General features: G+C 42.7%; 3 protein-coding genes and 1 pseudogene across 4 annotated transcripts in view; 3 read left to right on the forward strand and 1 right to left on the reverse strand.

Moving 5' to 3' along the window:
* Positions 1-3,602, forward strand: part of LOC308326107 (receptor-type tyrosine-protein phosphatase N2-like) — a gene marked incomplete at both ends in the record, with an annotated part of 164,170 nt that extends 160,568 nt beyond the window's left edge. Inside the window, one exon of the mRNA XM_080778916.1 lies at positions 3,531-3,602. Coding sequence (XP_080635042.1) covers positions 3,531-3,602 — 72 coding nt within the window. The remainder of the gene's footprint in view (positions 1-3,530) is intronic.
* A 29,029-nt stretch (positions 3,603-32,631) lies between these two features.
* On the reverse strand, positions 32,632-33,691 carry LOC308326108 (E3 ubiquitin/ISG15 ligase TRIM25-like; annotated as a pseudogene). The gene has a single exon. The product of its transcript is annotated as an E3 ubiquitin/ISG15 ligase TRIM25-like (transcript).
* A 1,585-nt stretch (positions 33,692-35,276) lies between these two features.
* lactb2 (lactamase, beta 2) lies at positions 35,277-43,712 on the forward strand. Its single transcript, XM_080778018.1, has 7 exons — positions 35,277-35,542; positions 36,080-36,240; positions 36,775-36,895; positions 37,721-37,899; positions 39,808-39,956; positions 40,444-40,531; positions 42,736-43,712. The coding sequence occupies exons 1-7, from the start codon at positions 35,421-35,423 to the stop codon at positions 42,777-42,779; spliced, it is 864 nt and encodes a 287-aa protein (XP_080634144.1). The 5' UTR covers positions 35,277-35,420; the 3' UTR covers positions 42,780-43,712.
* A 14,227-nt stretch (positions 43,713-57,939) lies between these two features.
* The window catches only part of LOC308326110 (nuclear receptor coactivator 2-like), a 59,165-nt gene continuing 45,015 nt past the window's right edge, over positions 57,940-72,089 (forward strand). The window contains exon 1 of the mRNA XM_080778918.1: positions 57,940-58,429. The gene's annotated coding sequence lies outside the window, so the exon portion shown is untranslated. The remainder of the gene's footprint in view (positions 58,430-72,089) is intronic.

The following is a 72,089-nucleotide window of genomic DNA, read 5'->3' on the forward strand; positions in this document are numbered from 1 at the left end:
TGTTCGCTTTAAAAATATATCAATTATTCAAAGATTTGCATACATTTGCACAACATGTCAGATGTACAAGCTACGAGCTTGCATAATCTGCTCTTTTTGAACAACCAAAGTTAAAATCTAAAATGACACGGATGCGTTCCCGGTTTGAACGGGTTAAATGAACGTCCTCAAGTACAGCACAGTACAGAGATCATAGATTGTAAAGCATTTATTACGACCGTACATCAATGGGAGACGTGAGATATTAAAAACGTGTATGATTGAGGCTGTAATAAAGTGGTGCTATATGCGGCGGCGACGCAGCGCTCATAAAGCCGCGGTGGAGTGATCTGTGAGGGTAATTAGAGAGACAACAGTCACCGTATCGATCCAAGCGCTGCCTTTATTATTATGAAAACCACGGATCCTCCTGAAGCAGCCCGCTATCGCCCACCACGGATCCTCCTGAACCAGCCCGCTATCGCCCACCACGGATCCTCCTGAACCAGCCCGCTATCACCCACCACGGATCCTCCTGAACCAGCCCGCTATCGCCCACCACGGATCCTCCTGAACCAGTCCGCTATCGCCCAGCACGGATCCTCCTGAACCAGCCCGCTATCACCCAGAACCAGGGATCCTCCTGAACCAGCCCGCTATCGCCCACCACGGATCCTCCTGAACCAGCCCGCTATCGCCCACCACGGATCCTCCTGAAGCAGCCCGCTATCGCCCACCACGGATCCTCCTGAAGCAGCCCGCTATCGCCCACCACGGATCCTCCTGAACCAGCCCGCTATCACCCAGAACCAGGGATCCTCCTGAAGCAGCCCGCTATCGCCCACCATGGATCCTCCTGAACCAGCCCGCTATCACCCAGAACCAGGGATCCTCCTGAAGCAGCCCGCTATCGCCCACCACGGATCCTCCTGAAGCAGCCCGCTATCGCCCACCACGGATCCTCCTGAAGCAGCCCGCTATCGCCCACCACGGATCCTCCTGAAGCAGCCCGCTATCGCCCACCACGGATCCTCCTGAACCAGCCCGCTATCGCCCACCACGGATCCTCCTGAAGCAGCCCGCTATCGCCCACCACGGATCCTCCTGAAGCAGCCCGCTATCACCCAGAACCAGGGATCCTCCTGAAGCAGCCCGCTATCGCCCACCACGGATCCTCCTGAACCAGCCCGCTATCGCCCACCACGGATCCTCCTGAAGCAGCCCGCTATCACCCAGAACCAGGGATCCTCCTGAAGCAGCCCGCTATCGCCCACCACGGATCCTCCTGAACCAGCCCGCTATCGCCCACCACGGATCCTCCTGAAGCAGCCCGCTATCGCCCACCACCGATCCTCCTGAACCAGCCCGCTATCACCCAGAACCAGGGATCCTCCTGAAGCAGACCGCTATCGCCCACCACGGATCCTCCTGAACCAGCCCGCTATCGCCCACCACGGATCCTCCTGAAGCAGCCCGCTATCGCCCAGCACGGATCCTCCTGAACCAGCCCGCTATCGCCCAGCACGGATCCTCCTGAACCAGCCCGATATCGCCCAGCACGGATCCTCCTGAACCAGCCCGCTATCGCCCAGCACGGATCCTCCTGAACCAGCCCGCTATCGCCCAGCGCTCGAGCTCACATTGATTCTGGGAACACTGCAGGCTCGCTCACTGTGGTGGAAAAAGTACTCAATTTTTTTACTTAAGTAAAAGTATCAATGTACTGCGATGCCGAAATACTCCGTTACTTACAAGTAAAAGTCCGGAAATAAAAATGTACTTGAGTAAAAGTGCAAACGTAATAAGGAGTTGGCATTAAAATGTACTTTTTAATTCTGACCTGAGATCAGATTCTAAAAATGACTTCTACATCCTGACAGTTTTCTGAAAAAGCTATGTTTCTATGTCAGACCTACAAGCTCGTAGCGCGCCACTCGATGGCACGCTATGAGCTTGTAGATCTGCTATTTTTCAATAGCTATATTATAACATAATGCTAACACCAAAAGGGGTTCCCGCCCAAAATCGGTTAAAGTACCAAAAGTAGAAAGTATTCTTTAGAATGTCTCATTTCAAGTTTAAAATTTTATCTACATGCTGACAGTGTTGCGATGTGATTCATTGTGAGTTTGTAGATCTGCTACAGTAATTGCCAAAATGTATTTAGGGCTGAAGTTGTAACTAGTAATTAAGGATTTCAAATGAATGTACATAGTTGAGTAAAAGTATATATTTAGATCTGAGATGTAGTGGAGTATTAGAAATTGGAAATGCTCAAGTAAAGTACTGTACAAATATGTCAAAATTGTATTTACAGTAAATAGGCCTACAGTACTGTAAATCTATTTATTTCCCACCCCCGCTCAGGTATTGCATGGATCAGTAGTTGTCCCCCTGGGGGTCTGGGTGGGTCATGATCTTTTGGGGGGGCCTGATGATACCTTCCTAATAACTATACTATAAAACACTGGTTAAACGTTGGCCAACTTTTCAAATAATAATAAGAAAGAGGCTAAAATTGGGAACGTGAGGCGTACAATATTTATCTGTGGAACCGAGACAAGCTAAATGTAATGCGCCTCAACTCCTACAATTCCAAGTGCTTGTCAGGATGGGGGGTCCCCAGTTCAAATATGATTATTTGGGGTGATCACGGCCTGAAACGGTTGTGAACCTCTGGAATAGACAGCAGAAAACAACAAACAATAATTTAACCCACTTATTTAGACCTGTAAACCTGTAATGGAACAATAAAGGTGATTCTAATTCTAAGATCACTGTTTCTCAACAGTGATCCTTGCAGCTATGCAACCTTGAAATTACATGGGGAAGTGTTTTAAAATATAAAACCAACTAAAGAATGTTTATAAGGCCCGGGCGGTGGCGTAACCGTCTGGGCACCCGACTGGTAATCCAGTCGCAGTGTGCCGCGGGTTCGACTCCCGAGCCCGACACGGCCTTAACTGCATGTCTTCCCCCATCTCTCTCCCGTTTCCTGTCAGTCTACTGTCTGTCCCTTCAAAAAAACAATTTTTAAAATCTTTAAAACACGTTGTCTGCTGTTACAGCCATCTATTGCCTGCGATTTACTTTTATATCACTTTACATATGGATTTGAAACAGCACCGTTAGCCCTGAGCCGGTTGCTATAGACAACGCCAGCCCGCATGCACGGAATGTGCTAGCGAATGCATAAACTAATTACGATCTTCTCTGGCTCTTTTCTCGAAAACTACGTCACTGTCCGTTGTGCTGATCAGACATCCGAGGTTTGGATCTGATTCCGGATTGTTCATTGTATTGCGATTAAAATATAAACATTTCTCGAGAAAGATAGCTACGTAGTGTGAGCTAATGCTGATAATAGCCTTTTCTTACAATGGAGGTCTGCGAGCGGGGGAAAACGGAAGTGCTTGAGTAGTAATCTCCCCAATTACGGCCAGCGCAAGCTAAGTACCACCTGTGAAGTTGTACGTATTTATTCTGTATTTATTCCTATTCCTCTCTTCTTCATTTTTCCTGTCTCTCTCTCTCTCTCTCTCTCTCTCTAGGATCAATTTGAGTTTGCGTTGACGGCGGTAGCAGAGGAGGTGAACGTCATCCTCAAAGCGCTTCCTCAGTGAGACGCAGATGGCCTCCTCTCCTCTCCTCCCCTCCCCTCTCTTCTCCTTTCCTCTCCTCTCCTCTTATTGTGAACGTGGTTCCGCCCATACCTTAATATCCGTAGGAATTATAGACTAGACGCCCCCCAGAGTCTCCTTTATGTCATCTCCAAGCATTTAAAATGGATGGATTAAATATTTGGTACTTGGTTTCTCGACCAGTACTGGGTACCGATTTGTTTTCGGTGTGCGCGTGCGTGCGCACACGTGCGTGCGCACACGTGCGTGCGCACACGTGCGTGTGTGGGTAAATTCAGTATCCGTGTCACATGAACATATTGATAAGTGCTGTGTATTAAATTTATTTGTTTCATTATGATATCATCATGTTACAACATTAACATCAATCACCGATCCAACCCACACGTCTGTTGTTATTATGATTAGTATAGTTGTCAGTACAAGCACTGAAGCCACTGGGATTAATAGACGGAGAGATGGAGTGGTTGTTTATTGGCTTGGGCCTGCCTTAATAAAACAGCACAATAACAAGTGTCTGCTTGTCTGCAGACTAGAGCACCATTCCAGTTGGGTGAGCCGCAGTCTTGCCAGTCCATATCGTTTGTTGTCGGGCAGAAATCACAGTTACTTTTTACATCACATACGGTAATTTATTAGTTTTGTATGACACAACAAATAGTTAAATTGCTAAAATTGTATCGTGAAAAAAACCTGATGAATAATTAATTGATTAATCATTCCACCGCTAGCCTCCAAGACAAATGGAACTAAGACTGTCTGTGTGTGCTCGTGCGCGTGTGTACAATATGTAGCATTGACTCACATCCTCGATTCTAGTGCATGAATAGCGTATTTACAATGTTTTTGGTGAAGGTGGTCCATATAGATTTTTCAAGGCTGATTATGGAAGGCCAATATTCTCTCTCTCTCTTTTTCTCTCTCTCCGACTCTCACTCTAATTATGATCTTTATTCTGAAAAGTAATATAGTGGACTCAGTCAGTACCGTACCAAAGGTGCATGTTTATCGTTTCACCTATTTATTTTACAGTTCAAGTAGGCTACTATTACCATTTAAGAGTAGTGACTGAGATTTTATTCCCTGTCCATTCAAAGTAGATGGGAGGAAGAAAATAGAATTATATCAGATAACTAACATATTTTTCAACAAGTATCTATTTTGAAAGAAACAAAAACATATTTTTTGCCATATTGGCATTCTTAGTCGACAAAATATGGTCCAAAATGCTACTATCAGCCCGATGCATCGGACTCTTATCCATCCAGTCTGTAGTTCTGTAGTTCTTTACGACACTGGATGCTGGATGTTGTAGTTTATTTTCTAAACACACCAAAGGCAACAACAGCATCATACATGAACATTTCTGTAGTGGCCCTATCTTAAGCATAATGGCCACACCAATTAGTCTGACAGCAATGGTGGAAGAAGTACAAGAAAAATAAGAAGTAAAAGTAGCAACCCCACAATATGAAAATACATGGTTTCAAATAAAAGTACTGTATTATTATTTTTTATAAAAGTGCAAAGATATTGTCATCAACATGTATTTACAGTACCAGTGTAAACAAACTAACATTTTCCCAAATGTATTAAACCTCGACATAATAAATTATGTGACTTTTCACTATTTTGGTGCCGTTCCACCACTGTGTGACAGACAGGAACATCCCCATGGTTTGCAATGTGTTAGTATAGCTAGATAGATAGAACAGATAATTGGTTTTTTCATCAATGGTTCTTAAAATGTTAAAACTCAAGGACAGCCATAACTCTGAGAGTGTACCAAAAAGGAACACTCTCAGAGTTACAAACCTGCAAGGGTCCATTTGGAATCTTCTCAAGAGACCCTCAGGGTCCCTGGACCCCACTTTGAGAGTCTTATATCTATTGGTACTGATGTTTATTTTGGATTTGTGGGTATTGGTGTCTGTTTTTGAATGTCAAAATGTCAGATTCTTATATGAGAGCTTGGTGTTGTGTTAGAAGGACATTGATCGTTCTAGGAGCAAATCAATGGTGTATGAGATCACCATTTGACTGTTGTAGTAGACACGTATTTTTGCAACTATATACTTTCCTCAAATAGCAGTTATCAGAGCCAGTAGTGACATTACAAAAAAGTTTCAATCAAATCAAATCCTGCAGCCAACCGTATCCATCTCAGATGTGTCATCTCTCTATGCCGCTAGCTTCCTTATTTCTACATTACTTTTGCCCGCTTGTTTGTCTAATATTCCATGTCTTATCAATGGAGTTTGAGTCTGTACATATTCAACAAGACAACCAAATAGAAGATATTTTTGTTCTATCGGTGAAACAGAAAACTCTTGTGAATAAAGTCTTATTGGTCCAATTAAGTAATCATGACTCGTCAGTTTGCTTCTTCTGCACCACATTTTTCAAGTTAATTACAGCTATTTGTGCTATTCATGGCAGCTGTGGTGTGGAGTGCTTTAGAATAAAACTGCTGATATGGCACCTGTCAACACTTCCCACACACACGCACGCACGAACAGAGTAATACAAACAAACTGGCTAGCTAGCTCATGACACCCTCTCTGAGCTCTCAGCATCATGCACAGAGCGTACACACAGAGGCACAGTACACGCACACAGGCATGCAGACTGGCTACCTCACAACACCCTCTCATCATCACACACACGCACGGACGGAAGCAAAATAAATACAAGCTCAACTCCACACCTTCCCATGCATCCACACACACACACACACACACACACACAGTTATATTAGCTGGCTATATCATCTCTGTCAGGCTAAAACCAAATGTCCAACTAAATGTCCAAAACGGTTACTTTTCAGGAAATATAGAAATTAACCTATGTTCCAATGGATCCAATGTATTGTGTTATTATTTAGTCACAAGCTCTTTGTTAATACTTTTCATTGGTTAATGTTTATAAAACCACACTTCTGTCAAATTGTTAAAAATAGGTCTACAAGCTTCACAGCTTTCTTTCCTTTCTGCTATAGTTTTCATGACTCTTTTGTATGACAGAATAGGGAATTCATGAGGGAAAAAAATTGAAATATGGAGACACAAGGTATGTGCCCGACAGTGACATATAGTGTGTATACACATTTTAATAACTCACAGTGATATAAATTATAATTAATTCCTGGAAAGCTTCAACAGCAGATGGAAATCTAAAATATATTCTTACAGGTATTTTATCACATGTCAATTAAGTTTGGATGTAATTTAATAACTAAAATCAAATGGCCAGATTAATGTATTCTATTGCCTAGCTGTGTTGTGTCCCTGGCTCCCTCTCAACTGTCCTACCGTCTGTCTCTCCTAAACTGTCTCCCTCTCAGCTCTACTACCGTCTGTCTCTCCTAAACTGTCTCCCTCTCAGCTCTATTACTATCTGTCTCTCCTACACTGTCTCCGTCTCAACTGTCCTACCGTCTGTCTCTCCTAAACTGTCTCCCTCTCAGCTCTACTACCGTCTGTCTCTCCTACACTGTCTCCCTCTCAGCTCTACTACTATCTGTCTCTCCTACACTGTCCCCGTCTCAACTGTCCTACCTCTGTCGGTGTAGGGAGACTACACTGTCTCCGTCTCAACTGTCCTACCGTCTGTCGGTGTAGGGAGACTACACTGTCTCCGTCTCAACTGTCCTACCTCTGTCGGTGTAGGGAGACTACACTGTCTCCGTCTCAACTGTCCTACCTCTGTCGGTGTAGGGAGACTACACTGTCTCCGTCGGTGTAGACTACACTGTCTCGCTCTCAGAGTTCCTACTGTCTGTCTCTCCTACACTGTCTCCCTCAAAGATAAGATGGGTCCACTGTGAAAGATGAGACAGCTAGTCAGACTCCGGCAGAGGTGTTTATTGTTTGATATTGAATCATTTCTAGGTAGCTTGAATCATTCTCAGCCATCTTCATATAATGTATTATGCCAGACAGCGTTGCTATTATGTCCAGCTACGATTAGGTGCAGCCTGCTGGCTGGGTGGATGAATGGTTTATTCAGGCTGCTTATCCAAGCAACACAACCACTTGCTATTGATTTGTGGAGAGAACACTCTCAGGTGCATAAGCCAGTGGAGTTTAGCCTCGGTGTTGACTTAGGGAGAAATCGATGCATTGGAGATACCTTGTCAACCAGGGGTGGACAGTATAGACTCAACTACATTTACATGAGGGGGGGGGGGGGGGGGGGGTTGGCTTTACTTGAGTATTTGTATTTCAATGAATCTCACTCGACCGCATTTAATATATTGTACTTTTTACTCCACTACAGTCCATTGACTTCGTAGATTCAAATTTTGTATACAAAACTTTTATTATTTTGTTTTGTATGAAACAAAATAATAAAAACAAATCACTCAAACTGTGTGGATGTTCCATGGTGAATTATTCTACATAAGTAGAGTGCATGTCATACTGAGTGGCAATAAAACTACTCTCTGGCCTTGACGTACAGCCCATATCCAAACAGAAAAGTCTGATCTGATTTTATTAAACAACGTTAAACTCACCAACATTGCAGGTGTACGGAAAGCTTGCATTTTCCTCTTTCTATCTGCACAGTTTTTGTTTCATAAAAATCCACCACGTTATGAGTTACTTTCTGTCAAGACATTCTGTGCAGGTTAGTATCTTGGAAGCACTCATTTTCAATAACGCAACGTTACACCCTGCTGCCTCTTGCATTATGTGCAAATTAGAAACATGTTGGTACGCAGGACCGTTGAGTGATTACCAACCAGAGCTTCCAAACTCATATGCTGCTCAATGTTTTGCCACTCAGGGCTCTTATCGCATACCATGCCTTACCGTATTAAAATACTTTCCGTGAACAGCACAAGTGAGGCTGTGTTGGATGACAGAGAGTCAGATACTGGATACACAAAACAACCCTCTGTAATATAAATGTATTCCAAGGCAGCATGCGTTGCATTTCCAGGCATAAGGCAAGATACCAGGCCATAATGGATTATGGATAATGGATCTTTTAAAGGCAATGGCACCTGGCACACTGATCTGAAGTTGCGTGACGCCCAAACCACACCTATGCTATGCATAATGTAATGGCTAGCGGGGGTGTTTTAAGGATTTAGGCGGTGGCATAAGATAACCAATAAAGTGGGGGAACGCCTCTCACACAATAATAAATATCCATATTGAGGAAAAAGTTCCCCTGCCACAAGATAGTGCCCTCAGTCTAGATGAGAGGGGGGTGGAAAGTGATCCACATAATTATACTCTCTGAAACCTGGATACCTCATAAACAAGCGCATTCTAGCGCATTCTGTACATTTTGGTAGAGAAGAAAAGCAAATCTAAGAAACTGAACATGAGAACAAGTGACCAAGATATATCTCCTTATTAAGCTGGGATCATCATGTGATTTTAAAATACAAACACTCTTACTACACTCATCTTTTTTTGTTCCTACACTGACTGCATATGGCAAAACATTGTCTGCTGGGTAGCTAATGAGGCTTTAGCTCAAAGGAAGGAACACCATCTGTGTACAGATTCTACAGAATAAACCCCGGTGCTGTTATGTCCTTGTTGTCGGGTAGAAACCCTTTATGTCCAAAACAGTTATTTCCAATGGGAAAAAAATAGATCCAATGAACTATAGTTATTATTTAGTCACAAGCTCTTGTTAAAGATGTTTCTTTCCTATTCTATTCCAGATTTGAAACTAGTTTCCTGCACAAGTGCTGACATTTTTTTAATTGAGCTGATAGAGCCTACTGGCTTGTTCAGGTGATACATTGAATCTTGACCATTACGTCAAAATTGGTGTCTGATCCTGTGTCTACAGGCGAGACATGACCTTTGACATCTACTGTAAATTTCTCAACAGAGAAGAGCAGGGAGACAATACAACCATGTGGTATTAACATGCTCTACCATACAAATTGGACATAATTACATTTTATTAATTCGAAAAGTGACACTTCAAAAAATTGTATTGGTTCAATATCCAATATAAAAATGTCCTAATGGGTGGGTCATTGGAGCACTGTGGCCATTGGGCCCTCGTCAAATGCACATACAATCAAAAGCAGTGGTGGAAAAAGTAGTCATATTTACCAATACTGCAATATAGAAGCACAGCTGTTACAAGCTATTTTCAAATGGCCGAAATGTATAGGGCTGAAGTGATTTATGTAAGCTAATAATACTCTAAATCTACAAAGTAACTATAACTAAAGTTTCGTCGATACAAAATAAACTAGATGCACACACTATGGAGATGTTCAACTTGCGCTGTCAAATATAAACTGATGTCCGACGCGACGCTGCGCAACAGAAACCGTCGATGTTCAACGTGCAGTGATGTCAAACACAGCAGAGGCCCTGCATGTGGATTGGTGGTGCGATATACTGTAGCTTTGAGGGACGAAAACTCACACAGAGAGATGTAACCACATTCAAGATATTTCTAAAGTAGAGAAAATAGCAGATCTACAATCTCTCAAAGCATCGCAATGTGTGAATTTACGATTAATTGGAGATACAAGGTTTCTGAGGCAACAGGCATTTATTCTGTGTGGAATGAACTGCTGTACTGTTATTTATAAGAGATTTTAACACTAATTGGCCTCAGTCATAAATCCTTTGAGCAGGCAGCAGAACAACTTTGTTGAGTCTCACACATACACTGAAGGACGTTCCTTGTAAAGGGTAATAATAGTCAACTGAAACTAACAGAAACTAGAATTAAAAAAACACACGCATTTGAGGGAAAAAAACAACACTAGATTTTGACTAATTGGAAATGCACTGTGTTTACAATTACAAAACTAACTAAAATCATAGAGGAACATATGTCCTAGGTTTCAGAAAAGTTTTATTTATTTTAACATCAACTAATAAAACCAAAATTTAATGTAAGCCTTTTCACACAATACTAAATGATGCACATGCAGCCTGCATAGCTGGTTCAGGCAGACAACTCAAGAGGGCGCGCCTATCTGATCAGGTGACTATGCACTCTTTGCCTGATCAGAGCGGCTTTAAACGTATCTGCCTATATACTACCTGCTCATTCCTGGCTACTCTCCTGCTGTGCAGACGTGCGTCGCTGCTGCTGCCTCCCCGGGTCCTTGCCTCGTTTTGCAAATCACCTCCCCAGCATCCACCTTTGGGCTCTGTTTCTAGATCCCCGCCGGGGTCTTAATTAATTCCCTGTAGCCTAATTCTATTTGGCTTATAACTTCATACTACAGGGAATGAATAGACAGAGCCCTGATGCCAAACAATGCATATATCTATGCTCAATTATGCTCAATATACTGTATATATTCTAAATGCATTCAACTAGCAAACCCACTTTAAAAACCAACAGTCTAGATATTTATGTTGTTTTATGTCAAAATGACATGAAAAGTCTAAACTATGCTTACATGTTCAGCACTGTACAAAGTGGCAAGTTTATGAAGCAAAATAACAGTAAAAATATGGAGATAGAGGTTTCTGCCCGACAGCAACGATATGGTAAAGTGCCAAAATGCGCTGTATAAATATAGTATCTCTGGACGTTAATTATACCAAACAAAGTGACCTTAGAGTAATCCTGTGACTCCAGTGCTGGCTGTTTGGCAGCAACAGAAGTGACATCCAGATGGTCCGTCAGGTGAACAGGTTTCTTTCAATTCCATAAACACCGGATCAGATTATTCTTGAATCTTGATGCAATTTGCTGTTGGAATTGAATTAAACCGGCAACCTCTGCTGAAGTCACAGATGATTTCAATAGTGCGCATTACACTACATTATGGTTTGCAAAACAGAAGTTTATATGCTCTGCACGGCAGGGACCTTTAGTGCTTGATGTGCTTTATAAATGATCAATCAGGGAGGATCACCGGTTAAGACTGAGGTGTGGCCAGTCTGCAATCAAATATTTAAATTGTTATGGGAGTACTGATCTTTAATTTAAACTGTTCCAAGTGGTTGAGGCACAAAAACAAAAGGCTGTTTGTCCCAGTTCAGTGGTTTTTCTTGGGGGGACCTTTAGTGTGCACCAGCCACTATATGTTACAGGATTGCAATCCAGCAGAGATTTCATATATAATGGTGAAGTCCCATCAATTGTCTTAAAAACAATTTGCCTGTCGGCCAATTAACCCACTACAGGATGCAGTAATGAGTTATTTAATGTTCACCAGAATCCTAGACTGTATCCAAGGGCTTGAGGACAGAAGGAGCAGCAATCTCATAAATTATGGGTCCATATAGTCAAACACATAAAGTTATTTATTTATTGTACAGTATAGGGTAAATACAGAGTAAGAATCCTGACACGGCTCTCCCAGTTTCACGCACTGAGAAATCTCAGCCAGGTAGCTCTGAAACCATCAGGTATTTCCATCAATGTTTGTATAGAATGTAAATGGTAAGTCATGCATTTAGCGCTTTTATCCAAAGCACTTTACATAGACTGTGCATTACATTCACCCATACCGATGGCAGAGGAAACCATGCAGGGCACCAACCTGCACAGCACCCGGGGAAATGGAGCGCTTGCTCATCCTATAGGAACTCAAATACCGCCTACGGCTCTGCAGAAATGTAATTAACATAAGCGACGTGAGCCGACGGAAGGTAGCCTACATATCTGATATTTTATTTTGCCGTTTCCTCTGCCGTGTAAAGGTGGCCTAAATTAGCCTGATAATTGGGTACTCTCTACCTTGACCTTGAGCTAACGTTGAGCTGCTAGTACTTCTGTTGGTGCATATTTGATGACTCCACACATGCTCAATAGATGGTTGTGTGCGTAGGCTGCATGTGTTTGATCTTCTCCCAAATGTCAACGTTTCAGAGTGAATTATGATCAAACCACTGCAACGTGATCAATAACCACAACATCAAACATTTTCCTTCACTTGAACAACTCTCCTCATACTGATTAATATTACGTTGTCACTGTAAGCTGTATTATTATTATTGGTAGTATAGTAGGTGTATAGGCTCTTCAGTAAACAGAAAATGCATTTTTAGGTGGTGTGCAACAAGGAGAGAGCACCCCACGGAGAGTATTTATCAGCTTCAATTTGATAGGGTTTTTGTCTGCTCAATTTATTTTCTTTTGTTTTATCACTTCCAATTTCACTTGTTTGACCTGCGAGTTCTCTGTCCTAATTGGATGAAATTGGTATCCTGACCTGAAAATGTATTTTGTAATATCTGTTTATTAAAGAGCTGGAGAGACAGCTGTTACAGAACCCTCTATATAGACATTATTACTATCACAATATAGAGTTTTAACTATACACATTTAGTTTTCACTGTATGCAGTAGCCCCTCGAAGACCTATGTATTCATTGTACGATTGATAGCGGAAATACCCGATCATCGTGTTGAAATTGGTAACCACATGAACATCCATATTCTTAACATTAGAGTCAACCTACAAGCTCATAACGCATCTCTTTGTGGCCTGTTGTGAGCTTGTAGATCGTCTACGTTTGGTGAAGAGATTTGGTGTTGATGATAAAGAAAGTGGTCCAAGTACAGAGCTACTATGCTATTGTAGAGCAGTGGTTCCCAAAGTGGGGTCCAGGGACCGCCAGGAGTCCTTGAGTGAGTTCCATGGGGTCCCCAGCTAAATTATAGTTTGGAACCAAATGGACCCTTATGGGTCTGTAGAGTGTACAAATGGAACAAATTTGGTTTCACCTATAGGGTCCATTTGGTTCCATTTTGTACAGAGTTAAATTTACATTGATTTTACAATATAAATTGGGGTCCCAGAGATAGAAATGCCATTAAACTGGGGGTCCTTGAAACTAAACTGGTTGAGAATCACTGCTGAGAGCCGTAAGAATCTTCTCTTATGGGGGTCTCTGGCATATATTTTCAAATGGGGTTCTGCGGGCTAATGAGTGTCAATTTGGGGGTCCTTGTCTCCTTGACATGAAAAAGTATGGGAACCACTGTTCTAGAGAGTAGCCTATAAGTGCATGGTAAAATCCACCTATAGCTCGCTCTGTGAGGTCAAAAGGTCGAAGCGCAGGAATTTATTTCATAAAATAAAGAAAATTTGCATTCTCAGATTTTTTTTTCTTGTCATTACGACCTCGTCCAATCGGCACGGCAACTAATCGCGTCCGTGACTCTTGGAGTTGTCATTGCGTTTCATCTCTCGCCGCGGCGTCCCGCGACCTGCCTGTCACGGCCACTTCTGGCGTCTCGCTTGATCGTTTTCATCGGTGTCGCACGTGTGGCGACCCCAATATCGCCCGTTGTCACTCATCGTTAGTGCGCTGATCCGCCGGCGTCCAATGGGTGTACTCGTGGGGAATTTGAGCATTTACATAGAAAAATTGCTTTTCCTGCCGCGCCGTGATGGAACGACTGCTTTGCATAATTACAAATGAAGTGCCGGCCCTAGCTCCCCCCCTCTGCGTGTGTGTGTGTGTGTGTGTGTGTGTGTGTGTGTGTGTGTGTGTGTGTGTGTGTGTGTGTGTGTGTGTGTGTGTGTGTGTGTGTGACTGTAGATTAGTGTGTAGAGAGAGTCAGTTATGTAATTGGGAGGGTCACAAGGTCTGATTCCAGGGAACAACAAAAGTTCAAAAAATTGTGCTGAGGAAATTGGAGTGTCCTTGAGTTGAGTCCCAGCAGTCCCACTTTGTCAGTGGATTTGAAGTGGAGGGCTGTGACACAGAAGCACTGGGTCACTGCTGGAGAACAACGGGCAGAAACCTCTTATCCCCATATTATTCAGTGGTGCCGTGCAACCACTCCAAGGAACAGCAATGTCCGTGTATAGTTCACCTATGTATGTGACGTTAATGAGCACGAGTATGACTATTGGTACCAGTAGGGGCGCTGTTGTGCCAGAAACAGAGAGAGAGATAGTGCTGTACTGTTGCCTGCTAATGAGAGAGAGAGAGGGGGGGGGGGGGAGGGGGGAGTTGCACCACTCAGTTCACACGGGTGTGATTTTGTATTGTGTTGTGTGTGTGTTTTTTTCCAGCTTGTGCAGAACGCAGCAGCAGTGCCGTATCAAGGGAATAATCAGCAGGGGGGCATTCATATTTCCAAGGGGGGCACTTGATTTTTAAACCTGTAAAACATTAAAAATAATGGTGGGGTAGGGTTCTGGACTGGGGGGGCACCAAGTCTATCTGGGGGGGCAAGTCTATCTGGGGGGGCAGCGCCCCCTATAGTGCCCCCCCGTAGAAACGGCGCTGCGCAGCAGTGTACGAACTAAACAATTTAAATAAAATATTTTCCCCCTGTGTGTGATGTGTCGTTCCATCACAGATCTGAATCATCAAATATTTACGGACTGTTAATGTAAATATTGAATCAAGCAACTCAAAATCACTTGAACCCCAGCATGCTGCCTTTTCTGGGCTAGTATAGAGCCCTGGGGGACTCCGCTCAACTCATGGGTTTAAAGTGGTAGTACTTCTTCCCCTCGTGCCTATACAGTATATTATGTTAGCTAGTCAAACGGTTAAAGTTACAGAGATAGGTTAAGGTGTGGCAGCTAGCTTGCTCCCCTGGGTGTCTGTCTGGCTCTGGTGGAGGAGAAGCAGTGAGCTACGGATGGAGGTGATGACACCTCCTAAGATAAAGAATCGAGGAGGCGGGGGGAGGGCTACCTTTATAGCGACCTATTGTGAGGGTTAATGCGTGCGTAACTGTGTGTGCGACGTGCGTGTGCGTGTCCATTGTGAGGAGATCTTTTAACCCAAAGTATTGTCTATGCAAAAATGCATTGAAATAGTAGTGCCCATGAGGTGGGAACGAAATTCATTTTCTGGGCACTTTTTCTTGGGCCCAGACACGGCCTACAAGAGAAATGGTTGTTTTACGCTTGAAGGTTTTTATAGGCTTACAGTGTGCATGTGCATGTTTGTACTGTACAGTATACATATTGCTATATACTTATGAGTATTAAGTAGCCTATATTACTATATGATTGTTTTACAGTATATTACATATGAATACCAGAAGGAGAAATTGAGAAACAAGAATTGTGGGGAGGATAAAATTGTTGTTGTTGTTGTTGTACATCTATAGAGTGCAGGCCATTACACAGCGGGGGTTCCAAAAATATATTTTTGGAACTGGTTGTGTCTTCCTCACACAGAACGCCAACATTACAGCACTATTTTTATTTGGAACTAGCTCTCTGCCTCTCTCTCCTCTCTGTTCACCCTCCCACACATGCTAACAGGTGTCCATCTTCTCAAGGGGGAGTGAGAGTGTGTGTGTGTGTGTGTGTGTGTGTGTGTGTGTGTGTGTGTGTGTGTGTGTGTGTGTGTGTGTGTGTGTGTGTGTGTGTGTGTGTGTGTGTGTGTGTGTGTGTGTGTGTGTGTGTGTGTGTGTGTGTGTGTGTGTGTGTGTGTGTGTGTGTGTGTGTGTGTGTGTGTGTGTGTGTGTGTGTGTGTGTGTGTGTGTGTGTGTGTGTGTGTGTGTGTGTGTGTGTGTGTGTGTGTGTGTGTGTGTGTGTGTGTGTGTGTGTGTGTGTGTGTGTGTGTGTGTGTGTGTGTGTGTGTGTGTGTGTGTGTGTGTGTGTGTGTGTGTGTGTGTGTGTGTGTGTGTGTGTGTGTGTGTGTGTGTGTGTGCGTGCGTGCGTGCGTGCGTGCGTGCGTGCTGCCATCTGGCTGCTGCGTTCAAAATGTCAGATGCCCGTTGACAGGCACACAGAAAGTGACGCAGACACTGCAGACAGATAGACTGACAGACAGGCTGACAGCGGAGCAAAGGCTCATAGAGTGAATCTTAGGGCTCAGGGGATGGGGGGTACAATGCAGCTGGGAATTCCTGTCACAAAATCCTGACCTGATGTAAGTCTGTACTTTCTTAGAGGCTCAAGCTTGACAACTCTGTTCCTCTGTTTTCAGATGCCACAGAGAGTCCGTCAGTGTAGCAGAGTTGGGATGCAGAAGCAGATTTAACATTGAGGAACCGTAGTCGGGTCCATCACATTTGGAACCATTTCCCGAACTGGTTTTATCACACTGAGAGTGTGGACTTAACGTCTGCTATACAATTTATTAATATTGATTTGCTATTAATTTCAAGGACCACCATAACACTTGGAGCCATTTGACAGAAGCTGTCATCAGTTGTCATTTCCCATTCACAAAAATGTATTTTAAATTTATTTTTATTTATTTTTTATTTCTCCTTTCTGCTAAGCAGCAAGCTTGATAACTTTTAGGCTAAATGTCTTTATTTTCTGTGGCAATTTCAGCACATGTATAGACTGTTGGAAATTGTGTGAGACAAGAGCCTGTCTCGAGATAATTCCTTGACTGTGGTTCAATTTGTTAAACTCTCTAGGTTTTCCTTTTCCCTACCCTCCAATGGCTCCCGGTAGCTGCCCGCACACTTAATTCACACATCCTTGACACTTCTCCTTTCTCTGGTCAATGCTCCACACATCCTAGACTTTTCTCCCTAACCCAAAACAACCTGGACAATGCTCCACACGTCCTAAACTCTTTTAACTATCCTAAAACCCCCTGAACAATGCTCCACACGTTGCAGTCTCACTCCAGTTTCCCAGTGTATAGTCAGTGAAGAATCACTTCTTCAAAATCATTAAAATGGTGCACTTGGTAACTAGTTTTTGATAGCGGCCGAAATGAGTTGTCTCTGATGGGTGGCTGGCATCTCCCTTATAGAGATAGTGTGAGAAGTTCAGTCACGCGGAAGAGACTCGGAGTATAGCCGCTGCTCCTTCGCCTGGGAAGGAGCCAGCTTAGGTGGTTCGGGCATCTGGTTAGGATGCCTCTCGGGCGTCTCCCTATAGGGAGGTCCTCGATGCACGTCCCACTGGGAGGAGACCCCGGGGCAGACCAAGGCGCAGATGGAGGGATTGCATTGACTCACTGGCCTTGGAACTTCTCGGGATCCCCCAGGAGGAAGTCACTAATGTTGCTCTGGAAAGGGAAGTCTGGAGCTCTCTGGTGGAGCTGTTGCCCCCGCGACCCGACTAGGGATAAGCGGTTGAAGATGGATGGAGACAGAGAGAGAGAGAGAGAGAGGAGATAGAGAGAGAGAAGGGGGGGGAAAGATTGAGAAAATATTGATTGATCGATCGACCAATAGGTGACAAAAGTGGGAGAGAGACAGAGTGAAAGGGAGTGGCAGGCAGGCAGGCAGGCAGGCAGACAGACAGACAGACAGACAGACAGCTTGTCTTCAGCATTCCAGATGAATGTGTCCATGTGAAAGTGGAGCATCCATAATGCATTGCATGTCTGCTAGCAGGCCCACAGACAGCCACTGTCCTAGCAACAGGATCCTATAGCAACAGCAGCCACCGCCCCCTCAGCCCAGGGCCATCCCGGGGAGCCAATGGGAGGCCATGGGGGAGGAACGGTGATGCGTTTCCTGTCTCACAGCTGGCTGGATGCAGGACTGACCGCTGAGCTGTGGCCTTTTGGCTGCTCCACAGTCCACAGGTGAACACACACACACACACACACACACACACACACATACACACACACACACACACACACACACGCGCATGCATGCATGCATGCATGCACGCATGGACGTGCGCACGCACACACCTATGAGAGCACACATGAATGTACACACACACACACACACACACACACATACACACGCATAGACACAATATCTTTATACACTATATACTACTTGTGAGGACATGAACATCTAGAATGGCAATTTTATTAATATATGTTTATTTCTTTTTTGTTGCGACTGTATTTTTTACTCTAAAGGTCTTTACAGGGGAGTGTATATATATATATATATATATATATATATATAGTTATACAGTACACACTCATTCCACAACACCAGAGCTGTTGGGGGGAGTGGGGCACTCTGTGTGTGAGCAGCAGCCACCAACGGGCTCCGCCAAACTTTGTTCTTAACTCAACTGTCATTGCATGATTGCAGCAGCTGCACCTCTGTACGTATTTATAAATGTATTTTACCCACGGCATGGGTGGGCGGCCGTGGACCACAGACACAGAAGTGGTAGAAATTGGACAAATCTGAAGGATGCCAAGTTTGCCAACCACGTGAGAGGAATGGCGAATAATCGGAAGCAGGAGGAGGAGAGTAGTGGCGAATAATCGCATATGCGTGTTGCATTAAGATGTACGTATAGACAGACGCGCACAATTTGCCTGCCAATAATTTCACATTTCCGGGTCGTTTATTTGCGTCGCTAATTCGCCTTAACCCTGAAGCGTAAAATAGGAGATCTACAAGCTCACAACACACTGCATATTTTTCTAAGAGATCCGTTGTATATTTAATTGATATTAATTATGGTTCTCCATAGACTTATAATGGGAAGATCGAAGACTAATTATTCATTTAGGCTCCATTTTAAGTATTCTTTCCCTCTGAAAACGTATGCGCCATATTTACATCAAGACTTGGGGGGAGGTTCATTATGAAAATTAATTGAAAAGGAATTAGATCAGACTCATGGTGGCCCACTTTACGTTTTTCCTTAACTCTTGAACCATAAGTCGTAAAATCTAATCCCTTTCCATGGATTCCTTGGGTCATGACACAAAATTAGGGAATACGTCAATGCTCGCCAATACGTCAATGTTCGCCAATACGTCAATGCCATTAACCACTTCAGCCCTATTACTATTAGAAAATAGCCCATCTTTTGCGAGCTTGCTATTTTCAAAGCATTTTCAATTTTCATACATTTGGAAACTTGTGAAATTGGACCTTCAGCTAAATGAGTACTTTTTACTTTCAGTAGAATAATGCAAAAGACTGTGTAAAGAAATGGGAAACTGTCATCTAACCACATGTCATCTAACTGTCTAAACTGTCATCTAACCACATGCTTCAAACTGTCATTCTAACCACATCAGGACTCGCGAATACTTTTGTACTTTTACTCAAGTACATTTTGAATACCGGACTTTTATTTGTAACAGTGTATTTTTACATTGTGGTGTTGGTACTTTTACTGAAGTACAAAATGTGAACTTGAACTACCACTGCTATCTAAGATCACGACGGTGTCATTTCTGTAAGACACTCTTGATGAAGCCCAGAAGGACAAAAACATCAATGCTTGAATGAAATGTATGCTGCCGAGCAAGTGCAGTGTGCAGGACTTTACAGTTACAAATAATCTCTTTTGTGATATGTAAAGGTATTTAGCATCTAATGCGTGCAATGCAATAGAAGTCTGTAGGTTTTGTCCCTGTATGAACTGAATATCTCAGTTTGAGTCTCAGTCAATCAGCCTCATGACTTCACTTCTGAACACCTCATGGATACAAGAGTAAAAAAATCAATTCTGCCTTTTCTGTCCATTTCAAAGAGCACTACAATCCTATCAACTCTCTCTCTCTCTCTCTCTCTCTCTCTCTCTCTCTCTCTCTCGCTCTCGCTCTCGCTTTCTCTTTCTCTTTCTCTCTCTCTCTTCTTTGTTCCCTCAGTGAAGGCTGCTGCTATCAGTTCTCCTGGGGACTGTTGGGAAAATTATATAACCCCCTCAGGGCAAAAAAGAAGAAAAGCACCCCATCTTTTAAACTTTAAATGAGCTTTAATGGCGTTCTGGGTGCCTTATTTTTGCCTCTCTCTTCCCCCCAGATGGAGGGCAGTGGCGTGGAGAGGGAGAGAGACGTGTGTACTATCAGGAGATCCATTCCCTGGTGAAGCTTAAATGGAAGAATGAGAACTCATCTGGCTGTGTGTTGTAGCCGGGGAGCCAGCCATCCAAAATTTGAGAGGACCTGTGATGTCATGACATACTTTTTATTTGTATTTTTTCACCATACAACCAATATAAGGCGACATTTCATCATACTTTAAGTAGCATGTGACACGTCAAACTAATGATTCTGAATCATTCCAAGCATTAGTCGCTCTGGATTAAGAGGGTCTGCTAAATGCCTAAATTGTAAATTGTAAATTGTAATTAGTTTTGCACAAAAAACACTCCTTGGCCTAAATTCGGCCATATCCACCATATCCAGGGCCGGCTGTCACCGTTTTTAGGCCAAGGAGTGTTTTTCGCGATGTTTCTGGCAGAGCAGACGTCTCATTCTGTGGACCTTAATGACCAAGTGAATAGAAAAAACACAAATAAACATCATGACATCACAGGTTAATCCTTAACTATTGAGCTTTTGGGCCTGTGGCTCCCCGGCTAGGTGAAGCAGGTCATTCTCCTCTCTACTCCCAATGCTATCAGCTCCAACTGTATACCGGAACCAATTTAGCTCTGATGAGAGTAAGGGTTCATTTAGAATCCTGAGGTCCTCGTACCACACTTCAAGAACCACTGTACTAAACTGTCAAACTTTTGGGGCTCAGGGCACCCCACTACTTATTTTTCCCACCCACAGCACTGCTAAATTACATTCTTGCTTTTTCACTCTTCCACTACCTTGACATTTAGCATACGATTGGCTCTACACCTCTCTTATTATTATACATTTTACTACTATTATTATACTAAGATGATGATGACGACCACAAGATTCTATGGGGTAGTAGTTGGGTCATTTCTGATACTTATAGGTACAACTATACATAAATGCGTATACATTTTTCCTTACATATGTTGCAAGGAACATTAAGAGATTATCCATTTAGGTTTAAAGTGATAATAAAAATGACTTCCGTCATTTGAACTGCTATATGCAAGTAATGTTCGAAGTGACATTGAATTCCAAATATCAATTTATTCCTGCAGCACACACTTTGAGAAACCCAACAATTCTCAACCATATCATATAAATTCATGGTATTTTGAGTGCACTTGAGTGCATCTAAGTGGACTGGATGCGGGGGGGATGCGTTTGGGGTGCAGGGGACTGCCCATAATTCCGACATCCCATTAGTCCAACTAGGTGGCCTCCGTGTGCGTTTAGGGTTAGGGTCTGAGTTCCATCAGAGTTTTCAAGTGGACCCTGATCCAGAGAAGGTCGAGACATAGCCCTAAGTATACGTGGTGGTGCAGCGGTGCAGCCTAAATGGAAGAATGAGAAGGTGGGGCTTAACTCCCCTGCCTCATTCTCCACACTCTCCTCCCAACGCTATGGGGGTGGGTAGTCAGTGGTGTCTATATAAGGCATTATGAATCACCAGAGTACATTACAATGGCTATTTAACCAGACAAGGTGTTCACACGATGTGCAGTGAGCCAGGGTCTCATTTGGACTCAATCACTCATTGTGTCTCTGTCTCTATGTGTGAGGAAAGTTCAAGGTTGTTATGTTAGCCAGAGCAGACTGCGATTGAACCTTCCTACTGCCTGTGTGTCTATACAGTCTCTTCTCTACACCATATCCCTGTCTGTCTGTCTCCCTTTCAGTTTTATGACTGTCTGTCTCTCCTATACACTGTCTTCCTACCAGCTTTCCTACTGTCTGTCTCTCCTATACCAGTGTCTACACACTCCTAGCTTTCGTACATGCCTGTCTTGAAAACAATATTGCCAGAATATACCCACGGGGGCTATAGCACTGAGACAAGGGATTGTATTTGGACCAAGTGGACACGTACAGACTGCTGAGACAGCAAGGGGAGGATTTCTTCTGAAATCTGGGCCCAGTCAGCGTTCTAAAGGAAAGTAATTTCATATACCGGCAGAATCTGGTGTGTTTACTTTACATTTGTGGGCTAAAAGAGTGACTTTCACCGTGCAATAGTCAATCTGGAGACTATTTTTTGGGGATATTCATTTCTAATCAACGGGGCAAGGTATTCAAGATATCTCACCAATATTTGGAATTACACCATGGCCAGATAACTACACACAACCCAAACATCTACCAAAGTGACAGATAAGGCCAGGGGGTGTAATATGTGTTCTGGCGTTGTAGTCGAGTCCACCTAAAGCGAGTCCAAGTCAAGACCAAGTCCGAAGGGGGGCGAGTCCGAGTCAAGACTGAGTGTAGGAGGGGGTCAAATCTGAGTCGAGACCGAGACCGACGGGAGGCGAGACCGAGCCGAGACCATTTACAGGAAACACTGTGAGAGCAGACATGCGTGTCAGCTGTGCTTTGTTACTTAACAAGATAACTATAAAGCGTCAGACTTATAAATAAGTTAATACATTTATTTTGAATGATGAACTTGTACCTTGAAGGAAAAACCCAGTGCGACAGAATGGCGGATGAAGACACATCATCTACTCTGAGATGTGACACGGGAGTACCCCAAGGTTCTATTTTAGGACCTTTATCATTCAGCGTGTATATCAGTGATCTGCCCATGCAGTGTCTGCAATGGATCTGATATTGAAAAATGCATGCTGACAACACAGCTATCTATGCCCATGCACAAAACAAAGTGCTGGCAAACTTGTAATGAAATGGCCTACAGATTCCGGCCATCGATTGCCAAAATCCTATCTTACATTTACGAGAATTCCACGGCCACGATTTCTGGCCGTCATACGTCACTCACCTTACCTCTGCGTCTTCAACCCATTCTGGAAGGAAACCCCTTTTGGTGTTTTAAGCATTATGTTATGCTTTAGCTATTGAAAAATAGCAGATCTAAAGCTCATAGCGCGGCACCAAGTGTCGCGCTACGAGCTTGTAGACCTGCTATTTTTTTTTAATCGTGAAAATGTGGTGCAAATCTTTGAATATATATTCTTTCAGAGTGAACATTTTTAACTCAAATCATTGCTTCTGGGCGTCCCTGGATGGAACCACATATTTTCAGATGGGGGTCGGCGGCCAAATACAGATCATTCTGGGGGTCCTTACATTTAAAAGGTTGAGCACCACTGACAGAAACATAGGTTTTTCAGAAAACTGTTGAATCGGCCTCAGGGTGGTGGGTCAGGGTGTGACTTCTGGCCAGTCACAGCGAGACTTTCCTACAATTAAGCAGCTGTCAGTCTGTCGCTCCGTCTTGAAAGTGAAAGTAAAAGAGTCCTTTTCTGTATCCATTGAACAAGGAAAAGCAACAACACCACTGACGCACTTGGATTATCTCTGTCTCTCTCTCTCTTATTCACAGAGAAAAAAACAACACCAGTAACAACACGGAAACAACACGGTCAGTGGCCACTGGCCAAACACACAATATTCACTGTGACACTCTTTGGTGTTTTTGACCTTGTAGAACTCAAATTTTCAAAAAGCCGAAATATACGTAAGTGGTAATGTGGTTACCAAATGATAAGTTCCCAGCTCCCCCGCTATTTTTGGAATGCATTTTCTTGTAGATCTGCCATTTTGGGGCGAGGGTCCCCCCAGATTAGAGTTTGCCAAACAGTTATGTGAGCATGAATTATGCTGTAGTAACTCAACTCAACTTTTCTTTTCTTTTCTCTTCTTGATTGTTATTCTAGCCCTATTCTCTGAACAATCAATTAGGCCACTGCTAGATTATTTAACACACACACACACACACACACACACACACACACACACACACACACACACACACACACACACACACACACACACAAAATAGGCTTTTCCTTCATGCTTACAGTAGGCCTATATCGTTGCTGTCAGGCAGACAACTTGTTTCTCCATACTTGTTTTGGATCTAATGCCATTCATAGAAGAGTGTCGCACAGAAGAAGTGAAAATAGCAGAACTGGTCTATGTCCAAAACGTTCAGGATGCAAATTCAATTCAGAAATAACAAAAGTAGCATATTATCCACAAGCCCCAAACGTGCCTCGACTACTTCTATGTGACACTGAAGTACCGTATGAATTAGGGCATTCATTAACAAAAAAGGAAAAGAAATATGCAGATAAGACGTTTCCACCAGCGATATACACTGTCAGATGGCTGCTTTAAACAGGGATGCCAGCAGATGAAAATGTGCCACTTGGCTAACCCTGCCATGTTTATTGTCTGGTTATTATTGCCTATTGTCCCTGATTAATAAACAAACAAAACAAACTATTTAAATTAATTACATTTGGAGTTGATTGCATTCAAATGTCAGTATTTATTGCAATTTAATCTCTCGCAAAATGCGACTATAAGGCGGTATTATGATGCTCTGATTGTAGAATCAGCCGCTGCCTTAATTCAGGTATTCCCAACAGCAACACATTCTCTGTGAGTGTTTTATTTTATTTGTGTACACACTATTTTAGGCTTGTCACTATTTTCCCTTCAAGAAACAACAATTGGCTGCTTGTTGTTATTGATTGACTGGACGCGTGTACCAGGACCTTAGTCAGGATGGTGGTCCTTGACTGTACCAGGACCTTAGTCAGGATGGTGTACCAGGACCTTAGTCAGGATGGTGGTCCTTGACTGTACCAGGACCTTAGTCAGGATGGTGTACCAGGACCTTAGTCAGGATGGTGTACCAGGACCTTAGTCAGGATGGTGGTCCTTCACTGGTAATCAGTTAAAAAACCCTGCTCTATTGCTTTGTCAGCAATTAACACTGATGATTTTAATTCATTTAAAATGCTCGAAACATGGTAATGTTCCCCCTGACTCTATTATCATGGTCTTATATAAGCAGCACTGAAATGCATGCTTCGTACTCCGTAGGCCTACTACTGTATGTGTACGTTAATGTACTATTTTGTCAGAAAGTCTTGCCCTTGTAAAAGCGAACCATCACATCATCATATTGAAGTGCTGAATCTGATTAGACCATGTGGAATTGTCTGAGTCGGAGACAGCCCGCCCATAACCCCTAAGTTACACACAATGTCGTCTCTGTCGGGTGGAAACCTGTCCAAAACTGTTACTTTCCAAGAAAATAGCAAAAGTAGTAGATCTACTGTACAAGCTCATCTACGCCCGATTTTGTGTGATGCTCTAGTATGATCAAGTAGTTAATTTACGGAAAAACAAAAAACTTAAAATATGGAGATAAGAGGTTTCTGCCCAACAGAAACGATAACAATCTAATTTAGACACCATACAAGTGTCCAAAAAGAATCATAATCACAATCAAATTAGTCTAAATCAAATTAGTCGGTTTATCTACTTAACCCTGTATTATTATTTATTTGTTGATAAAAAATTGTCATGAGGTGTCCATTCACGGTGTATGTATTGACGTCTGTGTTCAGGGTTTGCTACAAATCCGCTCAAACCCAAAGCAAACCGAATCCATCTTGGAGGTCTGCATCAATGGTGGAAAAAGTACTCATTACTTATTTTTTACTAATCCTACAATGAAGATGTATACTCTGTTACAATTAGGCTACCAAAAGTAAAAGTACTCATTATGCAGAATGTTTCGTTTCAAGTTTTAGAATGTCTACAAGTCTTCTGAAAATAGCAGATATACAAGTTCACACTGCGTTTTTTGAAGATGTTGAAGTTAATTATCTTTGCCCATGAAGCTTTCAGAAGGTTCCCCTTCCATGACCAATTGACCATCATCATCCATCATCATTCATTCCATCATCTCAGAATCTTTTGACATCTGAAACATTTTCTAAATATGAATTTAAGTCATGCTAGTGTTAAACAAGTGCCACGTGAGTAAATGTACTTAGTTACTTTCCACCACTGCTAACCAGGGTGCACTGCCTGCCTGCCGAGGCTGTCTCTCCATGCTAATCAGAGAGATGTTTTATTCAGCATGGAGGAATCAATACGTGTGTGTGTGTGTGTGTGTGTGTGTGTGTGTGTGTGTGTGTGTGTGTGTGTGTGTGTGTGTGTGTGTGTGTGTGTGTGTGTGTGTGTGTGTGTGTGTGTGTGTGTGTGTGTGTGTGTGTGTGTGTGTGTGTGTGCGTGCGTGCGTGCGTGCGTGCGTGCGTGTGTGTGCGTGCGTGCGTGTGTGCCGCTCACACATTTTTGAGTGGTGCAACCACTTCAAGGAACAGCAAATGTCTTTATGTCCTAACCTATGTGACTATGTCCGTTTATAGTACCAGTAGGGCCAATCAGCGGCAGCTAGAGGCGGGATTAAGGCATACACAGTTCACACAGGTGTGATTTTATTTTTTTGTCTAATGAGAGAGAGAGAGAGAGAGAGAGAGAGGCAGAGGGGAGTTGCACCACTCAGTTCACACAGGTGTGATTTTATTACAATATACTTGTGAGGAGTATAGTATTACAACAAACCTGTGTGTGTGTGTGTGTGTGTGTGTGTGTGTGTGTGTGTGTGTGTGTGTGTGTGTGTGTGTGTGTGTGTGTGTGTGTGTGTGTGTGTGTGTGTGTGTGTGTGTGTGTGTGTGTGTGTGTGTGTGTGTGTGTGTGTGTGAACGTGATGTACATTGTGTGTGGGTGCACCCAGGTTTTAATGTATGCGTGTTGATGGAGTTAATTAAGCTGGAGATGCAGAGATAGATGGACAAGCTAGCATGGAGAATGCTAATGTGCAAGACTGAAGGACTGTCAGTCATTCAGTGTCTCTCTCTTGCATGCTCTCTGTGTCACATATTCGTTTGGTGACAGACACTGTCATATTCTGTCAATTTACCTTACTCTCGCATGCACGCACAGACGCAGGTTCCATTAACTTTGGGGGGGGGGGGGGGGGGGGGGGGATACTGCACTCATTTACATTCATAATATCCTCAGCTAACCTTAACCATCATTTAGTTTCTGTTTTCGGAATCAGTTTGGTCAAATGGTGCTGGCATCGTGTCTTTGGGGATGTTTGGAATTTAATTCATTTACCACTCACCTGTTCTGAGAAAAGGGGGGCGGACAGTTCCTGGCAAGTAAATCTGTATTGCCGAAAACAGTCCGCCTCCTTTAATTTCTGTTTTCAGAAGCAACATAGTGCTGGCATTGTTTTTTATTAACGATTTTTTGCGGGGAGGGGATATATTCATGCCTTTATTGATAGGACAGTAGGCTGATAGGAAATGGGGAGAGAGAGATGGGAAGTGACACAGTTTTACACACAGGCATATTCTGAAGCCCGCTATTCTGATGCATCACCATTCCAACTCACTACATTACTAATGCTGTCCCCTAACCCTAACCGCACGCGGAAGGCACATAGAATGGTGGTGCGTCGGAATGCAACTCTGTCCCCGCAGGAAAGGTCGTCGGGATTGGGATTCGAACCCGCGCCACGTTGTCAAGCTGCACTGCAGTGCCCGGCATAACCATTTTTATTAATTTGCCACTCGCCTGGTCTGAGAAAAGGGGTGCAGACAGTTCCTGGCAAGCTAGTCTCGGGATTCGAATCCACTGTGGCGCATATATGTCTTTGTCGAGCATCGATGCAAAGACAATTGGCCTGTGTTCAGGGGATGGAAGCCAGGGGGAGGGTGATAGGTGTTACTGCATGTAATCCTACAGTACGGGCTGGGGCAGCAGCTGTCAGCGTGGAGTGTTGGGTTTGAGGAGTGGGACGGCCACTCTACTGTATGTCCTTCCGGTGGGGGCTCCTCACTAGCAGGTGTAGTGAGTCGGTCTGATACAACAGCAGTGACAAGACACAAATGTGTGTGGGGAGTAATTTATTGGAATATTAATATTCGGGCGGTCCTTGATGTGAAAAAGGTTGAGAACCACTGGTTTAGCCAGTGTGAACGCATCATAGCACCCAGCCAGTGCTACGCTAGCACCCAGCCATGAGCCATCGCCCAGCCAGCCTACAGTATGCTATTGCTATCACCCAGCCAGTGCTACGCTAGCCTCGGGAACCCAGGCCTTTTGGTTTCAACACCAGGTGCCAGTGAGTGGATGTCGGTCAGATCTCTGTGACTCAGCAGCGGAGGGCTCTGGACTATTTTCCATAAAACATTCATGCCATGAGATCGAGGCGACACTTTGGGGGGACTGAGGGTGAGATTGCGCACCAGAACCCAGTCCTGAAATGGCTGTTATCTGTAATCCATATTTTAAAGTCTTATCCGACCCACACCTGCTCAGACATGCATAATTAAAGACAGGTGTGAGTCTCTCTCTTTCTTTCTCTCTCTCTCACAATCTCTCTTTCTTGCTCTCTCTCTTTATCTCTCTGTCGCTCTTTCGCTCTCTCTTCAATCTTTCTCGCTCTCCTTCCTTCTGTCTGTTCTCTAAGCCCTGTCTCACTTTCTTTTTCTTCTCTCTTTCTTTCTCTCACTCAAACACACACACGCACACACACACACACACACACACACACACACACACACACACACACACACACACACACACACACATGCACACACATCCTTGTGTAGTTGCAATCACTATTGATTGTCTTGGTCCTTTAGTTTTTCATTAATCTCTCTCTCTCTCTCCCCCCACTGTATTTAAATTCTTTGCCAAATTAAGGTTCCAGATGAGGAACTTAATGAAGCTGTGATATGCAGCATTTTGAATTATAAATTGCAATCATTAAGTCGTAGTCCCTCTCTGAGGACAGCAGGCAGACACACAGTATGTCAAAGCTGCAACCCACAACTTATTTTAACCACTTAAACCTGCGGTTTACCTGAGTCCCTCAGGGTTCTATTGTGATATTTATTTGAACTTCTTGGGGAAAGAAGTTTAAAGAAATAGCAGAAAACAGTAAAAAACAGAATATGAATGCTGGGGTTTAAGTGGTTAATTAATACAATTGTGTACTTAACTGTATGGTAGAGTATGTTATTGCAATAGAACTATTGCATCTGTATGGTAAAATTAAGTATGTTAAAGTATGGTAAAATTAAGTATGTAAAATTAAGTATTAACATACTGTATTAACAGTTAATACAATATAACTGATAGTATACGCTAATACAATACAACTACATCTGAGTGTGTTATACAATATAACTAGTACAACACCCATGATTGGCATGTGCCTAATGCCTAGTATTTAGGGGTACAACCATTAATTAACTGATTGATTTAATTGATTCCCAAAGAATAATCTATTTTAATAAAATACATTCGTTTCCTAAATCGCTCATTGCACGTTGTGTGCTGGAAGTTAGGATATTTTCGGCAACCGTGAATAATATTTTACTTTGTAAAACGGATCTGAGTTGCACTGCAGCCTATAGGCCTACTTGGAGCATTATCTTTCAGTCCCTATTTTCATCAGCGCCGCCCCTTACCCCTAAACTTCTTTGCCTCATTTTTGAATATTTCAAATAGCCGATCTACAAGGGACACCAAATCACTTCCACAAAAGTAGCAGATCTAAGCGTGCATTGCGTGAGCGAATGTGGTGAATGTTTATTTTTCAATCTGTCCTATAATGGAAACAGATTCTCTCAAGTTATGGTCAAAGGTGATCTGAGCGGCCTGAAAACTTGACCATAACGGATTGGTCAGCATGCAAGGTGCTATGAGCTTGCAGATCAGCTATTTTGGGCTAATGCCCCCACCGCCCCACATAATATGGATTTGAAATAGGAAAAATAATGGATTGAATAATGGATGGTTGCATGCAGCCCTTGTGTTTTTACTGAATCACTATAAGATTGTGCTTTCACTCGTGCATGAGGGAGCTTTTCTCAGCTGTGCTGGGATGGAAACCCGTTTAATCCCACTAGTTCCTCTAAGATACTGCCATCACTTTCAACCTGGTGAGGCAAACAGCATGCTTTGGAACAGACTTAGCACTGGAGCAAAGAAAGGAGAAGAGGGGGGGGAAAGCAGCTTGTGTTGTGATCGGGTGTTTAAATAAACGGGTGTTTTCTAAAACTCTCGTTATCTGCTTCTTCCCCAACTCCCTCCTCTCTCTCAATTTCACCCCTTTCCTATCTCTACCCCCCTCCAAATTGGTCTGTTTTGCTCCAATCTTCCTCCCTTTTCCACTTCTTTTCTGTTTCTCATTTCTCTGCTTAAGTTCTGCTCTCTCTCTCTCTCTCTCTCTCTCTCTCTCTCTCTCTGTTTTTCTCTCTTATGGTCATTTACATTTATATTGAATTAGAAGCTGTGGAGAGATAGAGGGAGAGGGAGGGAGGGAGAGAAGCAGCAGAAGAAGGACGCGAAAAACTCCTTCTGATTATAATGTGAGATTACGAGCCGACTGAGCTGCCATTATGTCGTGTAATTACAAAGAGAGAGAGGGAGGGAGGGAGAGAGAGAGAGAGAGAGAGAGAGAGAGAGAGAGAGAGAGAGAGAGAGAGAGACGAGAGAGCGATGAGACCTGAAAAGACACCCAGATGGCAGGATCCATCTCATTTAAGGGAAAGGTCTCTCTCTCTCTCTCTCTCTCTCTCTCTCTCTCTCATCCCCTCTTTCACTCTCTCACGGCCCTCCCCAGTCTCTCTGATTGCCCCTCCTGTTGTAATGTTATGAAGTGATCCCCCGCTACACGCCATGTTATAGGCCAGGATTGATTTCAGACAGAGATCAAACAAGGCATTAAACTGGATGTAGATAAGATAAGACCTTTATTGATCCTGCAAGGGCAATCCAGTCGCCAAAGGCAGCACAGCAGCTACAGTACGTACAGTTACATGGCATGAACAAGTACGTAGGCCTACTGTAGATCCAGCACAATAAGTAACAATAACAATATAAACCATCACCAGCAATGCTTTGCATAATAATACACACAGTTACCATGTCAGATCCTTACTGCATAAACTGCCACTGACACTTTTTGCCTTTGCGTGCCCAGTGAATGAGCACACAAGTGCTCAGCGTGTGGTCACCGCCAGTACGCTCGCCGCTGCTCCCCGACTGGATCTGCTATTTGCCTATTTTCGTAACATCTGTACCCAGGATTTTAACAATTTTTGAGTCTCCTCCCACAGAGGGAACTGACCTATGCTTTCTATGGCATATAGGCAGCTCCCTGACTCTGTTTGACCAGAATGCAACAAAGCCTTAATTAGTATAATCGGTACCATGATCATCAGTAGATGTGAAGGCAGTCGGACTCGGAAGATTCCCCGGAAGTATAAAAGAGTAATTTCCAAAATGGCGTATGTGCACTTTTGTGCAGAGCCGATTGCTTTGGCAAATGCATCTATTGGGTCGCAAAAAGTGCGTCAAGTTTGGATACACTGCTGATCCCGTTATGTTTGGAAAGGGAGACCCACAGGGTTCTATTTTGGGACTGCTGAAGTTTCTTTTATGTATGCAGATGACACAATTTTGTACTCTGCACTGTTTGCACTTTTCCGAATCTCTTATGGAATGGTTGTGTCAAATGTTTGCGGTTGACTTTGTCTCTTATAAGCATGAGTTGCCAAATTGATGTTGAATGGAAACAAGACAAAAGCAATGTTTGCTCCTGGTTCTTCCAAATGTAGTTCCAGTTATCACTACTTTGAATAGTTTTGAAAGTGGTACTTGTAATGTATAGATATTTGAATTGTGTTTTATTGTTGTTTGTTTGTTTTATTTAATGATTTTAAGCCTGGTACAGGTGACTGGTAGTTAGTTTGATTTTAAATAAATCACATGCGGAACTAATGTCAGCATCATTTCCATAATCACAATAAAATTATTTAAATTGTATTATCATGGTCAATAGCATTAAAAACTGCTAGCCGAATAAGCAGTTGCACTGCTCATCTCACACCTTCGATCTTATGGGGCTGAGTTTACATTTTGGACTCTGAGGGCCCTATTTTGCGTGTCTTAAGTACCAGGTCGAATAGCCGAATAGCATTGGCCACGCCTCCAGGACTTTAAGTCATAAAACCTGGCACTTAAGACACAAAATAGGGCCCTGAGAAGGTTGACCTTGAGACTATTGTACTATTAGGAACATAAAGACATTATTCTGTAGTCATGAGACAAAGACCATGTCTGATCTATGTGATGTCACACAACTCAGCAGCTGCAAATAGTGTAGTCCCAAATAATCCACCATATATAAGACAAATCCAGCTACCTGCACTGTGATCCAGGTACACTCATACTCTGGAGGACACAGGACCTGGGATTTTAGTTTCAATGCACCTGTGTCTGAAAACACAACCTCCATTACAGCATTTTAAACACCACAATGTATCATCATTGTTCCCAAATATGCAATTGTAACCAACAGTGCTGCTGATATCTTTAAATGAGACTGAATCAACAATGTATCCACTACATTCCACCTCCCAGTAACAGCATCCAGTCAGACCCTCTCTACTCAGAACCTGACTCCATTGAGTGAATCTCTCTGGGTGATGAGGATATGACTGTTGTTGTTTCATCCATGTTACTTTTCTGTTCCCTTTAGACAGACAGGCGTTGGTGTGTTTGGATCCCGTGTGAATGGACATGAATATTGTAAGAATTCAGCTCTGGTCTTGGGTATTGGTAGTGTTGACAAAACACTAGTTTGTCCCCCATCTTTGACACGGCCACAGTCACATCTTCAAAGTATCTCAGAGGACGGACATTGCTGCTGACCGGGTGTGTGGATTCACTGATCCTTGAGAGAGAAGTGGAACTGTGTAGAAAATGGATGTGATCCGTTGTGTGTGAGATCTGCTCCAGCTCAGCATGTCTCCTCCTCAGTTCAGAAATCACCTGCTCCACAACCTTCGTCAGTTCTTCAGTACGACTCACTTCATGTTTCTGTTGGTCTCTGATCAGCTCTCTTACCTCAGATTGTTTATTCTCAATGGAACAGATGAGCTCAGTAAAGATGGTGTCACTATCCTCCACTGCTTTATCAGCACAGTGATTGATGGACTCCACCTGTTGGTGAAGCACCTTCACATCTTTCTCCCTCTCCTGGATTCTCTGCTGGATGTTCTGCTGACTCGTAGCAAGTTCTTTCTGTCTCTCAGTTCTTTCTGCTGCAGCTGAGATCGTATCATGACCTTTGTGTTTATCCATACAGCACAGATAACAAATACACTGCTGATCAGTACGACCTCTTCACCTCGTCGTGACAAGAACATATGTTGTCCTGAAGCTCCCTGGAGGCTTTAGCCAGCTTGTGATTAAAGGCAGGAGATTGATAGTGAGGCTGGAGGTGAGTGTCACAGTAAGACACCAGACACTGAAGACAATTAAGTCTTCACAGCTTTCAGTTTTCTCCCAGTGCAGGAATCACAAGCCACATCTCCAGGTCCAGCATAGCAGAGATCAGGAGGAACAGCTTGGAGTCTTGTCGTCTTCAGCATCTCCACCACCTCAGCCAACATGATGTTTTTCTTCAGAACAGGTCTTGGGATGAACTGAATTTATCTATTTGGTCTTCCTGATTCCAGTATGCCTCAATACAGCTACTGCAGTAGTTGTGTCCACAGGGAACACTAACCGGATCCTTCAGTAGATCCAGACATCAGAACAGCAGAACTGAACTCCTTGTTGTGCCATTTTACAGACACTGACACAGAGCAAACTAACGTTAAGGGTAGTTACTCCAATAAAGTTAGTCTGTTGTCAAAGGGACAGTAAATAAGTTTGGGTAATTTGACAATTCACTTTCATTTCACATTGTGATGACATGCATTAAGTCATTATGTAGAAGAACTGATTTGCAATATATATAGGCCTACATTTAAAATGTATACCGTTATATAAATATGTAGTTCTACACATCCAAATATGGAGTTATACACATCCTGGTATAGGTTACTGTCGTTCATGCCATTTATTAAGTCATACAACATAAATAAGTCAGTGCCCAACATGATTTTACTTAAAATTGATCTATGATCTATAATTCTATGTGATGTGATTTATTTTTAAATTGTATGGGACTGATGATTTCTGACCACTCAATTTAACTAGATTTACCAAGAAATAAGATCATGTGATGCTATCAGATAAATGTAACCTTAAAAATCACACCCGTGTGAAGTGAGGGGCGCTATATTAAAGTCTAACTCATGTTGATTAGATGATGTAATGGGGATGTAAAACAAACGGTGCCAACACAAACATTAAACGCCATTAACAATAAAGAGACAATATGACGTTACATTTACATTTCCACTTCATTGTCAATGGCGTTTACAAAACAAACATTGAATTAAAGACAAACATTAAACCTGTGTATAATACAAATCCATATGGTTTTCAACATGTCCAGGTACCACCAGGAGTCCAATTGAACCGTTATGGGTCTGCAGCCCTGAGAGGGCTCAAAATGGAACCTAATGGATTATGGACACGTCCATTTGGTTCCATATACACTATTAACACTGCAGAATTATTTTACAATGCAATGTGTATAAAGATTGAAAAAATGCACAGAAAGCATGGAGACCTCGTAGTTGTATCATGTGAAGGACAATATGAACTAACTTAACTCTCACCAACTGGTAGTCACTGTACAATACTAAATCATCAGTGATGGACAATGATACTCAGGAGAGTAATGTTACTTATTACATAGTACTCATGTAAAAAGTTATACTATTACATTACTTATTACTTGAAATCAAGAGTAATAATTAGCGAGCTCCTTTTAGAACTGAATCTATTTGGAATTAAATAAATATAATAAAATACGAGCGAAAAAAATAAAATAAAGTAGCAATCTCTTAAAATTAATATGTAATAATATTAGCCTACTGTTTTTGGTCAACTAATACCTTGGTTACTGGGCAAAATATTGCAGCAATTTAAGGTAGGCCTAACTCGTTATTGCTGAAGCCCAATACTGCATATTATACAATATGTGGCATGAAGGGTGGAAGAGACTGTGATCAAATTTGTAATAGAAATTACACTCAATTATTACTTTGCTGAAATGCACATACAAAATCTGAAAAAGTATTGAAATGGTTTTGCAGCAGTGAGCAGATCGTGGCTAAGATTTGACAATGGTGTCACCTAGTGGTGAAATGTAGTTACCAACATTCACATGTATTTATTTTGTGTGCTACAGCTACGTCACCATACATCCAGGAAGTAAACGTTGTTACTTTACAGTGCTTCCATCTCCGCGTGGAAATCAACTCTATGGTGGAACTGAACAGGGAGCAGAATGTAACCTTAGTTCCTGCTAGTTTAGTGAAGGTTGATAATATACACTAACATTAATTAGTGTTAATTATAGCACCATGAGCGCCGTCCTCCCCCGCATCGAGCAGCTATCCAGCAGAGTGGTGCGGGTCCTGGGATGTAACCCGGGTCCAATGACTCTGCAGGGCACCAACACATACCTAGTGGGAACCGGGAGCAAGTAGGTTAATTATTACACCACCGTTTTATAGCCGTATTCTTCACTTAATTCAAATCAGAGGTCCAGAGGAGCTTTATTGGCGTGAGAAAACTAAACACGGTACGTTTAACATAGCTCTGGTCTGGTCCATAGCCATTTAATGTCCTTTAAGTGCTGCCGTAATGGCAGCAAAGGACATTCATTAGGGCTATGGGCCAGATCGTTTCGTTTAACATTACCAAAGCAAGTGTCAAAAATGTAGTACATTTGAAGGGGATATGTATACATGTAATGTGCAGAGCTGTCACACTGCAACTTAATTGGGAATACTAGCTTTAAAAGTAGGCTATTGCTTTCAGATATGTTTTGACCAGTAATTTATTTTTATTTTTATAATGCTAGGGTTGATGTGGACTTGTAGCACAGACCCAGGTGTGCCTTGTGATTTTATGACAATGGCACATTTTTGTTGCAATATACAAAGTTATAATCAACCCTAAAGCATCCTTAATTGCTAATGACCTGCTCCTGCACCGTGTCCTGCACTGTACCCACTAGGCGGGTGTTGATTGACACAGGAGAGCCTGGCGTCCCGGAGTACATCAGTAACCTGAAGCTGGCCCTGAGTCAGTTCAACACAGCCATCCAGGAAGTCCTGGTGACACACTGGCACCACGACCACACCGGAGGACTCACTGACATCTGTAGAGACATCACCGGTGAGACACACACACACACACACACACACACACACACACACACACACCCCAGCAGGCTCGGCGGCTCCAGGATGAAATGACTGAGGGTGCAGTTGAAAATCATGAGGGGGCAGTGGCACACACATAATTTTTATATAGTAAAACAATACGTACATAAAACTTAAACTGAGGCAGCAGAATTTGCAACTGTGTGTGCCAGGCCTGACATACACACACACACACACACACACACACACACACACACACACACACACACTAACTTGACCATACTATAGCGTGACACAAAAGCATCAAAAGCAGCAGGTCCATAAGCTCAAGCTTGTAGATCTGCTACTTTTGAATATAAATGAAAAGTAACCGTTTTGGGGTATCGAGGTATATTCAAGGTATCCACCCGACAGAGGCGACATATTATGTGATGATGAGAGGGCATTACATGTGCAGTCAAAAGTTATGCCAAATTATGGTTAGGCATGTGCGTGCCCACGACAAGCTGGATTGTGTTCAACTGTGTTTCCACGTGTCATACTACAGGTTCCCAGGTACGGGTGAGCAAGCTGCCTCGCTGTCCCGCTGCCACCGAGAAGGTGGGAGACAAGGAGTACACATACTTAAAAGATGGAGATGTCATCCACACCGAGGGAGCCACACTCAAGTCAGTTCACTGTGATGTCTTTATTTGATGTACTGATTATCCCTATTTTGGGTATGTTGTTACTTGTTATTAATTATAAGCACAAAGTTAAACAATTATCTATTGTGAAAATATGACTTCTCTGCATGGGGGATTAAATGGTACTTGTTAACACCCCGAACGCCCGGGGTTATTTAATCCATTATATCAGAGGCTGCCCATCGATTTATAACAGCAGAGCACATTTAGCGACGGAGTAGGCGCTATCCCGGATGTAGCTGAAGTAGCTAGATGTAGCCAAAACACTCCCGATGCGATCGACAACAACGTGAGGTATGATTAATTCTAATGCGATTAGCCAACACACAAGAGGACGAGTCGAACAAACTGAATCCAGCGTTCTGTTGGAAATTGATGACATAAAACTAGGGATGCTGCGATCTAGATTTTTCATTTCCGATCCGATACCGATATGGCAGTATCAATTCTGATCCGATACCAATCCGATAGAGATACCGATCCAATACAGCACATATTTATGTCTCTCTATGCTGTGTATTGCTGCTGCGTGCTGCCTGCTGGCTAAGCTGCTTGCGACTAGCAAACTGTTATGATCATGTGGCCTCTACATGCTGCTACATGCTAGAAGTCCTGGAGTGTACTAATGGTATGGATCGCTTGGATCGGAGCCAATAGATCGGTCATTTTCGCTGCAGTCTGATCCGATCAATGTGTTTTTTGTTGTTTTTTTTACTGATATCGGGCCGGTCAGCATACCTACTTGAAACCGGCACCTGCATGACGTGCAGTCACAATGTTTCTTAAACAAATAATTGCTCTATACAGGGTATTGTTCACGCCGGGACACACAGATGACCACATGTCCTTGGTGCTGGAGGAGGAGCGTGCCGTGTTCTCCGGGGACTGCATCCTGGGAGAGGGAACGGCCGTGTTTGAGGACCTGTACCACTACATGAGCTCACTGCACCTCCTGCTGGCCACCGAGGCTGATCTCATCTACCCTGGTTAGTTCTGCCCCAGTCTCTCAATCGTAGAGCAGGGTTTCTCAAAGGCCCCTTTTCCACCAAAAGAACTTTGGTTCTAGACGTGGTTCCGTTCTAGATTCTTGGTGGCTCGACAATAATATTAAGAAAAGGTGGAAAGGGGGCCTTTAGTGGATGCCTCAGAATATACTTTAGAATTTGTCAATCTCACTTCAGTTTAACCACTTTTCGCGTAATCTTTTTTTACCTACAGTACACCAAGTATCTTCACCAAAAATAGCAGATCTACAAGCTCACAACGTACCATGGTGTGACGTGATGTGAGCTTGTAGATCTGTTATTTATCTGTGAATGCCCCCCCCCCCCCCCCCCCAGAACAGGAATGCTGGGGTTTGAGTGGTTAAACTCCAAGTATATAACTTATTTTCAGTCTGTCCTAATGGACAGTTTTTTCTTCTTCGTGACGTCACTCCCGCTACCTGCTACTGGTTCTCTTGGAAATCACTCTAATAATATATATGGGATAAAGCTCTCAATCGCCACAACTGATTTCAGTCATTTGGATTCCATAGAAGCCAGCATGTCTTCCATCTATGGAAGCTATTGTCAGCTTGTAGATCGGCTATTTTTGGTTATTTGGTTTTTGGTTAGTTATTTAAAAGTTATGGAGTTTTTGAAGTGGTCAAACTAGCAACAATAGAAGACCTTATTGTTTGACACTGGGATCCAGTGTTGATGTGAAGGAATGTTATGTTTACCCTGATGTGCCTAAATAAATACATAAAGAAGCATCTTCCATAAAACCTAGCTGTTTCACGACTCACAGATTACGACTTTGAGATGAGATTTTTTATTTTTGCTTTAGTCCATAAATATGTGGTCCCCACTCCTTTGGCATTTATACTGTACTAGACCTGTGCCCGTCGGCCACCGGCCTACTTGGGAACGATGCAAGTTGGGATGGAACATAGTATGCAATAGTTTAGTCAGTCCTTCGAATATTTTAGTCATCAGAAATGTTTTAGTGTGAGTCTAGTTTTAGACTAAAACATCTGCAGTTGGTTTCGCCAAAGTATGTATTTTGGCTGGCCTTGACAGCATCGTAACACTTGGTTGACACTTGGTTGCATGCTGTAAATTGCCGATCTACAAGCTTGTAGCTATTTTCAATTTAAAAGATAAAACGTATCTTTTTAGTTATACTGGATCTCTTCTCCACTAGTCCCTCCTTAACAATTTTAGTCTTATTTTAATCTGCGAAATTGTCAATACATTTTGTCTTCGTTTTAGTCATCATAGCATAGTTTTCTTAGTTGACGAAATCAACACTGCTGGAACGTGTCCTCTGCGATGGTGTCCAGGTCACGGCCCCATGGTGCAGGACATGGGCAGTAAGATCAGAGAGTAATGTGTCCTCTGCGATGGTGTCCAGGTCAAAGCCCCATGGTGCAGGATGCGGGCAGTAAGATCAGAGAGTAATGTGTCCTCTGCGATGGTGTCCAGGTCACGGCCCCATGGTGCAGGACATGGGCAGTAAGATCAGAGAGTAATGTGTCCTCTGCGATGGTGTCCAGGTCACAGCCCCATGGTGCAGGATGCGGGCAGTAAGATCAGAGAGTAATGTGTCCTCTGCGATGGTGTCCAGGTCACAGCCCCATGGTGCAGGATGCGGGCAGTAAGATCAGAGAGTAATGTGTCCTCTGCGATGGTGTCCAGGTCACAGCCCCATGGTGCAGGATGCGGGCAGTAAGATCAGAGAGTAATGTGTCCTCTGCGATGGTGTCCAGGTCACAGCCCCATGGTGCAGGATGCGGGCAGTAAGATCAGAGAGTAATGTGTCCTCTGCGATGGTGTCCAGGTCACAGCCCCATGGTGCAGGACATGGGCAGTAAGATCAGAGAGTAATGTGTCCTCTGCGATGGTGTCCAGGTCACGGCCCCATGGTGCAGGATGCGGGCAGTAAGATCAGAGAGTACATCCGGCACCGCAGCCTCAGAGAGCAGCAGATCCTCCAGGTCATCCAGGCCGGGGGAAGAGGGGCCTTCTCCTCCATGGAGCTGGTGAAGGTCGTCTACAAGGTGAGGAGGACTAACGACTAACTTCATGCAGCATATTGTTGTCGCCAGGCAGAAACCTCTCATATTCATGTTTTTATTTTATTCATTTATTTTTTTATTAACACCCTACTTGATCATAATATTATTACAGCGTCACACAAAAGCATCAAGGTAGTAGATCTGCAAGCTCAAGCTTCTAGATCTACTACTTTATTTTGGAACTTTTTTTATTTTGGAACCTAACAACAACAACAACGTGTTACATTAATGTTCAGCTGAACCATTTACCATTTATTGCAGTGAGTGGTCAGAAATCTACCGCCAGTTTTTCTACTGTCGGCATATATTGTCTCCACTTTAAATCGTACTTGTCCATCATATTATTAAGCAACCTGCATGACAGTGGCTCGTAAACTGCCAATTGTCCAAGCGATGTGTACCAGAGGGAGGTAGTCCCATACATGGTCCTGATGGTGACAGTTGTATACCGTTGAACCCCGTCTTCTAGGACACTCCTGAACAGCTCCACCGAGCAGCGGAGGTCAACCTGCTCCATCACTTAAAGAAACTGGAGAAGGATGGCAAGATACGCCTGGGTATGTAACTGCTCTCTGATGGCACCTCTAACGCTTATTGAAGTTCTTGTGGGCTGATATTTTGTATTTATGTACTGTATATCATGGTTCCCAAACTTTTTCATATCAAGGACCCCCAAATTGACACTTATTAGCCTGCGGACCCCCATTTGAAGAGATATGACAGGGACCCCCATAAGAGAAAATGTTTACAGCTCTGGCAGTGATTTTCAACCCGTTTCATTTCAAGGACCCCAGTTTGACATGCATTAGGCTACGGCTACGGACCCACATTTAATGGCATTTCTATCTGGGACCCCAACAAGTCCATTTGGTTCCATTTGTACACTCGTAATTATCATTTAGTTGGGGACCCCCTGGAACTCCCTCAAGGACCCCTGGGGGTCCCCGGACCCCACTTTGGGAACCACTGCTGCATATCAACTAACCAGTGGTGTAAAAAGTATGCAATGGTTTTACTTAAAACTCCTTCCCTGCCAAGGACTACATTGGACGACCATAATTTATGGTCACAGTATGCCATGGACAGGCTTTTTTCAGAAAATGTGAACGCACCGGTTATATTCCATCCAGGTCCCGGCCTAGAGCCGATTGACTCATTGCATTGGAATTGACAATTGAGCTCAAATTGAGCTGATCATACAAAACATTGATGTTTTTGGAGCTCAATAAAAACAATTGACGACGGCACTGGACCGTTTCAGCGGTTGTTCCCGGAAGTGCGTCAATTAAGTAAAGAGTGGCGCTGGGCTAAAATCGTGGCGCTCAGCCATCTAGTGCATGGCGGGCCTGGCGGCAGGGAAGGATTAAGTAAAAGTGTCAATACTGCCATGCAGAAATACCCTGTTATAAGTAAACGTCCAGAATTCAAAATGTAGGCTACTTGAGTAAAAGTATCTGCATCAAAATATACTTAAAGTGCCAAAATTAAAAGAATGTCCCATTCCACAAGTTCAAAATGTATAGAAAATATTTTAAAATTAGCCAAAATATATACAGTTCTGAACTGGTTAGTGTGTTTTGTCATACTAATCAGAACCTACAAAGTAACTAGTTTTCAAGTAATTATAGTGGAGTAAAAGTACAATATTTGCCTCTGAGATATAGTGCAGTAGAAGTATATTACTTAAGTATATGTACTTACTAGTACAAACAGTAGAGTTTGATCCACAAAGGGCTGGGCGGTGCTGTACAGTAGAGTTTGATCCACAAAGGGCTGGGCGGTGCTGTACAGTAGAGTTTGATCCAGTAAGGGCTGGGCAGTGCTGTACAGTAGAGTTTGATCCACAAAGGGCTGGGCGGTGCTGTACAGTAGAGTTTGATCCACAAAGGGCTGGGCGGTGCTGTACAGTAGAGTTTGATCCACAAAGGGCTGGGCGGTGCTGTACAGTAGAGTTTGATCCACAAAGGGCTGGGCGGTGCTGTACAGTAGAGTTTGATCCACAAAGGGCTGGGCGGTGCTGTACAGTAGAGTTTGATCCAGTAAGGGCTGGGCAGTGCTGTACAGTAGAGTTTGATCCACAAAGGGCTGGGCGGTGCTGTACAGTAGAGTTTGATCCACCAAGGGCTGGGCAGTGCTGTACAGTAGAGTTTGATCCAGTAAGGGCTGGGCAGTGCTGTACAGTAGAGTTTGATCCACAAAGGGCTGGGCGGTGCTGTACAGTAGAGTTTGATCCACAAAGGGCTGGGCAGTGCTGTACAGTAGAGTTTGATCCACAAAGGGCTGGGCGGTGCTGTACAGTAGAGTTTGATCCACAAAGGGCTGGGCGGTGCTGTACAGTAGAGTTTGATCCACAAAGGGCTGGGCGGTGCTGTACAGTAGAGTTTGATCCAGTAAGGGCTGGGCAGTGCTGTACAGTAGAGTTTGATCCACAAAGGGCTGGGCGGTGCTGTACAGTAGAGTTTGATCCACAAAGGGCTGGGCGGTGCTGTACAGTAGAGTTTGATCCAGTAAGGGCTGGGCAGTGCTGTACAGTAGAGTTTGATCCACAAAGGGCTGGGCGGTGCTGTACAGTAGAGTTTGATCCACAAAGGGCTGGGCGGTGCTGTACAGTAGAGTTTGATCCACAAAGGGCTGGGCGGTGCTGTACAGTAGAGTTTGATCCACAAAGGGCTGGGCGGTGCTGTACAGTAGAGTTTGATCCACAAAGGGCTGGGCGGTGCTGTACAGTAGAGTTTGATGGATGTCTCGTTTGTCTTCACAGTGGAAGATGCCACCCAGCTCAACACGTGGAAGAGTAACTTGTGACACTCGGTGACTAAATGAAACTACCGTAGTGTCTGATCGTGGCAGATGTTTGGGTTCGACACTGATCACTATTTTGGAGAGACTTTAAATCCACTAATTACCAATCTTTTGACTGATATTTTGTCCAAAAGATTGGACAAATGTATCGTGCATTTGACCCTTTCAGTCCGTTTGATGGAGAGAAAACTCTTCTTGATGTTTTTAAGATAGCACTGAGCTCCTCATTCTCAAGTGTTTATTCTCTAGAATGTCAGCTGCAAATGTATTGTAAAATTAATATATACATTTTTCATTAAATGAATAGTTATATGCTATCTGTTGTTTTGTTTTTCTTCAGCCACTTCAGTCAGTAGATGGAAGCATGTCCGCCACTAGTTGTAATGCTCATTTCAGTCAGTAGATGGCAGCATGTCCTCACTAAGCAACAGGCTAAAGTTGCCTTTGCAATTTGCATATTAACTTTTCTCTTGGATGATCTCATACTTAAACCTGCAACTATTTTTTTCAGTGGCATTTAATCTGGCTTTAAAAGAAACGTGTATAATATACTATGAGATTTGGCTGTGCTTGCACGTTTTTAAATTCTGAAATTATCTTGTAACTTGTAATCAGGGCGTCATTGGAAAAGACCGTTGGCTCTAAATTGACCTTCCTGAATAAATAAAGGTGACATGAAAAAAATGAATGAAATAATATGAACGCTATTCCATACCGTAATCTGATACATTTGTGTGAAAATGCAGTGAACCTTTGACCTGTAGTTTAAATGACTGCCTTGTGTCTCATGGGTTTTCACAGAATGACTAACTGCTGTGATGTAACAAGTGCTACAGTATAAGCACTGACAGCCCCTCAGTCCATGCCTCTGACGTTTGACTGCATTGGGATCATGCATGCATACATTATTACATGTTTATACATTACATAGTCTATTTCTGCTGAACTGTAGGCTAGGTATAGTAGCAGACTGGCTTCTGTGTAAGTCAACTATGATTTCTGTTATTATTGACGTGTTTTACAATGTAGTCCAATTACTTATTTGGCTATTTCATTGTTGTAGTGTTAATTTTGTCGACTAAAACTATGACGAAAAATGTTCGACTACCTTTCTTCACTGATGAAACTTAAATAAAAACTATGCTATGATGACTAAAATTAAGACTAAATATATATCTTGACAATTTTTGTCAACAAATAAAAACTAGACGAAAATGTTAGGGTGGGACTAGTGGAGAAGAGATCCATGTCAAGTAATTTTATGTTTGGTTGTGCTCGGGTGTTGCGTTCTGAAAATAGCAGATCTACACGCTTGTAGATCGGCTATTTTCAGCATGGAACCAAGTCTAAAAGCAGGCATTACGACCAAAATCTTTGTCAGTACATTTAGTCGACTAAAATGTTATGACTAAAACCAGACTTTTCAGATTACTAAGTGAGTATATTAAAGCAGTGGTTCCCAAAGTGGGGTCTGGGGGGGAGTTCCAGGGGGTCTCCAGCTAAATGGGTAGTTAGGAACTTATGGGTCTGTAACTCAGAGAGTGTACAAATGGGTTCCATTTTGTGGACTCTCAGAGTTAAATTAACATTTACTTTACAATATAAATTGGGGGTTCCAGAGATAGAAAATTAAATGCTATTAAATGGGCATCCGTAGACTAATGCATGTCAAACTGAGGGTCCTTGAGAATTACTGCTAGAGCCGTATAAATGGGGATCGCTGGCATATCTTTTCAAATGGGGGTCCGCGCGATAATGTCAATTTGTGGGTCCTTGACATGAGAAAGTTCTGGGAACCACTGTAGTAGAGCACTAAGAGCAGTGAAGGCATCAGTCACTTCATTACAGCTGTGGTTCTTAACCTGTGGGTCAGGGTTCATTACAGCTGTGGTTCTTAACCTGTGGGTCAGGGTCATTACAGCTGTGGTTCTTAAGCTGTGGGTCAGGGTCATTACAGCTGTGGTTCTTAACCTGTGGGTCAGGGTCATTACAGCTGTGGTTCTTAAGCTGTGGGTCAGGGTCATTACAGCTGTGGTTCTTAACCTGTGGGTCAGGGTCATTACAGCTGTGGTTCTTAACCTGTGGGTCAGGGTCATTACAGCTGTGGTTCTTAAGCTGTGGGTCAGGGTCATTACTTGCGCAAGCAGAGCGCGCAAGTAATCGTTTCGCTTGGTCTCTTCGAAGTGAAGACAAGTTTTCTTCAACGGTAAATCTGTGCCTGGTTTGCTGGGACTAGTTACAACATTACGTCATCCTTGAGAGAGTACATGGTGTGTATATGACGTAATGTTGTAACTTGTAACTTGTAACTTGTAACAACTTTTTGGAACCAAGTAACCACAGTATACTGCTAATCAAATTACAACTACATACTCTGTATGTAGTTGTAACTAGAACAACTACATACAGTCTGTGCCTGGTTTGCTGGGACTAGTTACAAGTTACAAGTTACAACATTACGTCATATACACACCATGTACTCTCTCAAGGATGACGTAATGTTGTAACTAGTCCCAGCAAACCAGGCACAGATTTACCGTTGAAGAAAACTTGTCTTCACTTTTTGGAACCAAGTAACCACAGTATACTGCTAATCAAATTACAACTACATACTCTGTATGTAGTTACTTGCGCAAGCAGAGCGCGCAAGTAATCATTTCGCTTGGTCTCTTCGAAGTGAAGCCAAGTTTTCTTCAACCGTAAGTCTGTGCCTGGTTTGCTGGGACCAGTTACAACATTACGTCATCCTTGAGAGAGTACATGGTGTGTATATGACGTAATGTTACAAGTTACAAGTTACAAGTTACAAGTTACAACATTACGTCATATACACACCATGTACTCTCTCAAGGATGACGTAATGTTGTAACTGGTCCCAGCAAACCAGGCACAGACTTACGGTTGAAAAAAACTTGGCTTCACTTTTTGGAACCAAGTAACCACAGTATACTGCTAATCAAATTACAACTACATACTCTGTATGTAGTTGTAATGTGATTTGTAATTTGTAAATCTGTGCCTGGTCTGCTGGGAACAGACTACACAGATGACCATATCTCTTACGTCATCACTGAGAGCTAGTCATACATATACACACACCATGTACTCTGGTCCCAGTTCTCAACGATGACGTAATGTTGTAACTGGTCCCAGCAAACCAGGCACAGACTTACGGTTGAAAAAAACTTGGCTTCACTTTTTGGAACCAAGTAACCACGGTATACTGCTAATCAAATTACAACTACATACTCTGTATGTAGTTGTAATGTGATTTGTAATTTGTAAATCTGTGCCTGGTCTGCTGGGATGTATATTTCAACAAATTTGAAAGTATTATTACAGAAATTGAAGTTAGAGACACATATTACTCTGATCATGATTTAGTATTAATATCACTATAGTACAAAATGAAATACATTTAAAACAATTGACAATTTACAATAAGTAATAAAATAATTATACTGTATAATATATTTTAATTCAGTTTATATACCTTTTTTTTCATCACATATCAATGATTCATTTTTCTAGGTAGCAAATAGTTACACGTAATGATTATACATTTCAAACGTTCCTTCACAGAGATACTGAGATGTGATACTTTCCAGCGGTCGAAAGTACTTGCGCGCTCTGCTTGCGCACTAGTAGGCCATTTATGGCCCATTTATGGCCCACTAGTAGGCCATTTATGGCCTACTAGTGTGCAACAAGCAAGTATGCACTCGGCAGAGTGCAGTTCTAGTTACAGCTGTGGTTCTTAACCTGTGGGTCAGGGTTTCCACCTTATTTTGGGGGTTTCCAAGTCACAATTTTAAATTTCTTCCACAGCATCTCTGACACGATGACTCTCTTCCACAGACCATATTTCACCCAGACTCTATGCTGGATTTTGGCTATTTGATAGAGATTTGAAAAAATTACATCATGCAATGTGATCACAATGTCATCATCACAACCAAATTGTCCTTTAAAGTCACTTCAAATTAGCCCAACAGTATGTATATGTGGCTGTAGCATTTCCAGGAATAATTATTAGTTCAATAATTTACTTAGCAACAGTGTTTGTCAGATAAGCTGTAAAATGCCACATCAAGGAGTTCAACTGGACCAAGAAAGGTTCTGCTGTTCTATCTGTCTGGACCTACTGAAGGATCCAGTGAGTGTTCCCTGTGGACACAACTACTGCAGTAAGTGTATTGAGACACACTGGAATCAGGATGATCAAAGAGGGAGATTCAACTGTCCACAGTGCAGACAGACGTTCATCCCAAGACCTGTTCTGAAGAGAAACACCATGTTGGCTGAGGTGGTGGAGAGCCTGAAGAAGATAGGAACCCCAACTGTTCATCCTGATCACTGCTATGCTGAACCTGGAGATGTGGCCTGTGATTCCTGCTGTACTGAGAGAAAACAGAAAGCTGTGAAGATGTGTCTTCAGTGTCTGGTCTCTTACTGTGACACTCACGTCCAGACTCACTATCAATCTCCTGCCTTTAAGAAACACAAGCTGGTCAACGTCTCCACAAAGCTTCAGGAGAACTTCTGCATCCAGCACATAATCCAGGAGAGAAGGGAAGACGTAAAGGTGCTTCACCAACAGGTGGAGTCCATCAATCACTGTGCTGATAGAGCAGTGGAGTATTGTGACACAGTCTTTACTGAGCTTAACTCTTTCATTGAGAGAATACGATCTGAGGTGAGGGAGCAGATCAGAGACCAGCAGAAACATGATGTGAGACGTGCTGAAAAACAGAGGAATCGTGTGGAGCAGGAGGTTACTGAACTGAGGAGGAGACATGCTGAGCTGGAGCAGATCTCTCACACAGAGGATCAAATCCATTTTCTACACAGTTCCACCTCCCTCTCCAGGATCAGTGAATCTACACACCCAGTCAGCAGCAGTGTCCGTCCTCCGAGATACTTTGAAGATGTGACCGTGGCCGTGTCAAAGATGAGGGACGACATAGAAGACAGTCTTAAAGATGAAGTGGTAAACATAGATAACATAGAGTTCTTACAATATCCATGTCTAGTCACACTGGATCCAAACACAGCAGATCATGATATGGCTTTGTCTAAAGGGAACAGAAACGTAAACATTGCTCCAGCCACTGAGTAGCCACTGTGTGTCTCCACACAGGAGGGTCCAAGAGGTGAGCTGGGCATCAGTGACCAGAACCGGATAGATCACAGAGTCCAGACCACATTCCCCCAGACCGTATATAGGTCATAGGTTTTGTGACCTCAAGTTCAGTGGTTTTCAACCCTTTTCATATCAAGGCCTATTATTTATTCTGCATTTGAGCCCCGGACCACCATTTCATGAGGTTTAGCCTTGTAAACCCAAAACTAAAGCAGATTTTGTTAACGTTAGATAAGATTTTGTCCACAATTCCATGCTGTTTTGATGTGGTGCCATAGGAGAGAGATAAGGAGAGACGTTGATCAAAATAACAATTATTTTACAATCTCTAATTGTGTTCTTGTAAATTAAGTAATGTAAATAATGAAAAAAATATATTCTTGATTACACTCAAGAGTTAAAAGAAGTGTCCATTTGGTTACCAACTCTCCATCATTTAGCTGGGGACCACCTGGAACCCCCTCAAGGACGACTGTTGGTCCCTGGACAACTGCTCTAGTAAATTAGATTACATAAGTTAATTGACATTTTATCAACAATGTGTATAATTATCCACAACTAGTCCAAATACCCGCGTGTCCTGTAGCCGTGTCGTGAACCCACGGCGAACACACACACACACACACACACATTGAAACTGTTTGAGCGAAGCTAGTAATAACTAGAACTGCACTCTGTCGAGTGCATACTTGCTTGTTGCACACTAGTGCGCAAGCAGAGCGCGCAAGTACTTTCGACCGCTGAAAACTGTCAAATCTCAGTATCTCTGTGTCTCAGTATCTCTGTTTGAAATGTCTAATTATTAGGTGTAACTATTTGCTACCTACCTACTTTATGCATGTAAACACCTAGTATTATTAAGTATGGTTCAAGTTTCTATCTATATAAGAAATACAGTTTTATCAATTTAGAAATATTCTGGATCCCTTTTAAGTTTTTCAAAGAAAAATAAATCATTGATATGTGATGAAAAAAAAGGTATATAAACTGAATTAAAATATGTTATCACGTATACAGTATAATTATTTTATTATTTATTGTAAATTGTCAATTGTAAATGTATTTCACTATAGTGATATTAATACTAAATCATGATCAGAGTAATATGTGTCTCTAACTTCAATTTATGTAATAATACTTTCACATTTGTTAAAATATACATGATCTAAAATACTTCCGTAATCTGTAGTTGTATTTGTATTTAATTGTTTAAACAAGCCTAATCTTGACATGAAGGTCTTTATACTTCTACCTTTCTCACTATATTTGGTCTTCATTGAAATCTCCTATTATCATAATTGCAGAACTGAGCCTGATACGGCAGTGGTGCCAGATTACATACATGTATACACAGGAGCATTACCTTTAATCCTCCCAACACTAAAACATATCGTCATTACGTCACCATCGAAAACCAATTACACTCTGGCATTGGGTCCTTTAATCCACATATTTCTTACGTCATCATTACATATACATATACTATATGTAATTTGTAAGTTGATTAGTGGTATACTGTGGTTACTTTGCGCCAAAAACCGTCCCAGCCAACCCGCCACTTTTGATGCGTATGCAAATAAAACAGCAAATTGGGCCTGAATTGCTGGGACAAGGTTACATACATGTATACACAGGAACATTACCTTTAATCCTCCCAACACTAAAACATATCGTCATTACGTCACAATCGAAGACCAATTACACACTGGCATTGGGTCCTTTAATCCACATATTTCTTACGTCATCATTGAGAGCTAGTTATACATATACACACCATGTAATCTGGTCCCAGCAAATCAGGCACAATTTGCTGTTTTATTTGCATACGCATCAAAAGTGGCGGGTTGGCTGGGACGGTGCATACGGACCGGGCGAAACTATTACTTGCGCGCTCTGCTTGCGCAAGTAATAACACAATCTGGATTAGAAACACGTACGCACACGCAAGCCTTCGAACATTACATGTGTGAATCTGCGTGCTTGTGCAATGAAGATGATATAGTCCAAAGCGCCCTCCCGCTCCTAAAAGCCACACAGCCTTTTAAGCCCTTAGCATTTGTCCCAGTGGTGTGATATGTCCTGTTACACATCGGCGCATGTCGACCCAAGTGTTTCAGTTGATTCAATTCAATGGTTGTTTGCAACTACATGCATCTACATGTGTCTACTTGCAACCGTTTGCGTGGCGATACAATCGCTGGTGTTTACCAGTACATAAAAATCACACTTGTGTGATGTGAGGGGCACCTTTGGGGGATGCGCAGTCTGCAAATCCATAGACTTGGCTGCCACATGACGTCACGGGGGGCACGCACAATACGTCACAATACGGCGAGTGCTGGCGCTTTGCCATGGTGGGTCAGATCAACATGGAATGAATTCTGTACAGGCCATATAAGGAGCATGAGTGTACACGGTTTGATGAGGTCAGATCAACATATGGAATGTCAGAACATGTCAGCTCCATATACAGTATATGGAGATCTAAGGGTGGTAGCGGGGAAATTCTCTTGATTGTTCAGGGTTTGATGAGGGCCCAGGTAGGGCCGGGCCTTAATTTTAGGGCCTGTCGAGAACTCTAGTTTTGCGGCTGCACTAATAACTGGTTCAGGCCTGTCTATAGAGTTTGAAATTTGAATGGACAGGTATGAGTCAAAAGGGAGACATCGAAGAGGAAGGATGGATGGGGAAGGATCAATATATGGCAGTTATGCCCAAAGTGCGGCCCGTGGGCTAAATGCGGCCCTGGGCGAATTTTATACGGCCTGCATCTTCATACCTGAATTGTATTATGAACATCTCTTTTTGGTGCTCAGTCTAGAGCACTGGTACCCAAACACTGGGTCGGGACCTGTGGGTCGCGGACACATTTGTATGGGTCCCTTTATTTTTGGTTTCCTACATTTAATTATTTCAAAACATTTTCTAAAAACATTCCCAAAAAAGCTAAACATTTCTTAAATTAAAAAAAAAAATCAATTATTTTTATGAAAATCTATGAAATTAGATAAATTAAAAAATAAAAGCTTAAGAATGAGTGAAAATAGTCTGCTCACAACACGTTGTGAGCTTTTAGATCTGCTATTTTCACTAGTGAGCAAACATCTAATTTAATTTTTTTAGGTCACGAGCTAAAACAATTGGGAAACACTGGGCTAGAGTACAGAGTAGACATGTATTACACTCACTGCATGCTCGTGGTTTGCATATACGTGACAGTTGTCCGTGTCACCCAGAGGCCTTCATGGAAATGTTATCTTTGTGAAAGTTGGGAATTTTTTCATATTATTTACTTTTCCCTTCCTACAACCGTGGACTTCGAGAGGAATTGCGACACTACACATGTCAGGTTGCATGGTGAACTATAGCTTGTTCCAGCATAGAAAATATAATGGAGTGACCTTTATATTTTCATGTCTTTTAGCCATTGCATTACGATGGATGGAACAAATATTAGCCAAAAATAGTTCAGTCAGGACAACTCATGAATGGATGGAATATATATTTATTGAATATTAAATGAGCAATATATAAACGACAGGTGGTAGCTGGGGTGGAGGAGGGTGAGCAGCAAAGGTTTAGCAGAACGCAGCACAGCAGAATCAGCAAGCAGGACAAGCAGTACAAACTTCCAGTTGAAATAGCCGGTATGAAGCTATGATTGTGATTGGATGAGTGAAGAATGAGAACGTGATGCTGAGGCGGCCCAATGAACGGCTACCGGCAACTGCACTGGGTTTCCTGTTTAGAGTCGTCTTCACGGTTGTCAGTAGTGGTGCATGCAAATGTAGGCCAGGCTGCTTTGCACCTGGCAATAGTACTCCTTGCTCCACTGGCTATTGCAGGGCTATGTGAATGTATACTTAGTTAACGCACACGCACGCATGCACTCTCATGCACACACACACACACACACACACACACGCACACACACACACACACACACACACACACACACACACACACACACACACACACACACACACACACACACACACACACACACACACACACACTAATCAACACTTAAGACCTTAACCTGAGGCTGGCAGCTTGCTCTGTGGAGGGAGGGGGAATCCCTTGAGTGGCTTCAGATTCCTCCAATCACGTGAGGAGTATAATGCTGGGCAGGCCAATGGCAGCAGGAGGTGGAAGGGGCCTCTGTATAGGGAAGGTATTTTCCGGAGTATTATCCTTGGCTAACAAATCCATGCTAAACCAAACACACAGACCTGTTGTCTCTATACATAGTGGGAGATAGGCGGTTGCTGTCGGGGAGAAAACTCTTTATCTCCATATTCTAACATTTTGTGTTTTCTTTTATGTAAATTAATTGATTGACTTACTACAGCGTCACGCAGTAGTATGTAGTAGTATATCCACAAAACGTCCCATTTGGAGCTTGTGGGTCTGCTATTTTTGCTATTTTTGAGGGGCACCCTCCTATACACAGGTTTAATGTTTGTCTTTAGTTAAAAGTTTGTTCAGTAAACGAATTGACAATGAAGGGAAAATGTACGTCATAATGTGCCTCAGTACGTATTGTCTCTTTATTGTTAATGGCGTTTAATGTTTGTGTTGGTACCATTTGTTCACCATTACATCACCTAATCAACATTAGTTAGACTTTAATATATTAGAGCCCCTCACTTCACATAGGTGTACATTTTTATTGGAATCCTGAAAAGTAACCGTTTTGGCACTTTAACTCTATTATAGCCCATCTATTTAGCGGTCCTTGAGATGAAAGGGTTTTACAACCACTGCATTATAGTTAACTAAAACAAACAATAATAACTCAAAGTAAAACTAGACTTAATGTGAATGGTGCCTCGCGCCTGGTAATGTTTGTTTAGTTCATAGACTTGGCTGCCACATGACGCCACGTTAAATGTGCTCTGAACAAACATTTAAATGTCCATAGACTTGGCTGCCATATGACGTAATTCTTAACCCTAACCTCACATGGAAGCCACGGGTGAGTCTTAACTGGCCACGTTTATCAGCTCACAACTCGCCCATCAAGGACCCCTAGGAGTCCCTGGACCCCACTTTGAGAACCACTGCAATACCTGACATCCATGCTACAGTACATAGACTAGTATACTGTATAATACTAAAGTCTAGTTGCTTATTTGAGCTTGCTTCCTCATGTGGTTTAGATCAGTGGTTTTCAAAAAGATTATGTAAAAAAAGGAGAAAAAACTAAGCAATTCATATGGAGTTGTCCATGGAGTGCATGGGCCCCCATCTGAAAAGATTTAGTGCCAGCGACGAATACAAGAATGCTCGCCCCAAAACAGGCTCTCCTCGGGTCAAATCCGGACAGTGTTCAGAGTTTTGTGTCGAAGTGTTATTGTCAGACAAGAGGTGTTTTCTCCTGTGCAATCCTAGCATAAAAGAGTTGGAATAGTTGGGGGAAAAACACACGCACGCGCACAGGGCTCTTGCCACCTGCGACTCTGCGTGTCATGCTGCAGAGACAGTCTTCTTAAAAGACTGATCCTCCCGTGACCAACCACTGATTATAATAATAATAATAATAAAGCTTTATTTATATAGCACCTTTCAAAACAGCGTTACAAAGTGGCTGCCACATTAACTGCCACACACACACACTCACACACACACACACACACACACACACACACACACACACACACACACACACACACACACACACACACACACACACACACACACACACACTCACTCGCAACCCAAAAAAGGGAATCTGCGGCCCACAAATGGGTCCCAACCCACTGTTTGGGAAACAGTGGCAGCGTAGTGGTGTTGAAACGTATCTGCTGTGCCGCCCTTTTCTTTGGAGCCAAAACTCACTGTGCTTCCACTGCCGTTACCTAGCAACACAAATTAATCACAATCAAGAAGTAGGTCTCTCTCTCTCTCTCTCTAGTAAAAGACATACTGTGTGTGTGCGTATGGGCAGCAGAGGAGACGTGGAGAGGAGATGAGAGGACAGAAGGGTAGAAAAGGAGTGTGGGGAGAATTCGAGATTAGAGGGCAGGAGAGGACAAAATGAACCTTGATCAGTACAGCTGTGATAGATAGACACACCCTTTCTGGTCCATGCTGATCCATTCTTAATTAAAGCTTATTAATTGAATAATCAAGAAGTGATTAGAAAAAGAACAACATATCAACAGATCAATTAACCACTAAGCGCTATTTTATATGTCGTCGCACGGCAGTGTCGTGCAATTATAATGACACTAAAGCGATCTGATTTCCTACAATGGCAGGATCCAACATAGTGATTGATCGTTAACCCATTTAGACCTGAGGCAGATAAAAAAAAAGCCTTATCTTTCTGAAAACCCTATGTTTCTGTCAGTGGTGCTCAATCTTTTTCATGTCAAGGACCCTCAGAATGAATTGTATTTGGTCGCGGACCCCCATCTGAAAATATGTTGTTCCAGAGACCCCCCTCCCGAAGCAAAGATTTGAGTTAAAAATGTTCGCTCTGAAAGAATATACAGTATAATAAAAGATTTGTGCCACATTTTCACGATTTTTCAAAGATAGCTAAAGTATAAGTTTGTAAATCGAATCGGTTTTACGGATACATGCGCGGTGCACATGTATCCGTCCTTGTCCACACTTGTCCTGAGTTGGTTAAACCCCAGCATCCGTATTGTGGGGGAAAGTGGCTATACTTTTCAGCGAAAGCTTTCCCCACAATAACAGAATACAGTGAAGACACTAGGATAGAGCCCTGAGGGACCCCGCTCAACCACACAGGGTTTAAGTGGTTAATCCACTGTCCTCTACTGTCCTATAATGTCCACTCAGTATGAGAGACACTGTCCTTGTCCGGCCCCTGACACAGAAACCCTCTGTCACTCCTCAGAGGTGAAAGGGGGGTGCATGCAGGGGTGGGGGGGGGTCTCATGTTTTTGTGCAATTGTGTCTGTGTGTGAGATCAGCTGTCCATCCATCCTTACATGCACGTGCGTGCGTGCGTGTGTGAGTGCGTGACACACAGACACACACAACTGCCTTCAACTCACAGTGAGCAGGTGTGTGCTAGAGAGCTATGGTTTGAGTTGCCAACAAACATACAGTACATTAACGCACGCACGCCACGCACAGGCACGCGCGCACGCACGCACGCATGCACACAGGGGGAAGGGGTGACACAGATGTTGTGTATTTGGACGCTCTCACAGTGACACTCACTTCTCCTTTTGCTTGTTGTTGTTGGTTCAGCTTCCTGCAGACTCTTCTCATTTCTTTTTTCTTCTTGCATTTTCACTTTTATTAGGAAAATGCAACGTAGAAAAAGCATTTCTCCATTGTTCACTCCAATAGTTTAAGTCTGGTTGAATATCTGAAAATGCACTTTGACATGAAAAAAAAAACATGAATTCACACAGCACTGATGATAGTGATTTCTCTTTGATTTCTTCATGAAATTACCAGTAAAAAAAATCTTTGAATTTTGTTTTCAATTCATGAAAAAGAAAATGGGAATGTTTTATGAAAATGTTTTAAAATAATAATAAAAAAAACTAAAATAAAGGGACCCATAAAAATGTGTCTGCGACCCACAGATCGGTCCCGCACCCAGTGTTTGGGAACCAGTGAAACATACACCTGAACATTTGCAATCCATGAGCTGTTCTCCTGTCCCATTCACAGCCAACCAGATGATGACTGACTGCACCCAGACACCTGCAGATGAGCAGGCCTACCCATGATGCTTTGCATATGAGGTGAGTCACTGTTCACTGGAACTGTTGTTAAGCATGCAGCATGCGGTTTGTCCTGTGGGAGAGACAGACGGGAAAGCTGAGAGGGAGACAGAGTGTAGGAGAGACAGACGATAAGGAAAGCTGAGAGGGAGACAAAGTGTAGGAGAGACATACGGTAAGGAAAGCTGAGAGGGAGACAGAGTGTAGGAGAGACAGACGATAAGGAAAGCTGAGAGGGAGACAAAGTGTAGGAGAGACATACGGTAAGGAAAGCTGAGAGGGAGACAGAGTGTAGGAGAGACAGACGGTAAGGAAAGCTGAGAGGGAGACAGAGTGTAGGAGAGACAGACGGTAAGGAAAGCTGAGAGGGAGACAGTGTGTAGGAGAGACAGACGGTAAGGAAAGCTGAGAGGGATACAGGCCTTGTCAATCTGCAGAGATAACAAAGTTGTATCTGTGTTAATTTATAATGCACTTGCTGGTGGTTGTATAACTTTTGAAGACATACATTTAGTGGCGAGGCTGGTTAGTCAACCGAAATCGAAACTGACATTTAGAACCAATAATATGCTGCATTGCTGCATTCACATGGAAGACGGCAAAACCTGCTGGACGGCACGGAACGGTAAAAAGATTAGATATTTTATAATTGATGCCGTCTGCCGTGTGCCGTTACTGTCGCCGGTTCTGGCTGCTGGGCTGCGGTGCCGTCCTGTTCCGTTTACCATACTGCTCCCGTCCACTAAAATGAAGTCTGATTGCCGTCTATCGTCTATCTCTTTCTTCTTATGAATGTGCTATCTGTCAATCGTAATTGAGACAAAAGATTGATATAATTGTGATATTGATCTGAAGACAAATGGGACAGCCCTATAGACAAATCCACAGAGGGGTGCCCTGGGCGCTGCCATTACTGAGGTGTACCATTAAACGCAGCAGCAATGATTAGCTACAGCTGGCCTACAGGGCACTGCTCCATGTATTACACCTCAGTAACGGCCCCGCCCAGGGCACCCTTCTGTGGATTTGTCTATAGACTGGTATGATTTATTCCTGAAAAGGCTAGTACGCTAACCTGACTGCGCCAGATGGAAGACGCTTGTTACACATATGTTTCACAACGTACTTCCAGTTTGTAGAATGGGTACAGTTCAACGAAAGTACAGGTCAATACAAAATCTGCTACAAGGATCAGGGTCCTCCATTTTCAATTAATCAGAAATTTAAAGACATATATATACTAATATGCCGTCCCTTTTTTCAAGCCACCTGGCAGGTGATTGGATGGGACTATCTGTCTATCACCGTCGGGGCATGCTAACTCAAACCAATCATATTGACGTGTCTGCTTGACGTATAGTAGCTGCGCCAACAGGGAAGTAAATACCAACCCCTGCAAACAAGCATTAGGTTTAACACTTTTGTTTTTAAACACTCACTATTCGCAGCGGCTTCCGCTGATTGGTGCACCTCGGCGCGGGTTGGTTTAGACGCCAATCCCTGAGCGAACCCAGATGGAGGCTGTATTGTGAACTTGTGAGCGCCCCATCTGGCGGAATCATGAAGGTTAACTAAACGCAGCTTGATGTGGTGATGGGTTAACCGCTTAAACCTATATGGTGGCCTGGAGTCCTTCAGGGCTCTATACTAGTATCTCGTTCTTCTGTTTTCTGGGAAAGCTTTTGCTGAAAATAGCCAATCGACAAGCTCACAAAGTGTCACAAGTTAACACGACACATTGTGAGCTTGTCGAGCTGCTATTTTTTTGGAAAGCTTTCCGCACGATACGGATGCTGGGTTTTAAGTGGTTAAATGCACAGATATGTTGTTGAAAAGATGGAAAATGAAAGTAAACCTGTTAAAGTGTGTGTGCGTGTGTGCATGCCTGGGTGTGTATATCACTCATGATATCTCTCACTTTCTCTCTCTGCACGTGTCTCTCTCTCCCTCTCCCTCTCCCTCTGTGCCTAGTATTGTTGTTTTTTTCTGCCAGTGGCCAGCAGGAGGAGGGACACACAGTGAGATGTAAAGAAGGGGGGCACTACTGCACAGTGTAGTGTAGTCTGTCAGCTGTCATTAGGCACAGATCACAGACAGAGTGAGAGAGAGAGAGAGAGAGACACCGGTAATCTGCTCGCGTGTGTGTCTGTGTGTCTGTGTGTGTGTGTGTGTGTGTGTGTGTGTGTGTGTGTGTGTGTGTGTGTGTGTGTGTGTGTATGACGTGTGTGTTTGTGCGTGTGTGTGTGTGTGTGAGAGAGTGTGTGAGAGAGAGAGAGAGAGAAAGAAAGAGAGAGTGAGAGAGTGAGTGCGCGCGCGTGCGCGTGTGTGTGTGTCGCGCTCATCTGAGTCTGCGCAGGCCGGCTGAAACTGAAGTGAAAAGCCTACATGCAGCTAAGGGGGGAGTGAGAGAGAGAGAGAGAGAGAGCTAGAGAGACGTTAGAAAAAGAGAGAGAGATTAGAAAGAGAGAGAGAGAGAGAGAGAGAGAGAGAGAGAGAGGTGCACACTGTGCAAAGAGCTGGTGCACCGACCGGGAGACACGGTGCAAGTCACGATTATTATGGAGCTGGGCGACCAACAGCGTTACACTGGATGCAGTTAAAGTTACACAACAACAACAACAATTTAAGGAGCTCGTGCGTTTTTCATTTAATTACGAACAGTTGAGCTGACAACACCAACGAACAGCACGAGCCATAGTGGAGCTAACGGCGACCACAGAGCTGCGATACTACGGGACTTTATTCTAAAGATGGACTTTGAGCCGCTATAGACTACAATATGGTGACTTCAGCGGGTGAGGAATGTGCACACACATACACACGCACGCACGCGCTCACACACAAACATGTGTGCAACTGTGCACATTCGGAGCGTTTATTTTCTTTTTCTGAGAGTCAGCAGGTTCTTTGGTGTCGCCGCTGGTGTCACCTGAGCTGAGCTGAAACACCTCCGTTAGTCAGTCAGGCTGTCGAAAACATAATTCTTACTTATAGAACATAATAGTAACATATGGCTGTGTGTTTATAGCGCAATGGTTTTGTTCAGCATAATATGCTATTCGCTTTTATAACATTCTAGAAATGCCAAGTTCTGCTCAGTAGGCTAGTTGTCACACTACTTCAAAAACAGCAGTGAGCTTGTGTACATCTGCCACTTTTGATTAGCCAACGCGAAACTCCACTCCAAAATGACACAGGTGCTTTCCCGGTTTTAATGGGTAAAAACTGCTAGACTAATAGAATAAATTAATTACAGAAATTCTATAATAGCACTTCACCAATTTTCAAGCTAACCTTCACATAATCAGTCGTTTAATCAATTAAATTAGTTCAATATGTCGTCTAGTTGTTGGCCCTGTGTCTCATTGGTGGGCTGTGGACAGTTCAGAAACCAGTTACTACAGTAGGCTACCAATGACATCATCAGTGATGGGGATTCCAAGCTACAGTATGGTAACAGAAACTACAGATGTTCTCTTTCTGGAAGGTTTAGCGTTCTTCTTTGAAATGACCAAACCTGCCTTCTGAAGTTCTGATGATGTCTGACACTATATCGGCCTAGGCATGTTTCTGAACTCTCCCACAACCCCCTGGCCCACTCTCACAGAGCCAGTGCATGTTTCTGAACTGTCCCACAACCCCCTGGCCCACTCTCACAGAGCCAGTGTAGGCTACACAGAAATTGTTCCATCTAATAATGAGAATTAGTGAGGACCAACTACGTGAAGATAAGGTTGAACATTTATGAAGTGGTCCTTTAAAAGTATTTGCTCTGCAATATTAATTTGAAGTGCCATTTCTTGGTATCCCAACTGGATGTAGGCTATGTATCCCAACTGGATGTAAGCCACCTTTAGCAAGCTACTAAATGCCCCTGTGCTGTTGTGGAACAGCCTGCCAAGGGATCTACGGTTCTCAAAATCTTAAGACACACCTCTTTAGCATTTCTTTTACTTAGATCATTGCATGTCCGTTTACTATTTTAGTTGCTCCTTCTGTTTTTGCTATTACTATTACTATGTAGTTGATGCTCTCTTGTTATGTTTTTGCCCTTTCTTGTTATATTTTGTTCTTTCTGTGAAGTACTTTGAACTGCACTCGTTGTCCGAAATGTGCTATATATAAATATTGATTGATTGATGATCTTGATGAAATTCATGAGTTATGAATATTATTTATGTCAAAAATCATGATCAAACAATCACAAATCAAAATAAATAAGGTATATTCAGTGATTTCACTTAATTCAAATACTGGGTAACTTTTTTTTCTTTTTTGTGATAATCCTCCCTACTATAGTGTGCTGACCATATGATTAGTAACCTATCTCCAGTGAACCGCAGGGGTAAAAAAAAAAGCTATAGGCCTACTAATAGTTTCGGCTTTGGTGGTGGGTGAGAAAGCCTTCATCCAATCAGCATAGAGGGGGCTTTCCTCTAAGGATCCGAGGATGGAGCGGGGTGGGCCTTGGTGCGTGTACCCCCACTGTAGAGTGTGTGCATGTTTGTGCACATCTTGTTACCGGGCAGACTTTTTCTTTTCCACCCAAATCACTGAATGCTCCTTTAAAGGTGTTGTCACTTGTCAGTTATTTGTAGACTATAATTCTTTGTCTAAGCAAGTTAAAAAGTTAAAGCTCTGTTTGTTCAGTATCAGGGGTCTCTATACTTTATTACTTTATTCCTTTATTTTGACGGGACAAGCATATACATTACAAAATAAATGCAAAGTAAATACACAAAAATAGCAAGGATGCTAAAATTCATCCGTATAGTCCCCGGACATTGAACACTAAACATTGTCTCTTCAGCGCTTTAATAAACAGAAATTAGGCCTACACATCACTTAAAAAAAACACAATTTGTTGTATTGTTAATTTGCTGAGCAGTGACTGCATAATTATGTTTTGTTGGCGTCATATGCTGGGACGGTGCATACGCATCAAAAGTGGCGCAAAGTAACCACAGTATACCGCTAATCAACTTACAAATTACATAATGAGGCATTTAGTATTAATATCACTATAGTCCAAGATTAAGTAAATTTAAAGCAATTGACAATTTAAAATAAATAATTAAATAATTATACTGTATACGTGATAACATATTTTATTTCAGTTTATATACCTTTTTTTTCATCGGATATCGATGATTTATTTTTCTTTGAGAAACTAAAAAGGGATCTAGAATCATTCTAAATCGATAAAACTGTATTTATTTTATAGATAGAAACTTACCATACTTCATAATACTACTTTTTTACATGCATAAAGTATTTGACAGTTTGTAGCGGTCGACAGTACTTGCGCGCTCTGCTTGCGCACTAGTAGGCCATTTATGACCTACTAGTGTGCAACAAGCAAGTAGGCACTCGACAGAGTGCAGTTCTACTTATTTGTAGATTTGATTAGATTATTATTACAAAACATGCATTAATAACCATTTAAGCCCTATTTTGTACTATTTATGAGCAAGGCAACAAGAAAAGAGACGTCAACGCGTTTTGAGTACCTACAAGGTCTTTGTCAGGGTCTATCTATCTAACATTTTGGCTCACACTTGTGTCTATTTGTTAAAAAAAAAAAAACTTTCACACACCGAGGAAAAATAAGTCTTAAGACAGGTGCGTAGGAAAAAAAGTTATCAACAATCAAAAACACTGACAGGAGAAACAGTATCGTTTGGTCACAATTACCTTCATAATTACAACATCCCGTTATTCTGACCGCTTCTGTGAGGTTGGGGCTAGTTATAATACTCCATACTGGTTAACAAGCTAAAAGCAATTGGTTTCCATAGCACATCAGTGAGCTGAATGCAATCCTACCTGGAGGGGAGAGAACAGATGGTGGAGGTGAATGGAACACTGTCCAAATTGCAAATTGCAAGGCCCTCAGCTCTGAACTCGGTAGGATCTGCACCTGGCTCGCTGATAATAAACTATCTTTACACCTGGGAAAAACTGAATCCATTCTCTTTGGATCTAATAGTAATCTCAGCAAGGGAAATTACTTCTTGGTTAGAGTGGGTGACAATGTTATCACACGTAAAGATGAAATTACCTACCTAGGTTCCATCCTGGAGGCTAATCTTTCCGGTGATAAAATGGCCACCAACGTAATCAAAAAAGTCAACCAAAGAACAAGATTCCTTTACAGGATCTCCTCACTGGTCAACAAAAACACCTTGAAGACCTTAACAGGAGCCCAGGTTTCTTTGACTATGCATGCACCTCCTGGTACCACAGCACCTCAAAGGCCCTTAAAACTAGGCTCCAGACGTCCCAAAACAAACTGGTCAGGCTCCTACTTGGCCTCACCCCCCGAACCCACCTCACCCCTGCCCACTGTGACAGGCTGGAATGGCTTAGGGTCGACGACAGAGTACAGCATCTTGCAATGGGTCTGGTCCACAAGATTCGATACACCACAAAGATACCCATGTACCTGTCTAGATACTTCCTTAATGTTAACGAAGTCCACACCCACAACACCAGAGGGAGTGCAACGAACCATGTACAACCCAGATTCGGCACAAACAAGGGACTACATTCTTTTCGCTCCTTTGCCACCAAAATGTGGAACGCCCTACCAACAGTCATTAAGACATGCAAATCCCTTGACTCCTTCAAAACCGCTCTCAAAGGGCACTTACGGACGGCTGCAATTTGAAACTGGCCCCCGTAAAATCTGAATCCCACCCCTTTTCCCTTTTTACCTCCTTTATGATGAATTCCTGTTCTGTTCTTTGACTATATAGAAGTGTCTATTTGTACGTCTCTAAATGTTTTGATAAATTGAACAAGGTGGACCCTGTACTGTAATTCTGCAAACTGTTAATACATATTTCAATCAATCAATAATGATGCTAATACTAATACAATTTTACTTAGGTGAAATATTGATTACAGGACATTTACTTGTAACTGAGTATTTCTGCATTTGGGTATTGCTACTTTTTTTCTGCGCTTCTTCTGCCTACACCAAATCACGTAGAAAATTTTGCCGATCTACAAGCCGACCTTGGAGCTTGTAGATCTGCAATTTGTTGGCCAGAACATGGACGCTGGGGTTCGAGTGGTTGAGTAAAGAATCTTTAGTACGTTTTCCACCTCTACTACTAGACAGAGTCATGGCTGTCGCCTGCGTCTGTCTATTTTTGGGAGCACGTTCAGAGTGTTATCTCTCCATGCAACATATGCTGATAACACACGACTGCAGCACATGTGAGCACGGTCAGAGCCAAGACGCCTTATGCTGCACTGAAACGCACGCACGCACCACACAAACACACACCACACACACGCGCACACGCACGCACACATAGAGAGAGTGTAAGGGCCGATTCATACTCCTATTTTACAGCTGTTTCGGCGCTGTAGTGCCGAAATGATTTCGGCTCGTCAGAAATTTTCAGTAGCACCGAAAAGACGACTTTAGGACGGAGCCCGCCCCCCCGAACCTCAAATGACGTCACATTGTAGGCTTAACAGAGCCGAACCGACTTTTATTCGGCTCTAAAATAGGAGTATGAATGGGCCCTTACACTATAATGACAACATAGTGCTCTCACGCAGACTGTCTGTCTGTCCGGTCACAAAAAGGTCACAGGTTTGATCCATACATTTTTTGGTTAGATGCGTTGTAAATGCCATATTATTATTCTATATTTATAAATGAGTACATACAGGCTATTTTTGCAGAATGGTGGACTAAGACGGTGGTTCTCAACCATCTCTGGATCAGAGACCATTACAAAGCATCTGGTCACCTATCGACTGCTGTGGTCAGATGGGAGTGCTGTGTGTGCATTTTCAGAGCATGTTTTAATAATTGATCAGCCAACTTTGTTCTGGCTTGGCTTATTGCAACTAACATAGTATACTTACCATGAAATAGTTTCCACATTATTATTATACGATTATTTATTGTCATATATTATCATGTCTGTCAAGTGTCTTTGGCCCAAGAAGGCGGACGATAGGGTTTATGTGCTTAAATAGCGACAACATGCTGTCATATTATGTTGAGAGCTCAAAATGAAACCAAATTTACCATTTGGTTTACACTCTCAAGAGTTAATCTAATGAGGGTCCATTTGGTTACCAACTCTCCATCAAGGACCACTGGTGGTCCCTGGACCACTGATTGAGAACCACTGGACTATCTGCTTTAAAGGGTTGGTAACGGTTATCAGCCTTAGGATTGAAAACCTAATTTAAGAGATATTTGTACTTTACTTGAGTATTTCCAATTCCCAATACTACAACAATGCGTCGTGATGAGACGCATTGTCATGTGAGCTTGTAGATCGGCTATTTTCAAAAAATGTGTAATACATTTCAAACTTGTGGAATGTATGGGACATTCTGCACAATGAGTACTAAGTATATATGGATGCAGGTATTTCTGCATGGCAGTATTGAACAATTGAGTATCCTACTTTTTCCGGGAAGCACCCTATGATCCGACGGACCATTGCTCCGAAGGAGCATTGGTCCGAGGTGCGCTGGGGGTCGGGAGAGGGTGGGTGGTTAGGTTTAGGTGTCTGCCCCGGGGGAGGTTAGGGTTAGGGTGAGGGTTTGAGGTAGGTTGTCGATCGACCAATGGACCGTCGGCATATTGACGCGGACCCCTTTTTCCACAACTGTTGAAAATTGTTATCAGCGTTATGCTTAGTTCACACTGGCACCTATAGTACAAAAGATAAGCGACGTAGCATAATGTGGCTATGTAGCTATTACATCTGATTTAGTTCAATGTGGTTGTTGCTGCACACACACTTTCCAAAAAAATGTTGCTCTCGACGTTTCGGTCAGCAGTCGCTTCGACCTTTATCAGGACAGACATTTTCTGTCCTGATGATAATTGTGATTATGTCCATACATTCTCTTTTACTGTAAATAGCGGAAATAGCAGATCTCAAGCTTGTAAGCTTGTACATCAACTATTTACGCTATTTGGAACTGTACATGTTTTGAAAAGAATATTAAATGTGTCATAGATTTCTTTGTATTTTTAAGTTATTTGTCATATCTGCCCTGTGCACTCATTTGTGAGTACGAAGCCTAAAACATATAAATGACAATTAAGTCTGGGGTTGAAAAGCACATGGAACTAGCTGACAGAAAAAAAATACTTTCAATAATTTACTTTCAATCAGGAATTAGCCCTTCGCTAAGTCCCTCCCCAACCCGTCCTTGTCGAATAGGCACGGCTAGTTACTAGAGATGCCATTGAGATGCATGTTAAATGATGGGATTTCTCCATAAAAGTCTAGGACCTGGCTAAGATATGTACAGTATGCACTTGATTTAGGAGAGAATATCCACTGTCCTAAAGTCGGCTCTTTGGTGCTACTGACATTTTTTGACGAGCCAAAATCATTATCTCTCTCTCTCCATTTCCTGTCAGGTTTAAAAAAAAATCACACCCGTGTGAAGTGAGGGGCGCGGTGATTATATTAGTTTTATTGCCATCATTGCCGTCAAGTGGTGTAACTTTCCCAAAACAGCTATGAGGTGGTGAAAGCTTGACCAGCATAGCAACGGTTGCTAAACTATATTGAATTGGCATTGGACAATCACTTTAGGGGTGGGGTTTTAGGCTAGCGAAGGGCTAATTGTGTGGAGAGAGAAGGTGATTGGAAATCGTTGGTTTTGTAGCTGCAGTTGAAGCCACAGCTCAACTTGGATTTTAGCTAAATTTGTACAATCTTAACAAGTTTGTAGCTGCAAATACCAGTCCTGTTTCCATTGCGGTCCTACATGTTCAATTCATCAATCATTAAAATGAAGATGACGGCCAATGTTTGTACTGTAGGCCTACTTATTCAGTTATTAGTCGTTTATTGATTCTAAATATGTACCCTAATGTGGGGTGGTCAATATTGGCCCTATATTGTGTGTCAGTACTGTGGTACTGTGTTAGTTTGCTGTATATGAGGTGTGTTGTTGGGTTGTATGTACTGTGGTACTGTGTTAGTTTGCTGTATATGAGGTGTGTTGTTGGGTTGTATGTACTGTGGTACTGTGTTAGTTTGCTGTATATGAGGTGTGTTGTTGGGTTGTATGTACTGTGGTACTGTGTTAGTTTGCTGTATATGAGGTGTGTTGTTGGGTTGTATGTACAGTACTGTGGTACTGTTAGTTTGCTGTATATGAGGTGTGTTGTTGGGTTGTATGTACAGTACTGTGGTACTGTGTTAGTTTGCTGTATATGAGGTGTGTTGTTGGGTTGTATGTACTGTGATACTCAACTGCCACCCGAGACAATTTCCTATAACCTGATTCTCACTCCAATGATTCTCACTCCACTTTCTATGTGTTTCTGTTTGTGCGCACACACACACACACACACACACACACACACACACACACACACACACACACACACACACACACACACACTTGTCAAAATAATGTTTTTAGAGTTTAGGCTGTAATTTGAGAATCAGGTTAGGGGTTATAGACTAATTCATAGTTGCACGCTTGTAGATCTGCTATTGTCATGACACCTTAGGGTTAGTGATACCTAATAAGGAGTGTGTGCATGCGTGCGTACGCATCCGGGAGGCTGGTTCCATCGTATTGATTGTGGTCCATAATCGATGGGCTTTCCCATCCTGTCCTCGACTAATGAGACTCTGTGCTGCTCGTTAGACCATCAGCTGGTCAGTCCTCTGAAGTAGCCTGAACCAGGTCATTATGCAAATTTTTATTTTTTTATTTTAATACTCATTCATTCTGAACTGAGCAGTGTGATCCGGTCAGAATCAACTTTATTGTCACATCACAGATTTTGTGGTAAATAAGTGGGTGAAATGTGTTTTGTGTGAAAGAGAAATTAAACAAGATACAGGTACAGTATTTACAACGTGTAGCACTTCGGTAGGTCCAAATAACAGCAGGTGTGTAGACATTAACCACTAAAACCCCAGCATTGCGTCGTGTCGTGGGCTTGTCGATAAGCTATTTTCAACGATTTTGCCACAATAACAGAAAACTGAGAAGACTAGTAGACTACCATTGAGCCCTGAGGGACTCCGTTTAGCCATAATATGGGATTTAAGTGGTTAAGAAGCAGAAGGCTGGGCCATGCCATACTTTCAGATTCTATCTAGAAAGTCAAAGTGTTATCCGGTTGAAGTTGTGGCAGGCGGCCATTTGTTTTTGTTTATCACAAGAATCTGTAGCCAGCTAGCAGTCTTATCAGTCTCTACGAGTTGGAATAATAGATATATAAAGTATTCCAAGAAGAAGTAGGCCACTTGTAGAAACTTTTCAGATTCTTCAAATTGAATAATTTAATCTGGTCGAGGGGAATCATTTTGGAGGAGCACGTTTTTGGTTTCCGCCCGCCCTAGTATCAAATCAAATCAACTCAAACTTTATTTGTATAGCACATTTCCAACGACCAAGGTCGAACCAAAGTGCTTTACAGTGCATAAACATACAGGCAACAGGCAAAAAGAAAAAGAAGATAAGAAGACGGGAAAGCAAAAGGAAGGAAAAACAGATAAAAGATAAAACATGTCAAAACAACATATCAAGAAGCATATCAATATATGCAGGACGTCAAACGTAGGCTATGAGGGCCAGGGTAAGCTAATTACACATTGAAAGCGAGCAAGAAAAAAGTTTTTTACTAAGGACTTAAAAGGCGGCAATGACAGAGCAGAGCAAATATGGAGCGGCAGGGCGTTCCAGAGACTGGGTCCGGCTACAGTGAAAGCTTGGTCTCCTTTGGTCCTGTTGTCCTACGTATATCAAGCACAATCAGGAGTGACTGGTCAGCCGATCTCAGGGCTCTGGTTGAGATGTATGGATTAATGAGATCAGACCCTTTTGGGTTTTTAAAACAAACAATAAAATCTTGAGATCAATTCTAAAACGGACGGGGAACCAATGGAGTACGTTGAAGCCTTTACATCCACTCTAACCCAATCAGGAAACTGCAAACGGAGTTGACGCCAGTCTAATGCATAATCAAACTGGGGAGACCTTGAAAATAAATAGGTTACACTGCTCTAAAGAGACAAACGCAAGCCATTCATTATTCAGAGCTGTGCAATGTTGTTTTGTTTATTTTCAGCTCATTTGGGCTCTGGGAGGGCAATGAGATTGTCTGACCTCAATCTCCTACTGCATCCGTAGCTTGTAGAAATTCGTGTAGGAGAGAGATGTTAAGAAAGCTGAGAGGGAGACAACGTAGGAGAAACAGACAGTGGGTAAAGCGGAGCAATCGTTTCATCATTTCAACGAATTATTTCATGTTGATGTAGAAAACAACAACAAATCAATTAGATCACAAAAATGTTACAAGAGAGTGCAATCTTTGTTTTGCCAGGTTTTAGTTAGTATTTGTACAGTTGGGGTCAGGGAAGGGGGGGGGGGGGGTTGGGTCTACCAAAGAGCAGTGGTAACTTCTTAACACTTGCGTGATGCCATTACGACCTGAGAACCGATTCTACGAATGCCTTCTAAATCAGTAGTTTGTGCCAAGGACCCCCAAAATTGGCTGCGGACTCCCATCTGAAAATGTTTTATGCCAGGGAAGATTTGTTAAAAAGTTATAATAAAATAAATGCAAATGCAAATACATTTTTTTTCTGGAAAACGTAGTTGCGATCTACCCTAACAGATCTATAAATGATGGACTAAGGCATACCAAACAGGGGGTCCTTGAAATCAGAAAGCCTTGAGGAGCACTGATTTAGAGGGAAACGGCTCAGCTCAGAGAAGTGAGTGAAAGGTTGCAGGTTCAACCCGGGCGACATCTGGTGTGCATCTGCCAACTGCTATCTGCATGCTCTCTATCTCATGGTACTGTAACTATGCTGTGTTGGTGGTGCTCAACCTTTTTGGAGATATTATGGACGGTTAGCATGAACTGAACTTTTAAGGACCACCCCAACACTCCCACACCTACAGTATATGCATTTGTTACAACTAGATCGGTGCCCGGCTGTAGAGCACTGAGGCGGTAACGATGGAAGTTGAAGATCCATGCCCCACCCGGCTATGGAATACCCGTTGTGCAGAGTACCCGTTACACTGTCTGTGTCCATTTTATGCCCATATATGGAGATTTCCGTATCTCTCTCTCTGTGTCCCTTTATTCTTATATTTGGCGGTATGGAGTGTTTGGCGGTTCTGGACAACCGTGGGTCCGACCGACTCGACACTGGGCACTGCACTCCCTGTGGGGGTGTGGAACGTGCGTGTCAAATTTGAAGACAGTGGGGCAAACTGTTCTGTAGTTATGTGCATTCCAGCCGTACACACATACATACAGATGTACAGGTTGCTGTTGGTAAGAAACCATGTATGCCCATATTTCAACTTTTTTAGTAAAGTGATGTCCTAGTTCGTCAATCAAGAGTGTTGCACAAAACCATAGTGGAAATAGTGCCGATCTACAAGTGTTGCAATGCGATGCGTTGTAACTCAGCGGTTTAAAGTGCTGTCATGCATTGACAGGGACATTATCACATGTAATCAGACTATTGATTGGTAGGTGAGTCTGCTATTGAAGTACTGTAGGTGAGATGCTGACCTGGGTGTTTTGTCGTTATTCTGTAGGTTGATGATGGCTTTCTGGACAGTAGCAGTTGGGGCAAACTGATTTACTATTCTATGCCTATCGGGTCGCAACTCGGACGCCTTCACAAAGCTCGCTCGGCCGTGCCTCTGGTGGCTCAATGGTTTTGACCACACCTCCGATGCGGTCAAAACCAGTAGCCATCATCAACCCACAGAATAACGACAGGACACCTGCTGAGCTCGTCGGTAGTCATCTCTCCTACTTAGACCATTCAATAGTCTGATTAAAACGTGATCATGTCCATCTCATTCAGTGCATTGACAGCATCCGAATGGGGTGCGTGAGCCTGTAGATCGGCTATTTTCAATAACAATAAAAATATGGGTTTGGACACACACGGTTTCCACCCAACAGCAACGATATTAGAAGGCATTCTGTCTACTCTGTGTCTCAGCGGTGGGCTGTGGACAGTTCAGCTTCTATCTCAGATTAGTTTGGCATCCCCATCGATGATGCCACTGACGCACCACAACGTTAGACGACGCAGGATATCATAATGAGCATTAGTGCTTGAACATGGTTGAAGTGCTCCTTTAACCCATCAAGACCTGAGGCCAATTTTACCAATGCCTTCTTAATCAGTGGGGTTTTTTTGTGCCATGGACCCCCAAAATGATATGTACTGTATTTGGCCACATCTGATCACAGCAATTGTGCCAGGGACACAAGGAAAAAAAAGTCAAAACATTTTAGATCTTTTCAAAACATTGACCTACAAGCTTGCTTGTAGATCTGATATTTTTGAATAACCAATGTTAAATTCTAAAATGACAGGTTTTAAATCGCTCTCTGTACACATACTGTAGACCCCCTTTCCACCGGTTGGTTCCCAATGGGAATCAATACAAGTAAATGAATAGCCCTCCCACAGTAGTAGCTTTTTCATTTTTTCCATTATTTTGCATATTATCCTACATAATGCCTCATTTGCATATTTAAAAATGTAAAATTTGTAATGCAATTGTGTTCGTGTAAGTCAGGGGTAGGCAATTGGGCCAAGTTCTGTCCAGCACTCGTTTTGGGGGGGCCGTCATGCGACGACAGCATCGCTGTCGCAATTTATGCCTTTTAGTACGTCAATTTATATAATATCTCAATTTAAATTAACATTATAGACTATTTTTACCCCGATGCCATGCTCTCCTTGCACTGTCGCTCTCCTTGTGCTCTATCTACTTTGAATGTAATGTGTAATGTGGGTTTTCATTTTTTCATTAATTAATTAAGCTTAGAATAGATGTAGAACAGTCGTTCTCAACCAGTGGTCCGGGGACCACCAGTGGTCTTTGAGGGGGTTCCAGGTGGTCCTCAGCTAAATGATGGAGAATTGGTAACCAAATGCACCCTTATAAATCTTTAACTCTTGAGAGTGTAAAATTCATTATTTTTCAGGGCAAGAGCCCATTTGATGGCAGTGCTCTTAGCAGTGATTCTCATCATTTTAATTTGAAGGATGCCCAGTTTGACATGCATACTGACCCCCATTTAATGCCATTTATATCTGGGACCTCAACTTTTATTTGTTTATTCAATCAATGTCAGTACAAATGGAACCAAATGGACCTGGTCTGTGTACCTCATTAGCCATAAAAAGGGGGGGGGGGGTGGTTGAAATTCTTCCGGGGCCACAAGGGGGCGCCTTGCGGGCCGCAAATGGCTATTGCCGACCCCTGGGGAAGTACTCAATTGGGGAAGTTTAATGGTGATAATATAAATAATATAGGTATGGTTTTGCACACTCAATTCATAATTAACGTTCCAATTTTGGAGCTCTGGCTCATGGACTAAAAACCAAAAAGAACTGAACTGGTTGGAAAAGGGGCCATATTGTATGTTTGTCTGAGCCTCTCAGAACCACTGCTGGGGTTCAACCCCACTGGTTAACCCAGTAAGACCTGCAGTAAGACCTGCTGTTCCTAAATCCTAACTGTTTTCTGAGAAACCTGTTTTTATATATCGGTGGTGCTCAAACTAAAGTGCTAACGGACTCCCAAAAGGATATATATTTAGCTGCGGATCAGCATCTCAAAATAATATTATGTTGTTCCAGGGAATTCAAAGACCGCCAGAAGCAAAGATTTGCGTTAAATATGTTCGAAGGTCAGTAGACCGAAAGCTTGCTAAATAAATACATTGATTGTGCGCAGATCTGAGTGTGCGGAGCTTCCCTTTATTTTTCTCATGTTCCCTTTGTGGCTCCAGCACCTCACTTAAGTTTTTTCAGCGGATGAGCTGATGGTTCTTTTTACATTTTTGTCTATAGCCAAGTATAAAATGATCACCCGACAGTGATTTAGTTCAAATCTAAAATGACACTAATACTGTCCCAGTCTTAGTGGGTTAAGAGAGACATCGCTGTATGAGATCAAAACAATCAGAGCAGTGGAAAATAAAGCAGAACACAGCTGCGTCTAAATGCAATGGGGCCCCGGCATAGCAGTGACCCATCACATACCATTTGTTGCTGTCCGGAAGAAACCACCTACTGTAGGTTTTAGATTTATTTATTTTTTCATAAATCAATGCTATTGAACACCCTTTATGTCTGTGTGTTGGTTATAAAAATATATTGAACCAATGAAAAGTATTAAAAAGCGCTTGGACAAGAACCTTCTAACTCGACTTGAGCTGGATGTTTATTTATAAAAAAAAATATTCATTTCCTGAAAAATTGTGGTTTCTTCAGGTGCTCATGTCCAGGGGGTGTAAAAGCTTGTACATCAAGTAACGCTACAGAAACAGGAGTTACCTACCTGACCTACCGGCAACACTTCTGCATTTACTCAGTCTGTTGAGCTAATATGAGGGGCCTGTGAAAAAGTGGTTACTCAGCCTTGGACCTTACGACTGTT

Source organism: Protomyctophum bolini (genome assembly GCF_963924005.1).
Source record: "Protomyctophum bolini genome assembly, chromosome: 12".
Taxonomy (NCBI): domain Eukaryota; kingdom Metazoa; phylum Chordata; class Actinopteri; order Myctophiformes; family Myctophidae; genus Protomyctophum; species Protomyctophum bolini.

Coding starts and splice junctions, on each gene's coding strand:
- lactb2 (XM_080778018.1), top strand. CDS start 35,421: ATGAGCGCCGTCCTCCCCCGCATCGAGCAGCTATCCAGCAGAGTGGTG. Junction 35,543..36,079: donor CTAGTGGGAACCGGGAGCAA/GTAGGTTAATTA, acceptor TGTACCCACTAG/GCGGGTGTTGATTGACACAG. Junction 39,957..40,443: donor TGGTGAAGGTCGTCTACAAG/GTGAGGAGGACT, acceptor CCCGTCTTCTAG/GACACTCCTGAACAGCTCCA.